Source organism: Dufourea novaeangliae, unplaced genomic scaffold, assembly GCF_001272555.1.
Source record: "Dufourea novaeangliae isolate 0120121106 unplaced genomic scaffold, ASM127255v1 scaffold118, whole genome shotgun sequence".
NCBI classification, from domain to species: domain Eukaryota; kingdom Metazoa; phylum Arthropoda; class Insecta; order Hymenoptera; family Halictidae; genus Dufourea; species Dufourea novaeangliae.
Genome location: NW_015374006.1, coordinates 1834475 through 1906563, shown reverse-complemented (window position 1 = coordinate 1906563; position 72089 = coordinate 1834475). Strand labels below are relative to the sequence as shown.

At 38.0% G+C, this 72089-nt stretch overlaps 6 protein-coding genes across 7 annotated transcripts in view; 2 read left to right on the top strand and 4 right to left on the bottom strand.

The window, feature by feature from the left end:
• The window catches only part of LOC107188274 (sodium- and chloride-dependent glycine transporter 1-like), a 14849-nt gene extending 11390 nt beyond the window's left edge, over positions 1 to 3459 (bottom strand). The window contains exon 1 of the mRNA XM_015576542.1: positions 3412 to 3459. Coding sequence (XP_015432028.1) covers positions 3412 to 3459 — 48 coding nt within the window. The remainder of the gene's footprint in view (positions 1 to 3411) is intronic.
• Positions 3460 to 24629: 21170 nt separating this feature from the next.
• LOC107188229 (ubiquitin-protein ligase E3A) lies at positions 24630 to 30288 on the top strand. The gene is made up of 11 exons (XM_015576486.1): positions 24630 to 24905; positions 25685 to 25820; positions 25902 to 26082; positions 26925 to 27290; positions 27356 to 27861; positions 27938 to 28237; positions 28316 to 28516; positions 28603 to 28880; positions 28956 to 29172; positions 29261 to 29496; positions 29583 to 30288. The coding sequence occupies exons 1-11, from the start codon at positions 24859 to 24861 to the stop codon at positions 29701 to 29703; spliced, it is 2589 nt and encodes an 862-aa protein (XP_015431972.1). The 5' UTR covers positions 24630 to 24858; the 3' UTR covers positions 29704 to 30288.
• Positions 30289 to 34326: 4038 nt separating this feature from the next.
• Positions 34327 to 45402, bottom strand: LOC107188215 (chaoptin). The gene is made up of 16 exons (XM_015576471.1): positions 45367 to 45402; positions 43345 to 43633; positions 42413 to 42583; positions 41494 to 41969; positions 41168 to 41387; positions 40760 to 41070; positions 39804 to 40028; positions 39463 to 39684; positions 39017 to 39185; positions 37589 to 38121; positions 37183 to 37377; positions 36677 to 36961; positions 36055 to 36180; positions 35742 to 35855; positions 35193 to 35428; positions 34327 to 34618 (listed from the first exon to the last, which is right to left on the bottom strand). The coding sequence occupies exons 1-16, from the start codon at positions 45400 to 45402 to the stop codon at positions 34327 to 34329; spliced, it is 3900 nt and encodes a 1299-aa protein (XP_015431957.1).
• A 598-nt stretch (positions 45403 to 46000) lies between these two features.
• On the bottom strand, positions 46001 to 65237 carry LOC107188232 (lysophospholipid acyltransferase 1). 2 transcript variants are annotated; one of them, XM_015576490.1, is made up of 11 exons: positions 64929 to 65237; positions 50301 to 50446; positions 49945 to 50022; positions 48740 to 48831; positions 47934 to 48045; positions 47601 to 47748; positions 47181 to 47328; positions 46899 to 47104; positions 46606 to 46803; positions 46339 to 46490; positions 46001 to 46205 (listed from the first exon to the last, which is right to left on the bottom strand). In XM_015576490.1, exons 1-11 carry the CDS (start codon positions 65010 to 65012, stop codon positions 46055 to 46057), a joined length of 1515 nt encoding a protein of 504 aa, XP_015431976.1. In that variant the 5' UTR covers positions 65013 to 65237; the 3' UTR covers positions 46001 to 46054. The 2 variants fall into 2 exon arrangements, with proteins under 2 accessions (XP_015431976.1, XP_015431977.1); XM_015576491.1 differs by having other exon boundaries at positions 47601 to 47736.
• Positions 65238 to 66463: 1226 nt separating this feature from the next.
• Positions 66464 to 67151, top strand: LOC107188285 (mitochondrial import inner membrane translocase subunit Tim8). Its single transcript, XM_015576553.1, has 2 exons — positions 66464 to 66679; positions 66947 to 67151. The coding sequence occupies exons 1-2, from the start codon at positions 66563 to 66565 to the stop codon at positions 67118 to 67120; spliced, it is 291 nt and encodes a 96-aa protein (XP_015432039.1). The 5' UTR covers positions 66464 to 66562; the 3' UTR covers positions 67121 to 67151.
• A 614-nt stretch (positions 67152 to 67765) lies between these two features.
• LOC107188214 (ufm1-specific protease 2) lies at positions 67766 to 70400 on the bottom strand. Its single transcript, XM_015576470.1, has 10 exons — positions 70362 to 70400; positions 70058 to 70273; positions 69719 to 69946; positions 69476 to 69637; positions 69302 to 69395; positions 68952 to 69212; positions 68730 to 68876; positions 68521 to 68656; positions 68176 to 68429; positions 67766 to 68100 (listed from the first exon to the last, which is right to left on the bottom strand). The coding sequence occupies exons 1-10, from the start codon at positions 70398 to 70400 to the stop codon at positions 67889 to 67891; spliced, it is 1749 nt and encodes a 582-aa protein (XP_015431956.1). The 3' UTR covers positions 67766 to 67888.
• Between the last annotated feature and the right edge of the window lie 1689 nt (positions 70401 to 72089).

The following is a 72089-nucleotide window of genomic DNA, read 5'->3' as shown; positions in this document are numbered from 1 at the left end:
CGAATGCTAATGACCATTGGGAAATTAGAGCTAACAAATTGATTCGATGTTCCGGTGCACCACTGCTGACTTCACCGACACACTCTTCACCGTGACAGACCGACTTCGGTTAGTAACAATTGGAAAATGGAGACATCTTAACTGTTATAAGACAAAATTTAAAAATGATGGTACAAGAGTTAATATTTTTAATTAAAAAATATTCGTTAGGAATAACCATTATTGATGGCAGAAATTTAATTTGGTTACCAGTAACCATTATAGATGACCCGAATATTATTTTGTTTACCGATAACGAATATTGACAACAAAAATTTGTTCTGGTTATATTCGACTATTGTCAATTGTTACTAATATTACTGATAATTAGTATTCATGGACATGAACAACAAAATTAATTATAAAGCATACACATTTTATTAAGCAAGCAAACGGTATGAAAATATATAAATATTAATTATCAGTAATGTTAATAAAAATTGACTACAGTAGAATGTAACCAGACAAAATTTTTGCCGTCGATATTGGTTAGCAAAAAAATGTTACGCCGTCGACAATGGTTATCGGTAATCAAAATGAAAGTTTTATCATTCATAATGGTTATTAGTAATTACAACAATTTAAAATGAATATTTATTTATCGTTTCATTTTTTGAGATATTCCTTTGAAATTTATTGATAACTGGCGTCCATTTAAATAACCATTAATTTTTACTCAATGACTTTTTTCCGAAAAATGTCCGAAATAACTTTCAGGGTCTCAGAAAAAGGGTCAATTGGTATTTACGTATTATAAAGCGTTTCACTCTGCTCTCAATATTTGCCGATTACAAACAAAATTCAAAATTCCCAGAATCAAAAGTTACAAATGCCATATTTCCTGAAATTAATCTTCTCGTTTCATAAAAACTGCAATAAACGCTCGAAGCCTGATACTGTTAGCGGCGCTGCAATAAAATTCGTGACGCAAATATCAAACTGCAACCCGATATTGGAATTGCAGCGGATATTTACGTCGCGGGACAATTACACGGAACACCAATTCATTCGATAAGAATTCCGCGAATCTTCTTCTCTGCTGATCCAACCGAAACCGAAAACCTTAAACGCTTTTCTCTTACTGAACCGCCTCTACAAAAGGGTCGCTAATTTAGTCGACTCACTTCTGAAAAATCCACGTTTCAGAAAGATGAAAAGGTTCGAATGAGTTTTCAAATATATAATATTCCACCGTGTTCATAACTACATTCTTCCCTTTTGAACACTACTTCACTTTAAGCCTCCCCCTACAAGATCTACATTTCGAAAGGATCGAAAACATTCAAAAATATTTCAAAAGGAACATCACTTATAATACGTTATCTAAATAATTCATTCTTTCTCAGTATCCAAAGCCAGAGTTTTTACACATATTGCATAACACCCAAAAATCGATGTTACTTAGGAAATTCTTTAAGTTAATTGACATTGTTTACTTGCTGAATTATCAGTTTATCATTCATCGTTCGCAGAACGAGTCAGTTGAAAGCAAAAGATCATCGCCGGATGCTTTTCTTCGTTCGAGCGTAAAAGGAGGCAGCCGGTCACGGAGTCAGCGAGGAATTAAATCACAAAGACGGGGGACTTTCGGATAGATTTCAATGGCGGCGCATTCAACGAGGCGTTTGTTTGTCTCCCCCGGTCGTAATAGACGTTCACATTAAGGTCATGTATATTTCGGAAAGTTCTCTCGCGGCGATTTGTTAAGTGTTCGCCTTGGCGCTGGCGAGCATTCGGATTCCCGCGAATCGATTAAAGCACGAGGAGCCCATTCAGGCAAATTTCATTTCGAGATGGATTCTGGCCCTGGCCGCGCTTACCGTCAACCACTTCCATCCGTGAAGCTCGCTGCGCCTGGGAATAACGGGCCGATTGTATCGGATTGTGAAAATCGTGATCCGAACACACGAACCCTCGAGAAATTGATATCGTGGCCCCCTATACGTTAATTATTAAAAAATCTACGATTGCGCGTTCCGCGAGAAGCGAAAAGATATAGATATACTTCTGTAATCAAATATTTCAAGTTAACGGTAATACTAACTGTCAAATGAATAGCGTGATATATTTACGCACGTGTCTATGTTAAAAAGAACGTCCAATTTGGTTAATCAGATATACCAGAAGAAATGTTCATGTATGTATTTGCAATTAACGTTATATGGTATAGGAACTTTCCAATGATTCTATATAATTGAAGAAGTTAAAATCTCCATGTGTAAAACTTTCAATATGGCGGACATCTCTGTGGTCTCTACAGGGGTTCACATGTCAGATTTCAAGGACTCCCATCTTCGAAAGATGTTCACGACCCACACTGAGTACAAAAGAGCTTTTGAATTCTAAGGTATAGGGTGGATACACCAGTAAATGAACGTTATATGTAAACAAATAGATTAAGTTATTAAAATAAGCAAATAATTAAATACCGATTTTTTCAATTCCTTGTATTATATTCAAACAATTTTCGCGCCACTGGTTAGAAATATTCATTTACTTAATATTGTTCATTCACTGGTGAAATCTGTTGTATGAACGAAATGTTAATATTAATAATAAATCAAATGTCACTTTCTATCCGTTCATTGATTCAAGCATTTCAACGATAGAACAAGCCTTCAAACATTCTTAACGTAAACGATCAGAATCTTACCCCAACGATTCTTGAACGTACATCACGAAACTTTACCTCAATGGACATTTTTTATTCGAATAAAAGCCTGTCCGTCTGCGCGCGAAACGAAGTGGAAACGGCAAAGTGTTGTATCAGTCGGTCGATCCGGTTTCTGGGAATCGCTAATGTACTTCCGTTTCCCGGGGAGCACAAAGGCTGCGAGAGTTGAGGAACTCTCGAGCGAGAAAAAGGCTTCGCGCTGACGGCGACGTTAAGAATGGCAACGAAACGTTAAGTTCGTCGAGCAAGACCAGCCGTAAGGGTAATTCAACGGTAAGCTCGCGGGTGTAATTTTAAAGGGGAGCCGGAATGAAGAACGGTAGAACAATGCTGTTGCGTGGAATGAGAACTTCCTCTAAAGTGGCTGGCATCCTTCTGAACGATCGCTCGACCGAAAAGCGTCGTACTCGCGCGTGCAATTAGCATAACTCGCGCTGAACCGAAAGGTTCTGATAGTTACGTTCCGCAATTAACTTCGAGCAACCGATTTGTCCTTTTTGAAATATTGAACATTCAATCTCTGGTTTTAATTAGGTCAATTTACTTAGACAACACTGTATTGTTAAAATTAATGGAATGAGTGGATACTACCATGATAAGAAGTCAATAATCTTCTCTCCACGAGTGTATGTAAATTATTTGAAGATGTCATTTGTTAACTATACGATGAATTATTCATGGCGATTAAATATACTCACGTCCCAGCAATCCAGGTAGGGACGAATCCTTGGTGAGGACTCCTCCATCCTTCGAACTGGCACCGAACGTATCTGCGAAGTCAGTCGAGTCGTCTCCTCTTCATGCTCTGCGAACGTTTGGTAGCTCGTGCTGGCACGTTTATCAGTGATCCACTAGTGTTCATCGTTAATTCAACGAAACTCCCGTCGAACACCGTGCTCCAATAACTTTCATTTCGTCGATTTTCGTGTACGCTTGCCTCTGTTCGATGTTCATTCTTCAGAATGTTAACCGTCTGTCTTTATTCAGAAAGGAAACAGAATTTACGAGATAATTTCTCCACTTTTGCCATTGTTAATTTAATCAAACTATAGACGAATTATGTATACAGGGTGAGACACCTAAAATAGGTAGCTTGAATATCTTGACTGTTACTGGTGATAGAAAAATATTTGTACGACCCAACTTGCATGGTATCGAGGAGCACATAACTTGATGTAAATAGTTCTCTGATAGACCGATGCGTAGAGGTCACATGAAGGTCAACCTCGTTTTTTTAAAATGGAAAGACATGTTTTACGTGTCATCTAGTGGAGCGTTTTAAGACGCGTACAATGACTCATTTATGAAGGTAGTATAAAACACGTATTTCCATTTTAAAAAACGAACTTGACCTTCATATGACCTCTACGTGTCTATTTATCAAAACCTATTTACATTAAATTATGTGCTCTTCGATACCATGCAAGTTTGATTTCACACATTTTCTTCTATCACCGATGACAACCGAGATATTCAGGTGATCTGTTTTAGGTGTCACAATCTGTATAGTAATAAAAGAAACTTTTTCAGATATTTCCACTATGACTAAGGTTCCTTCGTGAATTCTAACATTGATTTGCGTTCGAATGGTTCGCCGTGAAGGAACGTTCCAAACCGTGCCAAGCCCACCAGCGCTTACGAAACGGTCACACCGCTAAACAATAACTATTCACGTCCTAATTGCTGTTATCAAGTTCACACCAGATACATGGCCACGCAATAACGTAGTCACTCCTTCCAATGCTCGCCCGCTTTGTAGCTGACAGTTGGGGTCACCGCCGTATTTCTACCCCGCCCACTATTTCCATCGTTCCCTTTTCTCCGTGTTAATTGCGGAAACTCGACCAGCGATAACGCCCGATCTCATGGAAACATCCCTTATTCCGAGATTATTAAGCGTCCGCGGTATTAGCATCCTTTGTCGATCACTTCCTCAGCAAAAAATGAGTGAAAACCAGTCGTTGATTGAATTTGAAATTTATACCCACTATTAATAGACAATCGGACATGAGGTATTAACTATGTTCAAGAAATATTTCTTTTTTTTTTAGGGCACCTTTGTTGGTCTGAAACTTTTATTTCAATATCGATTTGTTTATGTTTACCTGTCTGAAACGATTTCACAGAATAGCATGTAGGTAATTGTTGTCTAAAGGTCATATTTCTAACTTTTTTTTAAAATAAATTATTTATGATCAATTAATTTTGCTTTGGGAAATTTCAAAGAAAATTCATATCAGAGTTCATTTATTAGGAATAGAAAATATATACGGCCAACGGTGATTGGCCCCCTAAGTAGAATAAGACCGTCTTGCTCAGACACGAAATTCTTTCTGGTTAATCCTTCCGTTTTTTGACTTAATTCTGACTGCTTTGTTATACAATTTTTCATCAATGTTCACATGATACAATCACAATTTAACCTCCCAACGTCTAATAATACACTTACAAGACTCATTGAAATCGTATTTATTTATGATAAAACGAGATGTCAGAGAGTCAGTAACCGTCAATAATTCGTTATTATCAATCGCCTCACCCTACTAAATGTCATTTACCACCGACTCTAAAATATAAAATGTTACTTATTAATTTCACCATATCTGTGTTATAACTTTTGGAAGGCCCATATTTGCTAGAAACAGGAGAACAGATTGTTTTTATAGAAAAAAATGTTTAACATCGCCAAATCTAAAGAAGCAATGTACCCTCAACATGGGTATATGAAGAGTTTATTCGTAGAATTATACGGAATGGTCGGTAACTGGTGCATCCAAAAAGGGACTCCGCATAAAAAAAACTCGAAAATGTAGAATAAAACTTCTTCGTACGAGGCTTTATTTTCGAGAAATTCGAGTTTGAAGATTAATCTGAAAGACGTATAGTCATCGTTGTAGTAAACAAAAACGGACTGCAATTATTTCATCTCAACATTATTTCATTTCAAGAACGGCTTGGAACGTTCCACCAGCGAATAGTGTCGCAAAAATCCACTCCTAAAGAATCTCTCGCCGAACAGGACGGAACAAACAAATATTATCAATGGAGGTCGATCGTCGTTAAGGAAAAAGAACCACGCAATCGAGATTAATTAACGGTCCAGATAAAAATCTCGAGGTACGTGCACTCGGGCTTGACGATGGAGGAACGGAACACTCGACACGGTGGAGGATCCTAATAAATTGAACGGGGTAGGAGAGAAAGTAACGAGCGTATCGATCCGCGATTAGAATCCGTCGACGAGGGTATCAGAGGTGGTGGATGCAGGGAAGGGGAGGAAGGGACATGGTTAACGTTAACCGTCAGCTGTTGACCTTGTCCCTGGCAGGCTTTCATCTTTAACCTTCCGTCGCCTATAGGGTCGAGCCGCGACCCTCGCCTCTACTGCGCGAAATTTTATATCTCATTATTTTTAATCGCCTCCGCGGAAAGCGATCTTCAGCCCCCTTTTGTTCCGTGCCAGGGGGGCGGAGAGGAAAATTGTTCGAGCACGAACTTTCCGCTATGAAATCGACGAAATTTATCCCCTGGTGATTTTCCACCATGCTAGGCTCGTTTATAAACAACTTTATCCGCGACGTAAACAGGGAAATTGAGGGTAACTTGTCGTTGTTTGTTCGCAAAGTGTTTAAGAACCTTTTGGTAGTTGGTGAAATTCGACGTGTTTGAATGTAACTACCTCGTGATAGTACGCTACCGAACATAAACAGAGATTGGCAAACTCATTATCTAGATAAAAAGTTTGGAATAACGAATAAAAGATAAAAAAAATATTTTGTCAGTTTTAATTGTTCAAACGTGGAAATTTCAATTTTTATAATAAAATAATACTTCTTTACGAACGAATCTTGTAATTTCATAGCACCCAGTAACATGTATTGCATATTTCATAAGTGTCCCAATACTTATGAACAGGAGTGCATATTTTATGATAATAATAGTTCAGAGATCTCGATTGGTAAAAAAGTGATGCACAGTTTTATAAGACAATGTGTCTGCACTATCGAGTTTCACCCTTTTATATGACGTTACCGCAAAATGACACTTAAATGTCACCCGACTGACCGTGGTAGCAGTTCACTGCTCGCTATACACGTACCTAACACCATTTTACGGTCTTACGTAAACCCGAACCCGACCGTGCACATCCCGACGAGCTAGATCCTTGTCGGTGTAAATCCACAGACAGATAGCTCGACGCGAAATTTCCAGTCCCGTCCTACGCGTTCATGATCCACTCCAGGGTTGCATCACGCGATCGTCAGGATGGTACGCGAATAAACAGAGCCATCCAGCCTGGAAAATGGATCCCGGATCGAACGGAAATATAGATCGTGCCGGGGGAAAATTGGCCAGGGACAAAGCACCGGCTGGATTTTCAGATGAACAAACTACGTAATCCCAGTGTACTCGAATAAAAATTCATAGTCACGGACGGGATTGTATAGCACCGATCGAATCGTTTAGAAACATTCGTGAGGTAGGGCGATCGTTACTGACACGGTGGCTTATGGCAAACACGGATATTAACCCTCGTCCGTTCCTCGTTTTCCCAGCTTGAATTTATCCCACGGTATTAAATTGACACGGTGGTAAAGGAATTAATAAAACGAAGAGATAAATAGGTAAATTTGCAAATTTTTTAAAATAAAAGTAAAAAAAAAGTCCAAATTTATCTACAAACGGCAGATTAATATGATTTCTTGAGAGGGATGGAAGAGGGTTAAACGCTCTGCGGAGATTGTCGTGATTATCATTTACCGAATGTTACCGTAAACCCAGTACAGTTCATAAATCATAATTAAAGGAAGATGAATATTTTCTGAAAGGTAAGCGCTCTTCCCGACGAAGAGTGAACAAAAATCTTCTCGATCGTGAACATAAAGATTCTCCAAGATAAAGAACGATCATATCCTCTCATACTCACTGTAAAAGGACTCGTTTCTCAGGATCGCCCGGATCCAGAGAACAAAATACTCTCCGGGAGCGAAACACCTGTTCAACGCTCGAACAAGACCGCCTCAAGGCAGAACGAAATCTACCACTCTCCGAACCATACGCAATTACTCTAGTCGCGAATCCACCGTAAAGGGCGAAAGCCCCGATCAACGAAACGAGCAACTAGTAAAAAGCCCAAGAACCACTGGTATAAAATCACAGGGAACACTTCGAGGACAACATCCCCTCTCGCTACGGAATACAAACTTCCGATAATAACGCCGTCCCACGGTTGGGCAACAAACCCCGTGTACAAATAACCGAACGAAAACACCGTCGTAGTGTACCGCAGCCAAACACGAAATTTCTGGCAGCCTTCTCTCGCCGGGTACAGTTCGCGGCGTTACGTAACCATCCGCGAGAGTGTCGTTCAACCGCCACACCACCGTCACCACCACCGCGCTCGCTCGAATAGAAATCAACCCGACGATCTAGGGGCGCGCACTCGTTCTCCACGCACCTGATTACGCCTGGTGATGACGCGTTCTGGGAGCGCGTCGTCGACGGGAATTCGGCTTGGCCGGTGGTCGATCAGCTGTGCTGGCTGGTACCGCCGCTCGCGCTGCCATTGGATAGAACTCGGCGAATCGGCGTGAGCCCAAGGTCAGAGACACGCACAGTGGAGCCCACACAAGTAGCGCGTTTTCAGGGTCACAGGACGCAAACACACACGCACACAAACAGAGGCACACACGGGGATGTTACATGGGGATATGTCTCTTGAACGTGCAGTCGTTTCGGTCCGGCAACGGGACAGCCACGCACGGGCACACAGAGAGGATTACTGGCCCCGTGGTCCGTCGCACATGATACACGGCCGGCTGTGCGAGCTGTGTGATCGAAGGCGACACGCGAAGGAGAGTGGAGACAGAGAGAGAGAGAGAGAGAGAATGAACGAGTAAGGGAGACGTGACTAGACGAGAGACGGGACGGACGGACGGACAGACAGTGGAAACGGTCTGTGCCCGGGCAGCCAGCCAGCCAGCCAGCCTGCCTGCTTATGGGAGAGCTTTTCTACTTGCAGCACCCCCAGTCGACCCTGTCGAGCCTCGAACTCCGGCGCGACGCGGGATCGATCGATATTACTGCTCCTGCGAGCTGCGTCCTACCCTAAACCTTGTGTGCCTCCGTAGGGCTGCCTCTCTCTCTCTCTCTCTCTCTCTCTATCTCTGTTTCTCTCTTGCTCCGTATATCTGTCTATCGTTCTCTCGTGGTATACAGGTACACCGCCACTTGTTTCCGGTTTTCGCACCGTGATTATGGTGTACAGGTGGCATTTGTGGGAATAATAGTTTGTTTGGAATAGAGATAGGTGTTATTGTAGATGGATAATGTACAGGGGAATGGAGATGGGCGAAAATTTTGATGCGGATTTGAATTGAAATATTTGTGTGATGAGGGTAGCTCGTGGAGTTTCTGTCTATTATTTATGGTAAGAACGGAATTTATGGTGGTAAGGCAGGTTATGTTTTAGCGTGGGGAATGGATGTTGAGTTCGTGGGAACTTACGTTGCGAATGGATTTTCTAGCGTTAAACAAATAATCCTTAGAATTAGGATTCTCAAATTCCTACATCGAAATATGCACAATTAGGTTCGTATCGTCAATTCATTACCCAAATCGGTAATATACCTACACCACTGGTGAAAAGGATTATACTAGATCTCGTGAAATATGGAATTAACCGGTACATTTTAATGAATGTATTAAAATCGTCATTTAAAAGCATTTAGAACCTTGAGAAAACATTCTTTCGTGTATTTTGTAAATTAACACGTGTGAACGTCTCCAGATAATAAAATTGCTCCAATTCCTCGTCCGAAATAACTGTGAACACGTTTTCTGTCTAAAACCAAAGAATAATCTCTTAACTGAATGGCTCTTCTAATGGCATTTCTTATTGCCTCAGCCAACAAAAATTAAATTTATAATCCTCTGCCTTCAACATGAAAATCTTTACATTTCCAGGCGAATATAAATTTCTATTTCTCATTGACCCACTTTCGAATCATTAACTGATTCGTTCCCGTAACTTTATTCGGTCGACCCAAAAACCGATCATCTTATTTCTCCGTTTCTTATGTCACCCTTCATGCACACGCGACCACTTTCCATATCTCTGCTCCACACCGCCCTCTCCCCCTCCACGTCGTTTCTTGCGCGTTCTTTTCATATTTTATGTCCACGTCCACCGACTTATCTATCCGTGCATCGATCACTCGCTCTCCTCTGCCCTTTATCCCGCGTCTTCTTTCCCCCTTCGTTACGAAGGAACGGAATTGCCGTCGTCATCGTGACGCAGGCAAAAAATTCCTCATTCCATGCATCGAACAGGAGAAGAAGAAAAAACGTGAAAAATATCCTGTGCGAAGCAATGACGTCGATGTCGATACGTTTCGTCATCATGGATATTTTGAATTCCCTTCTTCGAAAAAAGCTTCGAATAAAATTTCTTATGCTTGTTAATACACTTATAGAGATAGTCACGTCTATCGAGAACGATGTTAAAAAAATTAATTTCGAAGCAATTTATTTTCCTTAAGAAATGTTCGATTTTAGATTAGATTTTTCATCCCTCATCGAGATCAGAATCGCGAAACTTGTTACCGTAAAAGTTTACGCGAATTTAATTCAGCGAATTACACGTCATAGCACAAGCAGCGAAGGATCAATCCGAAGGAGCGTGTCTGTAAATTCTATCCGATGATCGATACCGCTCTTTATATGTAAAACTATTCAACCACTGTCAAATTACCAAAAGTAATTTCCATGGCCCAGATAACGCGCCGCCGCGCCGACGTGAATGGAAACACGCAACTGTTATTGTGGGACGAGCAAGTATACCACGTTCTTGCGGTAGTATTGTGCAAGGAATCGCATTGTTTCGCAGTCGATGTCATCCAGTGTTGTACGTCAGGACCGTGTTCTTCTATTTCACACGATCTCGAAACGATGAAAAGCACTGTGCGCGCGGTATCGCGGGCAATACGAGCATAATAATTTGCAATCGGAGAAACGGAAGACTTCCAAATATATTTTCTTAATAATTCTTACGTACACTAACACATAATTCTTTGTTTTTTTTTACAACATTAGAGTTCGAAAAGTCTAAAAAAAATCGGATGGGGGATCCTCGAACCACGAAACTCATCGAAACCCACTGTGTTAACAATGTCCTTTCAATAATTGACGGGGCCATTTTGCACCGAATTAAATTTCAGGGATCACCTTGAAGATATACTCAATAATCGTGTTACGAAAAAAATTGTGAAGCATTAATTCTTGTGTTCGATACATTGAAGTTAAATATTGTTTTAAGAGCGATAAATACTTCAACAGAGACTAAAATGAAAATATTCCAAATGGTACCCGATCGTCGATGATTACTAAGATACCAGAAACAGAGCTCCGATCAGTCGGACGGGATTTCCGATATTTATTTCCTCGTATAAAAATAACTGATAATATTTCCGATATAGAAACACGGGAAATCATCAGTTTCACGTCATCCTGTTGGCAAGACGTTCCAAGGGATGCTTCTTCGACCACGTTTTCCGTTGCAATTTAAAACGGCCATGTCTCCTTTCGCGATTCCGTTCCACGCGGCTGCTCACCTATGAGAACCGTTGTTGCTGCATGCCTACGCATCCTCGCTCGAAATAGAAGAATTAAAAAATAGACCGATTGATTACAGCAGGGGCTATTAACATGCATGAATCGGTGTACCATCGATCACTAAGCAAAAATAACAAGAAGGCATTGTCTTCTCGTTTTACCTTAATGGATTAGCCCACTGCTTAAAAATCATAGGTACCTTTATGAATTTTTTTTCTGGGAATACAATAGAGTAAGCTGGAAATCAGTAGCAAAAAAATGTATGAGACAAATTTTTTTTGGTATACGATTCCATTTAACGAAACAAAGGTAACCTTCATACGACCAACCACATCAGAAAGTATTCCCCCTAAAACCATTTAACTTTTGTCTCGAACATTTTTTAATATCCTCAAAAATTTTGGAAACGTTCGTATGGATTGGTTTAAAAAAGCCATCTATGATTTTCAAACGGTCAGGGTTGGCTAACCCTTTAAGCACGCTCGGAAACGGAACATTGTGTTTAAGAAACACGATACAAAACATTCTGAAGATATCTGGAATATGATAGCAGCAACACGAAAATTGTTCAAGTAGGTAGCGAAGATCCGACGCATGTGACACTTGAGAGGATGACATAGGATTACACGGTACGTGTAACGTGAAGCTTAGAAAAATCGAAGATGAGTATCGCGTCGGTCGATGACACAGGATACGTGACAAAACATACTGACATATACTTTTAGATACTCCGTAGAATTCACACAAACCCTACAATCCTTCATAGAAACTTCCACAATTTCGTATTCACTGATATCTCTCGTGAGACCTAAATCTACCCCATAACCTCGGCCACAACAAGCAGATCAATATCCACTCCCATAAACCATGACCTAGGGTCATCGAATACTAACTAACCATATTACATACGACTCCACAAGATTAACAATTTCCTAACCCAGACCTTCTTTTTTTATCTAGGGAAAATCATCCAGACCTAACCCCGACCTAGGGTCATCAAATTCTAACTAGTCATACTATACACGATTCCATAAAAACTAACAATTTCCACTTAATACAGATATTCTCGGTACGTATTTTTTTCAGAATTTTATCTACACATCGCTATTTCTGTACTGTTTCGCCAGTGTAAATAGACCAATACCAAGAATACGTTACATCGATTTTCCATAATGTCAGTTTTATCGCCCGACAATATAACAAAGCGAGCAAGAAATTTGTCGGTGGGTGACAGTAATTGTACGAGCATCGTCGATGTATTCCAGCGAGAGGAAATATTTCACGGACCTTCAGAGAGAAGTGGCGCAAAAGTCAAGTGATAAATTATTAAATAATACCGTTCGCGTGTTTCCTGCCGCACGTAACACACCGTCCTGGATCTTCCCGCCTAACTGGTTACGCGTTGAGAAACAGGGTAGGTCCTCTGGTTTCTCCGGTACAAAGGGGAACGAGGGTGTGTGAAATATTTAATCTGGGGAGGGGTTTTTCAAAACGTCGAAACCTCGAAACTCATTACGAAAGTTTCGTGTTTCGAGAGTTCAAAACTTTTTCCATCTTTCTCGTGATTCGAAATTCTCGAAACCCAGCTAAGAAAAAATATAAAACCGACGGATATTCGGTGCGAGATATTTCGTAAATTGCTTTTTAAATGGCTCAACACAACATTCTTTCTTAATCAATAGTCGTACCATAAGCCTGTTTTTCAATTTTTAAAATATATTAATTATTTTTCCGTATTGTTTCAACACGCTTTTGTGAAACAGACTATCTATGAAAAGAGCATCCGGTTCGCTTTTACCAGTGGGCGAGATTAACGATATAGCTTCTCGCCTCGTCGTCGCGCAGAATGACATTCCCGGGGCCGTACATCAGAAAGGATTTTCCGGGATACTACTGTTATCGTGCGTGGCACGCCGGGAATTCAGGCAGTATACTACCACCCCCGCCTACTCGAGATTTCATGACGGAATCGCTGACGTCATAATCTCGGTGATATAGCTGTTACGTACGCCTCCTGTTTTTGATTTTCGGCCCCGTTTATACAACAAAGTCGACGTGAAATGTGGACACGTTAAACCAGTTTGGTCGGACTGCGTATCCTCCGACGATTGAATTCAGACCCCAGAAAGTTAAAAAATATGAGAATCGCTTTTTTGTGTTTTAAATTTAACTGGAGAGGAGGCTACGATCTGAAAATCCAGAGTTCGGTTTTTGGTTTCACTTCAGTTTTTCGAATGTTCAACCTTTTACAATATACGCGTTTGAATGAACTTTTTGGTCGACTATTTTTAACTCTCATTCGTTCCTCATTTTTCCAATTTAATTTTTCCTTCGATGTCAAATTCACACTAGTGGGAAAGAAATTAATATAACGAAGAAATAAATAATTAAATCGGGAAATTCTTTTAAATAAAAGTCACGGAACCTCAGCTGAATTTACCTACACATGGCAGAATTACATGAGAAAAATGTATCAAAATGACACAAGGCATAGATGAGTGTTAAATAGGCTTAATTGATACTGAACACAAAATTGAAAATATCGAAAGACTTGAAACATTTACATCGAGTCAGTACAAAAACCCTGACATAATTACATTTACACTAAAAAAAACAATATTTCTGTCGTCCTTGCAAAATATATTTTATTCTATCATAATTACTTTTTCTACGTATTCCATTTCATTGGAAAAAGAAACGGGGGTACGTATGCACGCGTCACATTTTTTGCAATTAACCGACGGATAATAATGGTTGGAATTCGTGGAAAGCTAAAACTGAACGAAATAAAAAATACTAAATGTCTGAATTTTGAAAGGGGGAGCAAGCCAAGGGAATTGTGTTTTCCAGAACGTCACTCTTTGACCGTCGTGTAATCCTAATTCCGTGCGATCCTCAAGAGTGCCAGACACCGAAAAGAGAGATCTACACTTTGTCGCACACCCTTGGGGACCAAACCCCCTCGAAACGAAATAAACTGACGCTGTGGCTCGAACCCTCGATCCGAGAGGCGCGGACTTTCTAGGCCGATGGCCTATATAATGTGGAAAGAACTTCAATGAAAATTCAATTTTCTATTCGAGAACGATCTTCTCGGATACTTCTGAAGAAAAATCGAACTCTGAAGCAGAACACGTAACGCATCAGTTACTCGTAACTGATATAGATTATTCATAGAATTCTGATTAATTGTAGAACACTCGATATTTTGTTTCGTGTACCTAGAGAAACCATTCGTTAACACTAAACAACCCAGTAGTGTTCGTTCGACACATTTTCAAATTGATTTACATACAAAATTAAATAATTTACAATAATTATAATGTTGTAATATTTATATAATAATTTATATCACGTTATTTACTTCATTTTAATATAATGTTGAGGATTTTTAATAACGTGTCTATTGGACACTACTGGACAGTTAGAGTACAAAAGCATACTGGATTTATAAGGGTTAAAGGGGTATTTTAATCTAACTCAGTCGAAATTCAGACCCGATTGTGCTTCGATGGCTTCTCAGACATCAGATCCACCAGCAGGGTGAAGCTGTCAACGGGCTTTCAGAGATCTGCGTGCGCATTTTTCAAAAGAATATCACGAACCGCTAGGGGTCACGAGATTGCTGGGGGGGTCCCAATATCCTGTCAACAAATCCGTGGTTCATTTTTCACACCGAACCATCCGAAGGGTTTGAAATGGTACGCCTCGCCAATCAATCGTGTCAATCACTGTCCTTGAAGGTGATAAGGCTCTCCCTCCCCCTTTTGTCATCGTCAGGATATTGAACCTCGCGCGCGGTGTGTTCCATTTTAATCTGCCGTCGTTTAAAATAATCTCCTCTTCAAGGTGACTTTTTTCTCGATTGTCAAGGTCAATTCGAATTTTCCGTGATTGTTTAAGATATTAAAATACTTTTGCACACGTGCGTCTACGATAAATGTACACACGAAAGTTGTGTAAAAAGATTTCGACACACAGTTCCACACACCCCATCATCGCCCTTAATCCCATCCCTCGACCTTCGGGCGTTCTGGCAAACGTGTTCCCCTTACACTCGCACGCTCCTCTCACCTGGTGACGGGATTCGGTAACGAAGCTCGGTCCAGCGAATCTATCGATCGTCGGTTGTGGATTCACGGCCGTTAAAAAATGGGGGATGACAGATTCGAGAAGGTCAAATCGGCCCTTTCATGTCTGACACGAGGGCCTTTCTCCTCGTCCTCGCGATAAAAGAGAGTAAAGAGGGTGTCGTGACCGGAGTTGGTGGATAGTCACGCTTGCTATTAGACTCCGTGCAAACTTGCCAGATTTTCTTAGTTTTCAATCGATAAATCCCAATTAAATGATCATTCTCGTGTATTCATTGAAAGGGTTAAATAATCTCTTCAAACTATTAAGTCGAAACAGTAGAAAGATCCTTCAAACAATTCGCCTTTACACAGAGACTAGACGAAATAGTACTATTCTATATCAAATAACATTTATAATTCTTACTTCGTTAATTATTATATTCAACAACATATTTGAAGTACATACATGACCCGTTAAACGTAAAAATGCTGAATGTTTCATGATTCTCGAAAAAAAGAAAATTTTGCTTTTTTGACAAAACATTCGAAGTCAGCAAGCTGAAAAACACGAGAATACCGATTTTTATAAAAATCCAATGAAGTTATGAATATTGGTCAGCTTCTCCAAAAAAAAAGGGTCACTCTGGGGCGTCCCCGTTTCATCAGGACGGTAAGCAACCCTATTAACGACCCACATTGCCTACAGGAGGGTTGAAAAAAACCGTAGAAAAATGTTCTTCACGAAGTCTGTACCATTCAGATCGCGTCGATCGGCGCGCGGCCGTCGATGAATTCGAGCACAGTCGTTCGTGTCGTTTGGCTCGATCGATTGGCTTCCGGCGTCGAGGATAAACGCATGGTGGGTGACCTTCGTTGTCGAGACGTAAACACATTCACCTTTCACGGCTGAATAGCCCGATTACCAGGCCGGTTCCCTCGGAAGCCCCGCGTGGAATTACCAGCCCCCGTTTAATTAACGAATCCGACGCGTTAATGATCCCAGGCAACTCGTCGAGGACAGCCCGGGAGAGCTGCGATGAAAACGACACTTTCTTCGCGGCTGAGAAGCGAAACAGTCGAGAGCCTCGTGAGCCGTTGTAGGAGAGGTAGCGTAGAGTAGGGGTGGGGAGGGGGGCGGTGGAAAATTAAAGCGAAGCTTTCGATTGGCCAGGCATCGGTCACGGTCTTTTTTCCGCGATACCAACCAGATCTCGTTTTATCTTTAATCAAACCCTCCCTCTTCGACTCTAAGATAGTTTCGAGCTGGGAAGTGCATAATTTTTATGACGTTTCAAACTAGGGAATAATAGAATGACTGAGGTTCCTCGATTGTCGGATGATTGATGGTGTTTAGATGTAAATATGTGGATTTTTATGCGGTAATTTGTGGAAAATAGAATCAACGAGAGATCTGTTGCACAAGTAATTTCCCCCGTATAACAAGGTCAGAGCATTCGCTGTACGGAGAGTTAAATACCGTGGGTAGACAAACGTTCCGCTTTTGATATACACGAGAATATTTTTTTAGTTGTGCAACAGTGTATTGTATGTAACCCATGTGCCTGAAATAAATTATAAAGTAGCATCGACCATAAGGATCATGTACGATACAACAAAAGAATAGATCAAAATTATATGTTCTTAATCAACATGTTGACTACCACAGTGAAAAAAGGCGTACGTAGCCAGACACTCTTTATTCCGTTTTTTAAATCATAAATTATACCGAAAATATATGCGTTTAATTAATAGAGCTTGTTAGTCTTGTTTTAAATTATACTTTGATATTAATTTGCTCACACACATTTTGGAACTTGGAATTTGAGTATGGTTCTAATAAAATACGTTTAAATCCCTTCAGATCCTTGTTATTTAATTCATTTCTAAACGATCTATGTATTTACAGTTGACACATTTTTTTGTTAATATAAAAATAATCGACTTCAAAGTTTGGAACGCGCTTATTTTATAACCGGGGTACCTGGGTATCCACATATGAATAAGTCATAACTGACGTATAATTTAAAAATGAAACTACATTGAAGGGTTATGATATGCAATTAAATCGATAAAAAATAAGCCGTAATTGCATACGCACACAGTGAATTTCCAAATTAGATTTTCTCGATAATTAAGCCTCGGATGAAAAAATATTATTGTATATCATTTTTTTTATTTTTTCGTGAGGAATTGCTTCGTGCGTATGCATTTTATTCGATTGTACTCTACACGTGAAGTATTTGATTATTACATACCTGGAAAATTTTACCGCTGATAATATTCTTACATTTTTTCACAACAAACGTATCGACAATAATGAACTTACATTAATATTTATCAATATAAAATACTCGAAAAAACAATAAATAAAACAACAGACAAAAGATATATAATGTTCCACTTATTGTTAGCAATACTCAAGCACGCCCGCTCCACTCGAAGTTTCGCACTAAACTGAATGCTTTCAGCACCTACGTTTCTAAATTCCTTTCTTCAGTTCAAACAATATACAGTTGTCTCAAATAGAAAGAGAAAGTTAAAATCGGTTAGAGGGTTTTAAATGATGGTCATTGGAGGTCAGGTACCTGGATACCCCGGTCATAAAACAATATGGAACTTTTAGATTCTATACATTACGGTTAAATAACCCAACCCCTCTGTAATGTATATACAGGGTGAACTACGATTCGTGACAAGTAGAGATTACTTTGTTATTAACAGTCCGATCGAAGATGTTTTTATCAGGTATAGCATGGTTTCAATAGAGCTTTACCGTGAATATAGCAAATTTTTTGTCAACTCTTTTTTTTTCATGATTTTTCAAGGTCACCTTCAATTTTTTGCAAGTACACCTATAATTTTTTTACGCCTATTTGTTAGAGGATTTCAAGACGAATTCAGTAAGTATCATAACATAACATGTGTTACTTTTGTTTCATCTGGGTCGAGAAAAGATTAAAGAAATATTCGAACTGTAATATTACAAAGAGTATCGTATGCTACGCCATTGTACGCGTTCCGATGTTGAGCTCTTGCCAACTGTTTGTAAACATTTTGTTCTGTACATTGGAACACATCTAATGATATCTACTGATCACGATTCGTGGTTCACCCTGTATACGTGTCAACCATATTTGGATCACGTGACAGTCAAAATTTTCAAGAACCATTAAAGTACGCGATCCTTTTTTTGTACTAAAGCAAAATTCGAATTTCACCGACTAGTGACAATGTAATTAATTATTTTCATGCGGGAGAACCTTCCAGTAAGAAATTCATACCTTTTTCCGGAAAAATATTTTCCACTCGTAAACCAGTCACGGGAACGAGCCACGTTTCCATGGGGATCGCTTACTTCTCTGTATTTTCTTTCGCGTTTCCTTGGACGCTTGTGGCGTGCAAACAGAAGAAATTAATGCAACAGCTCGATTCGTTTGTACTTTGTTTGCTCGTGCTTCCACGAGTGAGTTCTCAAAAGAAGGTTTTCCCTTTCGTAGCGAAACCGCGTTAAACCGGAGCAAGTAAGACCGCCTGTAGACATTTCTGTTAGACGTACCAGTAACACTGAAATCACAGAATGTGTAAAATACATTAAAAAGTATCAGATGTACCAATGAGTAATTCACGATTCTTTCTTTTTCTTTTTTTGTAAATTTTGTACTCATTTGATACCGTTAATATTTGTTTATTTTCCTATTATCCTACAGAAAAAAGCAGGCAGATTAATACGAACGAAATCTGTCAGTCGAGCTGACGAGTTCGAGTCGCGAACGCTCGCGTTCTACCTTCTTTTTGCATACAATCGTGTTTCGGAAATCTTCACGTCGTTTGAATACCGCCGGGGCTGGCGAAAGAAGCTTGAATTAATTTACGAGTCACGTTAGAACGCGATGAATTATTGCGCCTCCAGTCATTTCGACTTGCCAGCTCCACTGTGGGCCGGTGGTTGAAGTTTAATATAAAGGAAAGCCGATACGAGCAGCGGCGCGTAACACGAAACTCCGATACGTATGGTCGAGCATTGGCTACGAGATCATTACCGTCGGAATTAGAGGCTCTTAGGAACAATGGCCAGGCAGCACAGGCTGCGAGGAAAGGGACAATAAAAGTCGGGGGAAATGGCGGAAGGGAGTGAAAACGAGAAAGTGGCAGATATGTCGACGCTGAAGTGAACGGATGACGAGTACAACTACGGTGGGTCAAAAAAGTATTTGTACACCCTTTAAAACAGGAACAACTCGTTCAAAATTGTAGCAAGTGACTTGAGTTTTTTTGTGGAGTTAGAAGTATTAGTGTACTAAATGATGTGTTAACAAAATGTTAAAAAAGTTGCAAGTCGTCGGAATCGCGAAGAAAATAATAAAGGATGATTTTCATAGCTGCGTACTCACCTGATATGGCACCGTGTGACATTTTCTTATTCCCCAAGCAGAAATGATCTCGTCATGGACACGGTTTCGAATCGACAGATGAGATAAAAGAAAAAACGCTGCTCATTCTGAAGGGTTGTACCTCAAATTGACTGTAAAAGCTTCTTCGAGAACTTGGGACAAGTGTATTGCAGTGGCAGAGGGTTACTTTCAAAGGTATAAAATTAATTTGAATGGTATGAATTAATAAAATTTACCTTCTATTGGACCAGTCTCAATACTGGGGTTATAATATTGTTAAACGGACTGGGGTAATAATATTGTTAAACGGACAAGATACATCGGAGGATGCATCTGAAGAAACGAGAAAGAAGTTCGAGCCTACTAAATCATTCAACCTAACCGACCTCAAGCCCATCTATCTCTCCGGGTCCAAGAAAGAAACGTGTCTTGTCCCATTTTCCAAAACTATCCCCGTTCACTAATTCATCCCCTTTATCCCGTCGCATCATCGCGGAGTTCGAGACCAAAGAAAAAAGTCTTCTTCTTTTCTCCAATAAAACCACATGCATCTCCAAGCAATCTACTATAATTCACTTACAAACCCCACATCCGTAACAAACAGTAAAATAACCAAATAAAAAATACAGAGATAAGAGGAACAAAAAACACGAAGGAGTCAAAGCGGAAAAGAAGGGGGTTGGGTAGGCCAGGGGGCGAGAACTTGCACAATGATAGGCGAGAGAACGACGAGGGGAAAAAAAAGTGTTAACTGTCGGGGGGGGGGAAAGGGGTGGCGAATAAAAGATGAGAATAAAAGTAGGATGAAAGAGAACCGCGCCAGAGTAGGGTAGCGGAGATCAGGGAGGAAACGAAAGAGGGACGAGGGGAAGAGACGACAGAGGCGTGTAGAAAGGGGGGTTGGGAACGGTGGCAAACGAATGGCAAAGTTGGCCTTGATCGAAACTCGGCCGCATCCAAGCAGAAGCTTCATCCCCTATCAAGCGACCCCTGGTCCTGTAAATCCGTGTACCTTTCTGCTTCCCGATCTCTATCGTCCTCCCTCGCCCATCCACCCCACACCCCCTGTCTTTTCGGCCGAGAAAAATGGACTCTGTTTACCACGGGCCTTCTGTGTCCGAGGTTCTCCCTCGCCCGGGGACGATAACGATAACAATTGTCTCGGCCGCGTTCCGCAGATCCAAAGTGTTCCCCCGGAACGGTTTTTCGTTATATTCGGGGAACGCGTCGGATTAGATTTCAATCGGACAGATCGGTGTTTTTTCTCTCTCTCTCTCTCTCCTTCTCCCTCTTCCACCCCCTCCCCCATTCGCCCCGTATTGCATCGTGAATCGAAGCCGGGACCTTGCGGGGGTTTAACGATTTCCTTTCGCGATCTCGGTCGAGTGCATCCGTTCCGGCTGGGTATTATCGTGTCCGGACTCCTCAAAATGGCCGCCGGTGGCGACGATAACGGTGATATTTTTAATAATTAAAATACGGAAAATCGGCCGAATTCAACGCAGAGATTTCATTGGGGAAGCGTGGAGAGAAATGGTACTCGGGTGAAGAATTTTAATTTTTCATGGAAAAAAGTTTCTCTTAACCCTTTTAGTACCTTGAAGTCGATACATCAGCTTTGTGGGTGTTCCGAAATATACCTATATCCAATTTTAATATAATTTAAACATTTGTAATGATATTTTATTTTTATAATCGAAGTTTATATAGTGGAACATACGTTCACGGGATAAGAATAATAAAAATGAATTGAAAACATGTTCATTTTTAAGAGAAATATGTCAACATTCAAAACCGAACGGAATATAAAAACCGTCGATAATTTTCCTTCCCCTCCGACACTGTTGTCAGAGTCAATCGGATCGAAGTACAGCGCAACAGGGGTGACAGGGGTTCTTTTTATAGAATCGCTGCATCTTTAACAACACGGTAGGGTGTACGGGAGCTGTGCCAGGAAATAATTATGTGACCACAATATACGATGGGTGATCAAATTATTATAAACACCGGCATGAATTGACAATTTTACAATTTTAATTGTATTTCTTGTAATTACGTAAGCTCAAAATTCATTTGTTTTTGTGCATTTTTAATAGACAATTATTGATTGCAATTATTCAGTGTAAAAGCCTTGATATGACGACTATTTCTACACAAACACAAAAAAGATGTATTTGCATACTGTAATTCTCATAATTTGTTCACCCACTGTAGATATTTGCGTTCCGAAGTATCGTGAAATTAATTCTTGAATTTTTAACAAGTATTTCCACTTCAATCCCACGATTGATTAAGTATTTACCAACGTTCTACATTTTCTTTTGAAGTAGGTATGTGAGATTGATCTTCCATCGGCTGTTAAAAGATTAAAGGAGGGTGTTGGAGAGAGCTGGTCGAACATTTTCCTCGGGATATCTATCGCAGAGACAACGTTATGAACCTTTGACGTATTTCGGATCGAACATGGATATAGCCTCGTATCATCGAAAAATCTCGAGTAGTTGGCTTGGCACCAAATTACTGATGACACCCTGCTTGCTGGAGCACCGATTTCTGTCTAATCAGCGGCTCTCGATCATCCAGCTAAATGGTCCGAGCTATCTCCGCTGGGAACGATCTTCTGAAACTTTAAATTACATTGTCAAGTTAAGAAGTTGGTAACTGGTATTCCAACTTACGCTTTCCTCCCCCCTTCGTTGTGTACACAATCCCTCGCCGTGAACTTGTACGCGTCCGTCGTCCGATAAAGGTGAAGTCATCAAAGAGAATACGTAAATAATGGATGGTCGATCAGTCTTTCTACGGTTAAAGACATAAAAATATATTTAAAAAACTGAAATCAACTCGAAAACAATTATAACCATAATATATCGACAAGAAGAAAAGCGGAAAAAATCTTCACGAAATAAAAAGAATGCACACCTCGAATATAATAAAGTGATAAGAAGTTACTCATTTTTAATCCCAACGAGCAATCCACTTAAAATGCAAAGACAACAAGTTGCGTAACAAATTCGTGAAAATCATTAAGCAAATTGGTTTTTTAATTTGCATATCTTACTGTACCTTCGACTTACGTGCGTCATAATGCTTTAAAAATTACACCGAGCAGTGATTACTTTACCAACCTAAGACTCTGAAACATACGAAACGTCGAGCACCAAGTGATTTCATTAAAATATATTCCTTGACGAATTTTGCAACCGCAATGGTCACGCGAAAAGCATATTGGAATTCACAAAAACAACCCAGATTGATTTCGCGATAAGATGTATGGTATCGTGACTTTTATTTCCGGAGAACGGATAGTAAGGCTAATGGAGTCTGAAAATTTTCGAACGAAGGCGTGTGTTTGGTATCGCAATTAACGTGAAAGTGGCAGGAATGAATTTAAATAAAACGCGATATGCATATGTACGTAGGTGTGACCGAGGGAGCGGCTTTATTCGCACGTCTGCTCGGCAAATGGCGCAGCTTGGCACCGATAATTTCACCCTTTTTGCTGTGAACTAATGGTTTCCTGTTCACGTCAGTCCCTCGTTTCGCCACCGAAAGCTCAATTTCCCCTTTATATTCAACCCGAACCGATAGAAATTATCGAATGTCTTGCCACCACCCCCTTTTCCCTCTCCCACCTTGGCCCTCATTTACTTATTCCCGCGAAATCAGGGAAAGGATTATAATCAATCGCCTGCGGTATAACGTGCGCTGGATTTAGCGCAAAATCGATATTCCCTTTAAAGAACTTCGCTGATGTGGTGTACAGAAACGATCGAAAAGTCAGTTTTCCGTAAATAATGCAGGGGTTTCCCTCGAATAGTTTTTTAAGATATTAGCTAACTTTTCTGTTAAGAACTATAGTTACGTAACCTGACCTAGATCGTTGAACAGATTTGTTGCTGGTATTAAACGATGAAAACATAAATACTGTTAAAAAGAATCATTGTTTAATCAACATCTTCTTAGTAACATGGTTGATTAAAATAATTCGATAATTCGTAAATAAATAAAATACTTAAAAGATATTAATTTTTTAATTTCAATATTGTACTTAACGCAGAAGTTTCGTAGCCTGGAAGAAATTTAAACACTTAGGAATGGATCAGGTCAACGTACATTATCATATTAAATTATTCATTAATTAAATCATCAGTTTTCCGCAATTGCTGTCATTTTCATTGATTCCATTGAATACACGAAAAGTCTTTGAATGCGTTTGTTGTATGAAAATTTGTATTGTGCAAACGTTCGGTGTCTTTGAACGAAATCGTTTCGGTGCCATTCCTTGTCTAAACGTATATTGTAAATCAGACTTAAATCGCTATCGTCGAGTGGAATCACGAGAATCTACATAACGCTGAAAAACGAACAAACGAGATTTCATATCCAAATCGCACAGTCATCGGAATTCGTATTTTTCCCGCACGATCCAGGGTCGAATCTACGTCGAGTGGTCGATGTTCGAGAAATGTCGACGTCTTGTTCGATCAATCGAATCAGTCTCGATACTCGCAGCTGGTCGTGTCCGTGTTGAACAGTAGACGGCAGCCAAGGGGCCGCGAACCGATTCGTTTTTCCTCTCTCCCACGGTGTTCTGACATTGACTTGAAAAATTCGCGTATCAACGGGGTCGACAAGCCACGCGATCCACAGACATTACTAGTCGCGCAGTCGTCGTACAGTGTATACCTAACCTCGACGGGAACGTTGTTCGTTTCGAGTTACGGACAAATATACCTCGAGCCACAAGCCGAACTGCGATTCTCTTTCTCTCTCTCTCTCTTTCTCTCTCTATCCCTATCTTTCTTTATCTCTTTCTCTCCTTCAGTTTCTGTCTATTCACTCCTGTCTTGCCTGTACTATTCTATTTCGAAGTGTACAACCACGTAGTGCGTAATACGTACAGTGAAACATAGTTTGGAAGCATCGTGGCGAAGCCGCTGACCAAATTTAGTGCTAGCGAGCAAGTGCTCGGCGTAACTCCAATTCGCAGAGTGGAAGCGGTCGTGGAGAGATTTTCTTTTACGGCCGACGACGGAGGAGGCAAAATTTCGTGGACTCACGGTCTATGAGCGCCAAGGGCCAACGGGACCCTGGGGAAGATCACGCTTCCAGGTGACATCGATGTCCCCCGACGATATCATGGGTCTAGAATAGTCCTCGTGTCTTTATCGCGTTTCTTATTCTCCACTGTTATCGTGGTTCCTTATGCTAGCCCAGAATTTGTTTACGTCGCATTTTCGCGAAACGTAATATCGTTACGAATTCACGAGACCCCGGCTATTTTTAACGCGCTTTGTTTTGGTGCAACGACTCGTCGCACCATCCGACCTCGAGAACCCCCCGTTTCATTCTGAACTGTCATTCCCACTTGAACTGGCAACATCGCGAATCACTGCTCTCAACATGTCACCACCATGTGTTCCTAATTGAATGAATTGCGATTATTGGGATCTGGCTTGTATGATTGTATTACTTTGGTCTTGCCTGTTTACAATGACATTTAAGTCTGGTTGACAAATATATTGAGGATTTTGAGTAGACACCTTTATTTGCATCTATAGTTGTCAGTGTCGAAATAGATTTCCTCATGACTTGATTGCAGGATGTTGGAAATTCTAATCTTTACATATAACACTCGTGACTAATACTTATCTATATAGTTTGTAGTTCTCATGTGTGTTATACCTAACAATAGTTCATTTCCAATGTTAATGTAGGCATACATTAATAATTCTTGACATTGAAAAGGATTTAACACGTACATATGCTTTTTTACATAAACATGTGGAATATTATAAAATAAGCATCAATAGTCGATGAATTGTTAATGCTTTAGGACATCTTTAAATTGTATAAATAGTAATTACCATGTTTTGTTATTGTATTATTAGGGTAGGAGCAGAGAGCCCTTGCAGCGACATGAAGCGTGCAGTTGCTAAGAAGTTGATTGAAAGATATTTTTATCAGTTAACTGATGGATGCGGTAATCCTGACTGTGACAATCAAAACTGTGCATCAAGTGGCAAAGTGTGTATTTGAAACCATTTCAGTCTAATCAGGAAAACACTTTCATTTTCTCATTACTGATGTAATTTATATTTCAAACAGGTAACAAATCTCACTCCAAATCAAGCTGCAGCGCAAGCTATTCAGTTGTTTTCACAAGAAGCTAGGCTCTGCGATGGCACTCAACCAAGCAAAGTAGCTCGAACAACTTTAGAACCAGGTCCTGCATCATTGGCAAAGAGTTTACCAGTTAAAAGTGTAAATCCAACATGTTCGGAAGAAGGTATTGCATCAAATACCAGGAGAAATCCTGTTCCTTTAGTGAATGATTTGATAAAGTTCCCTGTAGATGGGGATAAAAAGATTAAAGTTCTAAATAAATTGAAACCTTTTTCTAAAGGTCTATCCTACCAAAATATTCAAAGTTCTTCTAATGGCAGATTGGTGAAAGAGACTGGAGCTCAAATAGACCCTACTTTAAATAAAGATTTCAGTTTGATTCCCATGAACAAAACAAGAACAGTTCCTCAACCATATCAATTTTGTAAACCAAATCATACATATGTTCCTTCAGTTTTTAATGAAAGAATATTCTCAGATGGAGACCATCTTTTGGCAATAATAAATAGATGTAATATTCGTATTCCAAATTATAATGATAGTCCAATTAAAACACGTAACAAACACCAAAAAAATGTGAAAAGACCGTCAAGAATGCAAAAAAAAAAGAAGAAGTCATCGCATACAATGAACGTATCCTCTAAGAGACAATTTAAAAACACTTCTCGTTATGTAACAAAATTATTGGTACTTAATTTGTACCTCAAATACTTAGCAAAGGAAAAATACTCACGCTATCCTACAAATATCAAATAATTTTCCTCGTTTTTTAAGAAATTATTCTGTAAAAAATTGAATTGCAAATATTTATTAAATTCTTGTGTGGCCGCTGTATACATGCTAATAAATATTATGTTTCATTCCTACTTCTTGTTTTTTATTTATTTAAAGTAGAAACATAATTTATAACGTAAAGAAAAGTTTTCATTATCAATTACTTATTATTATAACTAAATCACTTACAAAAATACTGATAACAGAATGAAATTAATTTGCTATTAACAGGAAAGCAGGATCCATATCTCACAGAAGCAAAACTTCTTGACATAATAGACAGATGTAAATCAGAGGGATCGTATTCGCTGTTAATTCGCACATTGGGCGAAGTGTTTTCGTGTGCAAAAGCGTTGAGTCTCAGTTTCCAAAAGACAGTGAAAAATGACTCACCACTGGCTGCGCTCCTTGATAGAGCATCGGACAGCTTGTTGAGGCCCCCCGGTGATATGGATAAGGAAGCAATTCGATCCATTCAAGGAGAGGACAAAGAAGAAGATAGCAGTGAACCATCACCCACAGTTCCTAATAATGATGACACTAGCGTTGACCTGCCAGCTGTTCGGAGAGCTTTCGCTGCTCTGTGGTCATTGCCAGGTAATTATCCGTTCTGTATCGTGTGATTTTTACGAACGTAATCTATTCATTCTTTTTACCCTCAGGAGAAGCATTTGAATCTGCTTTGGTCAATGCACTAGTGACTTTAGCAGACAACATTGAATTAGATTTGAGGGTATTCCGCATTATGCCATGGGATAATATGGACAGTCTATTGAATGTATTTCTCATTGTATTTGAAATTCCAATGCTAGGAAACAGCGAATACCTCGAGCTCGCACTTCACATGCTCTGTAAAGCGCTCAGCTGCTTTCCTATCGTTGCACAAGCTAAACTGGCGCGCGTATGGGCAAAGCATTGTAAATCTCGGCTACCGAGTATTTTGCAGGCCCTGCAGGAGTTGATAACTGTAAAGGTGATAGGAGGTTCTTTTACGCGAGATTATTGCGTCCAAGATGCAGACACTATTACAGCCCCTACGAAAGTTATGAAAATTTTATACTACGCGAGTATGCTGGCCGGTGAACTGGACGAACCTGAATTGCATCTAGATGAAGACGCCGAATCTGTTGGTATAGATAAGTCTGTAAGATCGTCACAAATTCCTCAGGTAATATCATGTAAAAAAGAAAGTTGATAAAATTCGTTACTATATCAATACTGACAATAATTTCAATTTTATGAAGGATCCCCTAGCAAAAGAACTTGGCATTACCGCATTAGATGCAAGGAAGCCATTTATAGCATTCACTGACTTCTATAATGAACCTCTTAGTGACGCCATAGAAATGGACAAAGACTTTGCATATTATAAAAGCGAGGAACCGATGAAGTTTAGTTTTATGAATTATGCTTTTATCCTTACGCCTGCTACGAAGACACTGGGCTTGTATTACGATAACCGTATCAGAATGTACAGTGAACGACGGATGAGCTTTTTGCAGACTGTGGTTGGTCAACCTACAAATCCATACTTAAAACTAAAGGTGAGACGAAGGTAGAATAAGGTAGAGTGAATTATTTTATTAATAATTTCTTATCCTGTTAACTACTTTTCGACGTAGGTAAGGAGAGATCGTCTAATAGACGATGCATTAGTGGAATTGGAAATGATCGCGATGGAAAATCCATCAGACCTTAAGAAACAATTAGTCGTTGAATTCGAGGGTGAACAGGGAGTCGATGAAGGTGGAGTTTCCAAGGAGTTCTTTCAGTTAATTGTAGAAGAAATCTTTAATCCTGATTATGGCATGTTTACAACTCAGGTAATTCGGAATTAGTTGAAAAGAAACACTAAAAGCTTTTAAATAGATATATTCATTACATATTTATATATGTTTTTTTTTTATAGGAAGACACACAAATGACATGGTTTAACCCAACATCATTCGAAAGTGACGCACACTTTACGCTGATAGGCGTTGTCCTTGGCCTAGCGATATACAACAACGTAATTCTCGACGTACGTTTCTCAATGGTTGTGTATCGAAAATTGCTTGGTAGGAAAGGCAGCTTCGCCGATTTGGAAGATTGGAGTCCTACATTGTATAGGACACTCAAAGAATTGATAGAATACACTGGAGATGACATGCCAGAAACATTCATGCAAACCTTCAAAGTGGCTTACAAGTACGTTTCAAATCAAACCAACGAATACTATTATAATCTACAATTAAGAAACTAATAACTTCTATGATATTTTAGGGATGTCTTTGGCTCGATATCTTTCCACGATCTCAAAGAAAACGGCGACGAACTATTCGTGACGCAAGAAAACAAGAAAGAATTTGTGGATCTCTATGCGGACTTTTTACTTAATAAATCAGTAGAAAGACAATTCAAGGCGTTCAGACGTGGATTCCAAATGGTCACGGATGAGAGTCCGCTTGCGTTACTTTTCAGACCCGAAGAAATTGAGCAAGTATGTACTCACTTGCATGTTTGTCCTCTACACCAGCCATAACCTCAAAGTATTTCTTCCTTCCTGTTCTAACCTTATTTTCTTGCAGCTTGTTTGCGGTAGTAAAATCTTCGATTTCGCGGAATTGGAAGCAGCGACAGAGTATGAGGGCGGTTACACCGTGGACAGCGAGGCAATACGTAATTTCTGGCGCGTTGCTCATTCGTTGCCACCAGAAAGTCAACGAAGACTGTTACAGTTCACTACTGGAAGTGACAGAGTACCGGTTGGCGGTCTGTCTAGGCTTAAAATGGTTATTGCCAGACACGGTCCAGATTCCGATAGGTATGACTTCGGAACGATTGAAAGGCGGACTGTGACGTTAGTTCTCAATAAATAATGTTATGCGAATAATTCGTTCGACATTTCAGGCTACCGATAGCACACACGTGCTTCAACATCCTACTGTTGCCAGACTACAGCACGATAGAGAAATTGCAGGATCGTCTGCTGAAAGCGATCAACTATTCGAAAGGTTTCGGCATGTTGTAAACGTGCAGAAACAAAAAAAAAAAAAGACTTCGGTATCTCTCCTCAGTCTTTCAAGATTTATGGTCGAACCCGAGTCACGGTGTTCGCGAATCCCCTCCTTTGTCCCGCCGCATGGACGTATTTATTCGAAAATTCGTGCAAGCGCGTGCAAACGTCGAGAAGCGAAACCCGGTTTCGTGGAAGGATCGAAAAGAAAAAACAAAACAATATGGAAACTTCTCCGATTGATACCGAGTATACCTCGCATACGATCGTTGTCCTCCAGAACGTGTTTTCCCCCGGGCGCGGCAGTGGCGACAGGAATTGCTGTACAAAAAGGAAGAAGAGAGAACGAAATACAAATTTTACTCCACGCGGCTATACACGCTTCGAAATTTCCTCGCACTACTTGTTGTAAATGTAAAACGCCAAAGCGGACGAGCGCACCTTGACGTGTCTGGCCGTGGTGTCTATTCGGCGTAACCCGTGCTTTCGTTGCTCTTTAAACATACACAGAAAAAGGAACAAAAACATTACACGAACATTTACAGTTAGAGAATGTCGGTTCCCCGTTTTCGTATCGGCTCCGGGGCTGCTGTGATTCGTCAACAACTCCCCCCACACCCCCCCCCTTCTCCCGACGTTTCTATCCTGAAAAACAAAGAAACCAACAACAACGCAGTGCACACAGCTTAAGATTAAAAATAGTGAGATGCGCGACTGTGATGAGTGTGAAAGTGTACCGAGAGACCGACCCCGGTCGAAATGTGTAGAGATATATATTATTTGTAGTCTTAGTGGATCCTAGCTGGTACGATGCTACGAAATCGAGCCGAGAAATAGTCCGACCCCTTTTTTTTTATGACGCTCGACGTCGTAATGAGTCTACGCAAGATCGATTTTCTGTAATGGCGACGAGAAAAGAAGAGAAAAAAAAACCGATCATGTGCCCCTGGTGATGTTTCTCCTCTTTGTTTTGCGGTTTGTAATGTCACTTCTGTTCCACCCCGGGTTCCTCTTTGCATCACACGTGGTAGCTCGGTGAACGTGAGAGTTAATGAATTTGTATAAACGTTTGTAATCGGCGGCAGTTTCTCATGAAACTGCTCCACACGTTGTCGGCTGTCTTATTGTTAGTCACGTGACAATAAAGTTCTATTGAATAATTGCCGTGCGCTATTTATTTCCGCCGCGGATAGGCGGATGAGATTCAATTGGTCACTCAAGGCCACTTTTCCTTAGTTTAAACCCGAACAATCATATCGTCTGTTTGCACTATTAATTTGTGGGTGTCGAATGGAAATGTAACCGAACGATATAGAAGGGAAGGGGGGAGGGGGGTAACTGTTCGGTGACCTTGAGCGATCAGTTGATTTTGCTGCAACTTTGTAGATGTCCGAATCAAATCGAGTACACTCGATTTACAGGAGTATAGTATATACATGTATACTTCGTTGTCAGGTGACACTATGATGACAGACAATTTCACACGTGTTTCCGTTCGGTCAGAGGACAGACATGAAAATTAATTGATATTTTATTTTTTTTTTTCGTCGTTGCGACAGTACAAAATTGTAATCGGTGTTTAAAGTCGTGTGTCGTCTGGAAAAATTAGTAATGATGCGTACCGAGGGAGGTCCAAGTGCGATCCGTGTGTCCTGTTCATTGAACATGAAAGATACACAGAGACAGAACAGTTTCGATTTTATACCAAAGTCTGATTATAACAAGAAGTGGCATCTGGAAAATAAATGTCTTTTTCATAATCAGCAAGTAAACGAGAAATTGAATTATAAACCTTTTTAACTTTTTTAATACTTTTTCACGCGAAAGGTTATTATTCCGGTGGAGCTTTCAATTACAATGGAATATTTAAATATCAAAATATTATTACTATTAGAAACCAAAGTGCAGGAAGTGTTCTTGAACGGATGATAGTGTTAATTCGTGTGCCAATCTTAAATTCATTATATTTCGATAACAGAATTACTCAATTATTAAACTTAATATTTTATTAAAATCTTTATCAGTACTTTGAGGGAGAAAAATCCGGGATAGGGACTAGCTACACGAAAAGTCACTTCACGTGCAATGCCTGTCCACGTTCGACGGACAAATATAAACGGAGAACGATTGGAAGTACTTTGAGTACCATCGACAGTACTCTAAACCAGAAATCAGGCGACTGGAAGTACGAGAAAAACACGATCGAGGAGCACTGTTCGCCAGGAAAAATCGTCAACGATCCTGCGTGCTCCGATTGGAAGAAGAAGAATCTTTACAGTATTTCGGATTTCGAGCAATGGCATCAATCCACTTTCACTTACGGTGACATTGTCAAACTCACCTGTTACAAAATCGAAAAATAAATATATTAAATAATCGATCTTTCGCAGAAAATAACGTTGCCACAAGTTTGCCACGGGACGTTTGCGAAAAAATCGACGATCCCAGTAAACATTCGGCGGAAGATAAAATAAATTACTTGCAAATTATTCGGGAGTACATAGCCAATTATCAGGAGTCTTACGGCATTCCAAGAACAGAATATTCTTTCGCGTCGCTGATCAAGATAATGGGCCAGGCAACCGGTCGATCTCTCCTTGCTCTTTTATATGTAATGCTGAACATCATTCCTGTTGTGGAGGTATTGTTAAAACAATTAGCGAATTTTCTAGACGGATGTGAAAGTAGGAATTTTTATGTTTTTAATGGAATATCGTGATTTCATTTTGTACGAACGATCGAAATTGTAAATCGATGTCTGTTTAAGGTATTTCTGTACGTAATACGATTCGTTTTGGACAAAGTGATCAGTATAAGGAGCAGTAGGGACTTCCGTCAGAGGATGGTACGGTTCTTCGTGTTCATGACGGAATTGTTCAGTGTATACATTTGTCTAGTATTCATATTCGGTTTTATCGTAATGCCGATCGTGCAGATGGTAATTGGCATAACGGCAAAGATCATGCTGTGCAATTAATCCCAATCGTGACTTGACTAGACACAATTATGGCCAATGTAATCTGTGACGAATCATAAACAAGTAATTTGATGATTTTTGTCAATGTTGCGTAAAACCTGTAACCTGTGTTTTCGTTTACCTTAAAAAATCGTTTATTTTATTCCGTTTTATATATGGATTTTATTGTAGTTTTCAAACGTGTATTTTGTAGTTGTTCATTTTTATACGAGATACTATTAAAGGATTTTAAATAACAACAAAAAATGCGTCTCCTGTATTCGGTGCAATTTTATTAAAAAATGTCGCGTTGACATAATGGCGGTTTCAAACGAATATTCTTCTGTTTCGGAACAGACAGGTAGTATAAAATCCTTTCACTGTTGAATTTGGTAGAATCGAAGATATCACTCCGAAGGAATGTAACTTCGAAACTACGATTCTCTTTGGTGTTACGCACGATACTCGCTAATTTATTCGAATGACATATAGTATGGATGCGTTTTAACGTCCAATCGATCGATCGAACCGTTGAGATACGCGTCCAACTACAGACCTTGCGAACAAAGAGATTTTCTATGACGAAAATATCTTTATTAGAAAGCACGAGTAACAAAAGAACTTGTAAAAATCTTTTGTAATTCAAAGAGATGTTATTATATTATTCTGTGGGATCTATTGTTTTTTCATGAACATTAATTGTGTAAAATTTACTGGTTTTTGTGAAAGAAGAATTAGGAATAAATATTCTTCGATTCGCAAATTCTTAGCCCAACGACGCGATGACACGAGGCAATTGAGAAAAAGGAGTATATGACGTTGACGGGCGTTTATGTTTATAACAACGATCGTAAAGAAGATTCGCTAGTTTCTATGAAGAGAGTAAAACCTCAATTCCTGTTGATACCGACGATTTACGCTTTGTACGAGTATCTGAACGTTAATTTGACAGTCTCATTGATTCGAAGCGTGCTGCTCAAGACGAAAAAACGACGGGGGATGTGCAAGAGCTTTGTTTCCTCGCTGTGGCGTCCGATTAAAATGCAAACGAGACCGTTTTTCCTATTTAAAATTAAAAAACTCTTTGACCGATCGATGAAAAAAAAAAAAAAAACACGAAGCAACAACCATAGATGCGATTACTGTTCGCGCGACTAACGCTAAAATTACCATAGACGGCAATAATAAATACCGTAGACACGGTACACTTACACGCTATTTCAATTATTTATATAAATAAGTAAATAAACTACCTCTACTATAAATACTGATACTTACTATTCAGTACACTATAAATAACAATTACTTTTCTACCTTCATCCTCCTAGATACAGAAGAAAATCAGGTTTAACGTAAATAAAATGAAAAAGGGGATTACTTTTATTTAGAAGAAATGTTTCTTTGTTCCGCCATAGGACGAGAAGGAATTAATCGTCCGAAAATGTTTGCAGACTGCGAATATTTTCCGATCAAGACCCGAATGTAATCGCATCTACGATGTTCTCCTGCTAAAATGAAAAACGACAGAAGTGTGCTCGAAAGACAGTGATCTTCGTTTTAAAGTTGCGCTTCCGATACGTTTGCACTTCAAGCCGGTCTGCATCGCGAGAAACGGAATAATGGTGATCTCATTCGTAGAGGATAATCGTTAATGGACAGTAGAAAATATTAATGGACAAAGCTTAGTAGATCGTTGCTGTAAGAATGGCAAAGAGAATAAGAACGATGTGATGGAGTCCGTGGACGTAGGTCCCCGCGCTCCATCCGCATTCGAGGTCGCTTTTCAATGCCTCTAGCACCGAGACGTTGTTTTTGTTCAAGCAAAATGACTCCCGAAGATCATCGTCCCAGTCGTTGTTCCAGCAATCGAACTCGTCGTCCTCTTCGTCACGGTCGAAGTTCTTGAATTCGTTGTAACTGGTGCATCGATCCTCCTGGTATTGTCTGTGCTTTCTCTGCCATGTCTCCATCCATCTAGAAACGACGTGATCGATGTTGAATGTTTAATGATAAACGTTAAATCAATTCACGAGTTCATAAATATACTACTACTTCCTTCTCTTCGGTTTTCTTCTAATGTTTACCGTTTACAAATTATCGCGAACACCCTGTATATTTTTGTTCAACAGCATTTTCAAATATTCGAAAATGGCTCGATTACATTTTCATTTACTGAAAATGAAATGTAACATAACGTAACTTCTTATCTGTATGAAATCCAGATACCTTTCACCCTCTCGTATTTTGTATTTTTCTAGTAAACAAAAATATATTTATATTTTTTAGCGATTATAATGCGACCTCCACGAATGGTAGTATTTTAAACAAACATTTCTTGAACAGCATCTTGATTATTTTACTTTTAGCTATGACTTCAATGAATGCATATTATTATGATAATTATTATTAATTAATAGTAAATATTCAACCCAGTTCTTCTATCCTATTCTGGTAGTTGTTCAATCCATAGTACGAGTATGCATGTGTGATCTAGATTTTGAAAGGTTGGTGGGTTGAAGATTAGTCAAGCGTAGCCAATCGAACTGACCCAATGTCGCAGTCGCAGGTGAAGTAGCTACCCCTGACCGTGAGCCTCAACAGAAACCGTTTCCCTGGAACCCCCGGTCTGAATCCATTTGAAGGATTATGAAGGGTTCGCACATCGCTGTGATGAAGATGAACCGTCACGTTTCTGACATGTTCCGCGTTCTCGAACACCTTCTTCGGTACGCTGCTCACGCTGGTATTGTACATTCCGAAATGGAGATGAGGATTTCTTATTCCCTGAGAAGAAAATGATTTTCCAGAATATACAGTGTCCCATTTAAATCTACCCACTCGAATATCTCCGAAACTATTGACGATATTAAAAAATATTTCAGACAAAAGGAACAATGTTTCCGACATGTAACTATAACATTTAAATAACTGTATACATACTTATTTGTCAATTATATTTCATTTTCTTGCATATTCTCTGCTTGTTTAAAAATTGTGGTTTAATATTCCGCGATAGAGTTCTTTTCGTGGAGTTTTCGTTGATTACACCAAAAGATCTAGTGAACATTTAACGGAAAATTTTAGTAGAAATACATACATGTAAGATGTCCGGGTGTATGTTCTTCAGAGCACGGCCCGTTAACGTTATATTGAACAATTTGTAAGGGAACCTTCCTTTCATCTCTTTCTCCAAGTCCGTGTCATTTTGTACCTACAATCGATATACTCTGAGTCAACATTTCCTACCCCTTCAATATTCTCACGGTTAAATATATAAACTATATGCTACGATTTATTTCTATTATTGCCGTTAGGATCATTAGGATCATTGACCGGAGGTCGGTTATCGGCATTATGTATCCAGATATTTCCGACGAGAATTTATAAAACGAAGATTATTTTAAACCTACGTCGATGACTAGATGCCGTAGGCCGTGATTATACTCCAAGATGTTGGGGAAGTTGAAATTCTTCACGCCGTTGTAAGCGGTTATATATAGCTTCCGGAGTTTGGTCGCTTTGCAAAGAGCTCCCGACTGCAAACGAAGAAACGTTCGGTGTCACGATCTACATACTGCTGAAATATTCAACTTAATTCACCGCTGTCTATCAGGCAAATATGCCACGTGGAAGGTGTTAGTATCTGTTTTGTTTTTCTTTGCATTTTGTATTATCCTCAAGCCAAGGGGGGCAAGAAAAAATGTGGCTTTTGCCCCAGTCTACAGAAAAAAATTGAATTTTGCCCCCCCCCCCTTCCTTCACAGGGTTACAAAATTTTTGTGTAATATTTAATATTGCAGTATAATTTGAAACACTATCAACAGCCTCTATTAACGAAACGCATACAATTTCAACGATTTATGATTTTAAAAACAAAATAACGTGTCTGGCTACGTACAGCCTTTTTCACTGTGGCAGTCGATGTGTTAATATTTTAACCTGGCTACGTCCACGTTCTCAAGTAAAATGCAGGATTACTTTTGTCACCGTTAAAGAATTTATAAATTGCACAGTCTTGGACGAAAAGCTCACTTCAAAAGTCGATAATGCTAGCCGTCGTATGTCCAACTCCTCGAGACTATCCGCTATCCCCAGGAAGCTAGTGTTTGTGACAGCTGTGATGGGATTGTTCGCCAGATTGAAGGTTTTCAGTTCCGGTAGGGTGTGCGTGATCAATGGCACCACCGTGAGATCATTGGCGCTCAGGTCTAAATAGTGTAGGGACGTCAAGTTCGATGCCATTTCCGGTGGTATCGATGCCAGTTCATTGTTTGCCAAATACAACGTTTGCAGTCGTCGTAACGGCAAATCTGGCACCTATAAACAATATTCCCGCAATATCAGCGAACGATCCTGAATTATCGTTGGAAAATTTACAAGTGTACTTTAAGAACAAAGTTCCAATAAACATAGATCTTCAAACCGTTTTTCATTAAGAGAACGTTACAACGTGAAAATTAAAAATTGTCTTTTTTAAGGGTTAAATTGCACTTGCAAATTTCGGTAGTTTGCGCCTAATACATATTACATCTGCGTACACTCAAGAGCGAAATGTTGCTCAAATCGAGATAAAGAAGAGAGTCCTCTAAACCGTGGAAAGTTCTTCCTCGCGTCTCCAGGAGCAGCTGTTTATTGTGACTCAAGTCGAGATGAGTCATATAGGGCATGTCGGAGAACACACCATCGTCGAGCCTCACTAAACGATTGTAGGACAGATCCAACCACGTTAGACTCTAAAATGAACACACGATCATTAAATATTTCTCATGTTTAAAAGCTAATCGCCTGAATATAGTTTTCCATAAAGTTCGTTGAGTTAGATACTAAAAGAATTGGTCAAAAACCAAGAGTTTGACTAGCCACGTATATTGTTCAAGTATTAATTAAAAAGTTACTGGTGAAAATATGAGAGAAAAATATTAAAAAATTTTTGATGAAACAAACTCGTAATCTGAATATGGCGTCGGTGGTGTGGATTCCCGACAGAGTGTTCCAAGACATGTCCAGTATAGACAAGCTGGAAGCGGAAGAGATAGACATGGCCTTGATGGGCAGCCTCATGAACTGATTATGAGAAATGTCCAGACTCTCTATACTAGCGTCGAAGAACATATTTTCCGGAAGTGACCTCAGCTTGTTGTGGGACAGATCGACAATTCTTAGTTTCCTCAAGGGTCTGAGCGCTTCCGCTGGGATGTCCATGATGTTGTTCCAAGACAGGAGCAAAACCTGTAGATTTTTCGTGTTTCTGAAGGAGTCGAAATCAATTTCCATCAGTTCGTTGTGACACAAATCGAGCCATTGTAAGTGCGGCATGTTCCCAAAGATGCCCTGCGTGACGTTGGTCAATTGGTTGTGAGACAGGTACAGGTGCGTTAATGAGTACTCCACAGGCTTGAAGTAATATTTCATTATATCGGAGATGTTGTTGTAACTGAGATCGAGGACCTTGATGTTCGATTGTAACGCGCCGCCGACTGTGACCAGACAAATAAGTAATTAAAGTGTTATAGGTGTTTTCGTAAAGAATACTTGTCGTAAATAAAATTAACGCTATATCTTACTTAGAAATGAACAGTAGTCAATACTGTATGATATTTTATGAGTGTAAAGTAGTAATTATAGGGTAAAAACAATCAGGGAAGCTTTATTACACGAATAACAATTGCTACTTGATATTTTTTAAATTAATAATGAATTATTTTATACACAATGGAAATGGTCAAAAAGACCCATGGTGCCATCTTCGATATAACTACGGTACTATGTAATTGGCTAACAACTTAAGCATTTTGTCGTAGATGGCGCCACCAGTCCTTTCTTTTTTACTATCTATTAAGAATGTAATATTACTTAAAAACACCAAAATAGACAAATGTTAATACACAATACCAATTAAAGGTATTCAGCAAACGATAAAATATCGTTTGAAAAAATATTCTATTACAATTTGCAAGATACTTTTGTATGTTTAAACGATTGTAAAATTGTGTCCGTCGTTCTCTATAAACGCGTTGTCAGCCCTGAATACTGAAACTATACGAAGGGAATTAGAATATAATAATTAGAACTATACTCGTATTGAACCTTGATTTTCGAGGAAATTTCGAGGAACACGGGACAGTCCGAGGTAACGTGTCAACGAACCCGTCGAAGAAGAGCTTAAATGGTGCTTAATAAAAAAAAAATAGCTTAAATAGATTTTCCGTTCGCGTGACACATTCCGTCGAAGAAGCACGGACGGATTGGTAGCTGCGTCCCTTTCGATTTGTAACAGCCAGGGGTTTCATCGACTTTTGTTTAGCCAGCTTAAGGAAATCTGCTTACGAGCGTTAAACGAGCAACGTCCAAAGTATTTAACAACGGACTTACTGGTCGTCGGCGGTGTGAACGTGGTGGTATTGATAAACAATTTCGGGATCTCGTTATGGCTGGCGTTCACTTTGAACGACGACAGTGTTCCCACTTGATCGAACGAGGCGAAATCGAACTCGCCCAAGTCGTTGTAAGCGAGATCCAGAAACTCTAGATCCGGAAGATTCTTGAACGGAAATAATTGCAATGCTTCATTAAATACAGCCAGTGCGTTTCAGTGTGATTAATTCCACATTCGAACAGAAATGTGAAATAAACTTTTTTTTTATAAACTTTCAACTATTTTCCAGATATTATCTCGAAGTGAACATTATAGAACTGGTGTCTGTATAATTGCAACTACATATATGGAAGTGCACGTTTCATTGAGATTATTAATTGCAGGGACAAAGTTGTTGAGAATTATCGATTTCTCTGTTCCATAGAAATCGGAGTTTTGTTACCTGGAACGCCTCGTCGGTGATGTCCTTTAGCTTGTTGCCCCGTAAATTAATATACTTCAACAGCTTCAAATTCATAAACGACCGCCTCCCGATTTGATCTATAGCGTTGTCCTCTAAATTTATCGCCGTTAATCTCGGCAGGTCGGCAAACGTGTGGGTATAGATTCCCTTGATCTTATTATACGCGAAATTCACTTCCTCGAGGGTCGAATGTATATCACCCTGAATACAAAAGGCAACACTCTTCAACAACCGAAATTTTATTTCTATTCTACGATCATAACGAAGCTGCAGAAAATTCGTTAAATATGGAATATAAAATTCGGCAAATCCGAAATTACCTGGAACGTTCCCTTCGTGATAAAGTCGATTTCGTTGTCCTGCAACTCGATACGCTTGATCCTCTTCATGAAGTGGAACGTGGTGTCCGGCATGGATTTGATTTTGTTGTTGCTGAAGTCAAGGTGTTGCAAATTCGTCAGGAACTTGAACGCTTTGTTTGGTATTTCGGTGAAAGAGGACGACAGGCCGTGCGACATTCTTAGCGTCAGAAGCGAATGGCCCACCTAGAAAAAAAATAACACCTTAAAGTTGATCTTTTACGATTGAAATTTAAACTTTACGAGTGTTACGTAAAGAATTGAAATCTTTATAAAGGTGAATTCTGCTTGGGTACTTGTAGACATGACAAAAGGGTGGAATTCCGGCCGATCAAAAGGGGGTTGATTTACGGTAGAAACACCCCCGTTCGTAAACGTGTCGAATATTTGTTACACGGGGATTTCTAGAAGCCCGATTTATTCGAGCTACCCACGACTATCAAGGCCTCTATGGATGCAGTCTGAATCTAGTTTACTTAAATATTAGGGCAATTCACTGATTCTTATCGATCGGACGTATCGAGATCTTGTAGGGTTGCCCGTTCGGAACGTTACAAATTGCACGTGATTAATGCAAAATCGCCTTTCGACGGACAGAGAATATTGAACAATTGCAACGATTAAATTATACAATGTTCATTATATGAATAATACTACCAGAAAAACTATTTTATCAGGTATGTATACATATACAGGGGCGAGCACTTGATACGAAGTACTAGACTTCACAGCAAAGTTGGGAAAAATGTAATCTAATTACAAAATCCAAACCACAATTAAAATGTAATTGCAAGACAATTACAATGACATTGTAATTAACTATACTAAATTTACAATAAAAATTACAATATAGTTATAACTGTTGCCTGTTTCTTTAAAAAAAAAAAAAAAAGTGGGTATGTATATAATGTATTTACCTCGGAAAAGGCTTCGTCCTCGATCGTGGTAATAGAATTCTCTGAGAAATCGAGATACTTGATCCCGCGAACGTGCATGAAAGCGTGATTCTTGATGGTGTTTACGTTACTTTGCACGATACGCAGTTCCTTGATGTCCATCCCGTACTCCATGAAATTCTCCGCCATCAGGGTCTGCTGTGGCATCCGTGAAATCGACAGGAAACGCGTGTTACGCATTTGTCGTAGATCCTGAAGGGATATCAGGCTGTTCTCGTTGCCGCTCAGGTCCAGATTGTAAAGGGAATATTGGAAACCATTGAACACTTCGGCTGTCGGACACAGAATTGAAAAGAATAAGGAGATTAGTTTTCAAAAGAATCTCAAACGTAGTTACACGTACGTTGGAGATGTTTGCAATTTTAATACCTGGCGAGAGGTTCTGGATCTTGTTCTCACGGAAGCTTAAAGTCCGAAGGAAATCGTATTCCTGAAATATGGGGCTCGGAAGGTTGGTGATATTGTTCCCGGAGAGATCAAGCAGTTCCAAGGACGATTCCAATCCGACGAAATTCACCGAACTCACGTCCATTAGGTCGCAGTCGGCGAAATACAGTTCTCGTATCTTCGAGTCCCTGAACGTTCCTTCCTAGAACGTGATATTTAACAATAGACTGTGATCCTTTTTAACGTTGATTCCAATTCGATAAAAAACTTGCATAACTGAAAGAACCAAATGCCCTAAAAGGACCCACCTCGATCATAGTTAAAGGATTCCCGTCGAGGTAAGTTTTATTGACTTTGTAAAAGTGTTGGAAGTCCCCGGGCATTAGGATCTCGATATGATTGTAATCCAGCCGCAATGTGTCCAGAGACATCTGAAGTCCCCGTATTTCCGGTTCCTGCAGCGTGTTCAGCATCCTCGATATCCTGTTGTAACTCAGATCCAGGATCTTCATCCGTTTCAGGGACGACAACTGTGCGTACGGGATGTGGGTCAGTTGATTGCCGTTCAGATAAAGGTGGACCAGATGAGCCATGCCGTCCCTGAACACCGACGGATCGATCTCCTTCAAATTATTCTCCCGTAGATCGAGCATATCCAGATACGTGAGCCCGGCGAACGCGTCGGCCGGAAGTCGATCGATCGCATTTCGACCGAGACGTAGCTTCTGCAAAGAATTCTCCAGACCACGCCAATTGTCCGCGGCTATCTTCGATATTTTGTTACCTGTTGCAGGATGCATGAATTCAATCAACAATTAAATAATATTTAAATAATATTTATTTATGATATTAAGATTTTTACTTTGTATCAATTTTACCAATTTAATTTGAATGATTATAATTTTAAAGTACTTCAAAATACTGAAGTGGAATAAATTTGCAAATAAGTGGAGAAAACATAAATCTGTTTCTTCAGGCTTATTATTATGTCAAATTTATTATGCCAATATTATTATGTCAAAGCCAAATATCATGATTCGATAGGCATGAAACATGTGTTAAACAGCTAATGATCTGAAAATCTGAAATTAACGGTTTTCTCGACGTTCTACTTCTGAACCACAAAGGTGAAATTTTCAAAAGCAGAATGCCAGTTGAACGATCGTTTGAAAAACGCGGTCAGGAGGAGGACGATACAACGGGTGCCGTCGAAATAGGAAGAAATACCTGTCAGATCGAGAAGTTGCAACTTCTGCAAATGCCTGAACGACCGGCTGGGTACCCTCTCGAGGCGATTGTAGGGTAATTCGAGCTCCCATAACGATCTCTCAAGCCCTAGGAAAGCTTCGTCCGGGATGTCGGCCAGGGGATTATGCTTGATCCGTAGGTTGTACAGACCTGGAGAGATAGGGGAATACCGGGGTAACGTGGACACTGAACTGGCATGTATCGTTTACCCGTAACGTAATCGATGATGCAATTATTCGTGACGCGCGGTCGATGCCCTCTGTCCCTTATATACTCCTCATTGTCACGCTTGGTGATAATAATAATGATCGAGCAATCGTTAAAACTGAATTATCTTCCACTTTCAAATACAAACCGCGTAACCTGATCACTAGACGACGGATTTTTATGCGAAATAAGATTTTCTTAAGTAATTCATGAAGGCAAGTGCAAATATAGGGTTTTCTCACTTCTCTTAACCCTTGGAGTACGGTGGCCGGGTCCGTTTAGACTCGAGTGTTGAAGAACCGTAAATAACTCATCGATTTGTAAATATAATATATTTAGTTATATACAAAAAGCAGGTGTTTTTTAATGATCGTGTTCGAAAGTATGTTTAAAAAGGAAGCACAGTGTTTCAGATGGACCGGATAACTATATATCATACTTAATATAACTTATACTTATATCATACTTAATTTATTTGATTTCGTAAGTTCACAAGGCATCTAAAGTTATATATATCAATAGCCCAAATCATGGAATAAAGTCCTCGACTGGAATGTATTTAATTTTCAATCGAAATTTTGAATCCCAGTAAAGAAAAAATGTCTCTTTCGTATGTTTCAAAAAGTTTCGAATTCGCGTCATGGAATCGATATTATGCACAAACGATTATGTCAACGGAGTCCCGATGTATTACGTCGCTGTACCTGTGTTCATGAGAAACTGCGGTTGCAAGAACATCAGGCCATTGTTCTCCAGTTGGAGCATGAACACCTTCGAGGAATTAATCGGCTGGGGTATCCGCGGCATCGGGACATTGTAACAGGTGACTATGCCGAGATCAGGAATGGCTTTCGAACAGGTGCAAAGGGGATTGAAGAAACAGGGCGGATACTGTACGGGCAGCTCGTGCATCCGGACCATGGACGCCCACATCATCAGCAACAGAGTGACAAAGACAAGAATGTACCCCACTTTCACCATTGTTGACAAGTTCTGCGAATTAGTCAAGGTCTATTAATATTAATAATTGACCATTCATTAACTTTAATGCTCTCGCTAGATAGCCCGTCCCCAGCAATGGATTAAATAGAACGTTTTTTTGTAACCCCTATTTTAAAATTTTATCGATGAGAAGGACATTAGCAGGTTAAATAATTTTATTTTCTTTGCTTAAATATATTATTTTAAGAGAAACGTAGTTTTGAATGATTTAACGAAGAACGTGATGTCACATCAACCGTTATGTTATAGTTCAAGTTCATATAGCAAAATTTATCCGATTAAATGACACAACACTAATGCAGCAACGTGCTTCGACTCGTGATTCCCGTGATGTAATTAAATTCCATATTGTATTTCGTAAGCAAGCCAATTATCGGTCGCCATGTTAGAATTTTTCCGGTACACGTGTCGGTACGTTCGATGAACGTTCGTCCCTTTTTTCGAATATCTCTTCTATACCAATTCGAATAATTTTGTTAGTCTTACCGGTACGTGCATAAATAATCAGAATTTCGATCTTAAAAATATTCTCGGATGAATTTAACAAGTTCTGGAGACTTTATTTTCAACCTTTACGTACTGTTTCGTTAACGAATTATTTTTATAAATTCGAAATCTTACTGTCCACTGTAACACGATTTTAATAGCTTCGATTACTTTTCGCGAATGATATGTACATAGTATTCTTCGATACCCGGCAACCAGAAGATCTGGAAAACTTCTTCACGTAACTAATTAACGTAAACACCATGAGGGTGTACGAAAATAATCGAAGAGAAGATAATATGCAAAAATTCACCACCATACTAATCTTTCACATTCAATTCTAATACAAAGCCTTTAACTAAAATCCAATATCTGAAGATTCAGATCTTCGTACGTTTTATTTTACTTTTTTCACTGTGTTCGGTGCATCGTTACGAGAGATGTCAACGATCAAACGATTTGATTTACCATTTTCTCGTGGATCGGAGGAGCACGTATTTATCGGAATCAGCGATCATGGGGGATCGTCGCGGCTCGATCGCGATGATCGCACTGAGGGTTCTTCCAGCCAAGTGGCCGCTGGTACCCCGTATAATAGGGCTTCGGGAGTGCGGGGCAGTTTCGGTGCTTCTCTTTACCCGATTATAAAGACGATATTCCATTAGGCAGCAAATGAAAATAGTAGTGGAAAGTGTCAGTGAATGCTCGTATTTGCCATTATATAGCGAGTCGACAAATACTAACGCACGTGGGAGAGCGATGGCGTCGGGGTGAGAGGGATTTTACAATTTACGAATCTTGAAGGAGAACGAATTTTACGAAACTTTTAGAAGACATTTTTGAGATTCTTATATCATTTAAAATATTTAAGTATTTTGTGTAAATAGAAACTAAGAGAAAGGCATATATCTAATTAAAATTTATTTAAATTTATCATCGAACGATCTAAGCTGTGATGTTAGAAAAAAGGATTCCTAAATGTTAAGTATTTCTTTTTTTAATAAAATAAGTTTACATTTCAATATGGCTGTATCCTAGTGTCAATATTTATTTAGGTTGAAGAAATACGTACGTATTCGTCTACGTCTACGTAGTCTCACGAGGACCATAAATGACAGTGTAATGTAAAATTGTGAAAATATGTAATTTGCTCTGGAATACCTTAGAGTTAGACACTATTAAGTAACGTGATCTTTACTTTCAGAGCGTGCGTCATTAACATGTACCGATGTACTTACGTAATGGGTCCGCAAGAGCATTCCAATCCGTCTCATAATTTCCGACGACCAGATCAAACGTGGGTTAACTATCAGTGAAATGGCCAATATAGAATTTAACAAATAAATATTCAGATTTATTTAAAATCAATATAGCGGTATCGTTGCACATACTAAAAGTATAAAACTGTAAAATCGCTTGTGAAACTCTTAGAATTAAAACTGCGCGTCGCGTCCTACGTAAATGTTACAATCTATTAATTATATTCTTAGCATAACATTTTAAATAGGAAGTGGGGGCGGGCAAAGGAACGCGAAAAATGTTAAAGAAGACTACCGTGTTTTCGCGCGAACAAATAAAAATCTGTAAAACAATGCCACCGGGTGTCTAGAACGTTCGAACGGCAAACCTGTCGATAATTCTCTCAACATATACACGAGACACTCATAAATATACGATATACTCATTCACGTTATATAAAACAATTAAACTTTATACACGCTTCGACATAGACTTTGTACCAGTAACAAGTCGTAACAATAAATATATCATACGTACATGTATGTGTGTGCGCGTGTGTATATAATATATATATATATATATATGTATATATATACATATTCATAATATTTATGTGTATATCAAAACATTCATAAAAAATATGTTTCTTTTATGACCGTAGTATTCCGGTCGCGTCAAAAATACAGCTTACATTGTTTTGCGAGCGGTCCCGTTAATTAATTCCTGAGAAACGTTACACTCCTTGTCGACAAATTTCTTGCTCGACGGTATCTTCGGAAGACGAGGTGCGATGATTATTATAGCTAGACCCACTATATGTGGGATCAGGTATATATACCTGGAAAACGAACGTGTTATTAGATCGTAACAGACATAACTCGATTTATCAATGTATACTATACACCGGGTGTCAGAGAATTTATTAGAACACCCTGTACACTGTACTAGGCGTGTATTATACTGTTACTTACAGGTACAATCGGATACTTGGTACGAATTCCAAGAGTATAAAGCTTAATGTGATGTAGGGCATTAGGATTCGCGTTGCGGTGAACGTAAGCGCATCGTAGAGGAACTTTTTGTTCTTGGACCCCAAGAAATGTGGTCGAATATTACGACGACCCTGTTTTCAAACAAGGAAACATTAAACGCTCCATGTAACTGTCTTGTACAATTATTTAAACAAAAAACACAGGAGAAATAAACATTCTTTTAAATATTATTTAAAATTCACTCACAACCCGTGACACCAAAGTGAAGAAGGCTCCATTGGCGAATGTCAAATAGTAGCCAGGATAGAATCCGTGCCACAAGGCAGACAGGGCATACGTGAATATAAGTTTATTATGCTTGACTCTTTCATATACAACAGATCTAAGCCACCTATTGGTTCCTTTGTTCCAATGCTCAATGCTGTCCCGCAGACTAAGAGACATCTGAAGATTAAAATACATATAATTCATTAATGGTACTTCTTAGTCTCACCCTGGACACATTGAAACACAACCAAACCACATGGGTGACACCATACCTCGAAACCATAAACATCCACGTTAGAATACAGGTCCCATTTGGGCTTCCCGTTTTCATCCTGTCCGTTATAACCGAGGCCAGAATTGTTGCAAATGGCATCGGCGAATATCCACGCGTGATAATACTTGAACCGTGCCAGCATGGTCAAGACCGTCAGATACCACATCTTCTGGAACATGTTGGTGTTCTCCAGGAAGTCCTCCTCTGTAAGCAGACCATGCATTCGTCAGAAATGGTACGCGGCATGAATACCGAACAAATAACTGCGGGGGTTTCGAACCTTTCAGCTTCTGGATCGGGTAGCTCGGAATAAATGTCACAAACATGACCGCGCACAACAAGCTCACGATCACCTTTTTAACAACGACCAACGCCGGCGATGGTTCCAGGACGATTTCGCTGTAACAACCGGAATTCATGTCGCAGCCCTGAAATGTGAATTCACACTAATTCAGCTTCAATCCTAGGTTACGTATAGAGTGATCTATAAAGAAGCGGAAAGGATAAAAAAAAATACGACTGACACGGTAATAACGACAGTCTTTTTTACAGGTGTACCCTGAACAATAGTACCCAATCTATTCAAATACACGAATCAGACTCCGAATGTTCTTTGTTATTACACATAGAAAAAGCTCGTAAGCTGTTGTATCCTTCCCCAGATAAGCCTGTAGAACAGAAATCATATAATCGTGTTTACCGTCAGAGGTTTCGCTCCGGCTAAGTTCTGTCCCTGAATGAAATCCATGTAATCGCGGTACAATATCACCGGGCCGGCCATCAGAGCTTGAAAATGGAAGACGTAACTGAAGTACTCCAATGTGCTGGGCATCATTCTGAAACGAATACTGCATAATGATTTTTATCGCAGTAAACACGATAGATGTATGTGTGTTACCGCACGATGATTCGTAAATCGTGAATGAAAGTGTTGTGTATTATTCGATAAGTAATGTACTCGGGTGTAGTACATTTTATAGTATTCGATTAGTGTCCCGGAAGAAACGCCCGGTGGAAGAAGACGTCAACTCACTTCACGGCTTGATGACGCTGCGTTGGCGTCAGTTCCTCCTCGCGTCGCGTTAACCCGTCATGTATACTGTACGCAAGGCTGGTTACCTTCTGCGTTATCACCATCAACGGCCCTGTAACACGCACAATTTACCCTATAAGTATACCAAACGGTTCATTAACTCTGTTCACCTGATGTACTCTCGCTGCTCTAACTATATGTGCAGGGAACAATTGAAAACGCAGGGTCAGTTTAGAAAAATACAAAAATAAAAAATAGGTTTTCACAGCTACACTGTTGTAATATCTCATAATTTGTATATTACGTCATGGTTTTCTTCTGTTTGTATATAATTTAGGAATGGGTTTCTCCAACCATCGAAACTCTCGAAAAAAAATCATTTCGGATTTTGTTCACATTTGGATATGTTGTGGTTCTTAGCGAATACATATAAACGTATCTTGAAGGATTTTTGAAAATTTAAAAATTTTTTTAAGGGTCAACCTTTTTTCAATAAATTTTAACTACTGAACTAACCAACTGAACAAAATGAGCTCCTCAACACAATTGTGACTGACTCTGTACGACAGATGGACATAAGACATAGATGTTGTATTGTAGTCATTAAAGGAAAATCAGATGTTATCGATAACGCCCCCGTTCCCTTCCCTACTATTTACATGTCTAATTGGAGTCGCAAATCGCCGGTTGGATCGAATTTCTGACAGCCGTCACTTGATACGTCGCGTGACAAATGAAACTGAATTTCTCGCGTGATGATCATCCGGAAGGGGTAGGGAAGTGGGGGATGTGCCTCGCGTACTTACCGGTGATATCTAGAGTGTACGAGCCGTAATTGTAGATCTGTCGATGATAATGCACGCAAGACAGATAGAACAGCGCGGTCGTCAGTACAATCCTGAAACGTGTCAACGGAATGAGAGAGTTAATGTTTTAAGTTCAAGGAACGATCATTGACCGTGGTGTGTACATATACAGCGAATGAACGTGAAATGGCTTCCGTCTTTAATAATCTGATGTTTACTTGTTACCCGTTCGACGCGACGTTATGTCACGGTTATCGGTAGCGCGTTGCATACTTGCATTTCAGATCAAGTTTCAAGATCATAAATCGAAAATGTTTCGATTGTTGAATATGTATACATTTTGCGTTGTACCGTGAAAACAGATTTGCCAGGAGTATGTAAATTAATGTCACTAATGCACTGTAATTTATGTATGTTATGTAACTTTAGTACGTTTTCACTATCACTTCCTACATACGTAGTCGCGTTTTTGATGCTCAAATTCCTCCTTTCATTCATCAATATTAATTCTTAAATACCAGGTGCATACAAATACATATATTTCTTTGGTTTTGTGTAAATCAGAGTCCCAATTTAATAGTAAAATTGTTTGTACACAATTGTTTATTCGTTGTGTTTTTATTAAGTAAAATAAATGAAGTGGCAGTAATTGTGGCATTTGCCCTATTGCGTGTACATCGTGATAACGTTGAAAACACAACTTTGTGTTCCAATAAAGTCCAATGCTTCAGGAATATAAGTAGATACATACTTGCAAATCTGTATTTATAGACAGTATATTTCGAGACGTTTATTGTATTTGAATGGTAAATGAAATGAATTTTTACATTAAAATTCGTGATTGGAAGAGTTGCAAAAGAATTAAAATAAGTTGTACTGAATCACGATGTCTATTAAATCTACATATTTCTAGATGTTAGTAAAGGTCATGTTAGTAATTCTGCAGGAATGATTGGCACAAGTAGAAATGTTTTAAATACAGAACAGGAAAGACAGACTACATTTTTACATGAAACGATTTTCATAATTTTTGCGTGTATGCATGCAAAAATTCCTTGCTCATCTAAACTGTATTATTCAGCACAGAACTGGTTTTAAATGACTAAAAGCAAACTGTTGAGTTCTGTTACTTAAGTTAGGTTCTGAGTCTACCAAGTATATGTATAATTATTCATATAAATCGTAAAAGATTGTGCATAACTTGCCTCTGCAAATTGCGAGGATTTTGTGTGCGCATTACAATGTAACATAATGCGGGGAGACCTGCAAGATGTATCGCCTGCCTGAAAAGATACGATTTTTTTTAGCAAATTGCATTTGGTTCCGTTCGTACAGGATATGTACATGGTTTGTCTAGAATTCAACAAGACCATCTAAATTCTAATACAATAGAAGTTACATACAATAAAAACTATAATGTTCAACTAAAAGAAATACACATAAAATTACATTTTGAAAAAAAAACACTCCCTTGATTTTACATTAAAACTTTCATTCAGCTAGTGAAACACATGTTTTATTGACCAGGAATTAATTGTCAATGAGATCGACTGACACTTACCTGCCGAAGCAGAAGTATCCAAGCGTGAGACCGATGATCAGACCGAATACATGTCTGGTAGCTGCTGAGACTACGTTTGGGTTAAGGAATCTTCTCAAAAATCCGGCCAATAACAGCGCTGTGAACTGTGTCAACAGGAAATTCACCTGAAACAGAAACGGAAGCCTGTATTATTTAATGTGCAACTGTCCTTAGTTAACGTGCAATGTCGAATCAGTCGTTTATAACTCGTTATGTACAAACGTATCCCTACTGGCGAAAAAATGGCGGACCCTTCGCCCTTGGAAGTAGTTTCGGACAGTCTGATCAGACCCTCTACGACCCAAATAGTCGTAACAAACATTTGCTTTGTTTACCAATTGAAAGAGTATTACAACGAAGCAGTCGAGTCAAGAAGATTTTTTTAAAGGTGCCTTTGTCATTCGTAACACGTAACATGGCAAAACCCATTAACCTTATTAAACGTCCTAGCCATTGAGTGTAGTGAATAGTAATTGGAGACAACGAAACTGCCGTATAAATACACATTGCTATAACCGATTGACCATACTCTATGCATACGGTATACGTATAGGTGTTTTTCGTATCGTTTAAGTTAAACAATATAAACTAACTGCAAGATAAAAATGGTATCAATTGTATTATAAATAAAGCTTGCACTATTATTTCTTCCGGTAAAATTATACAATAGTAAAATGATAATGTAAACAAACAAATAATATTATTCTGTCACTAATAACCTCGTATTTGATGCGACTCTAAGCTTAAAAAAAAAAAAAAAAAAAGAAATCTACGTATTGCCAAAAATTGACTAATTATTCATAATTTAAAGATGAACATACCAAGCTCCCATTAGGTCACGTCTGTCTGCGGTTTTAACGATCGAATGGCTAAATGTAAATATCGAGGATATCGTCGTGAATCGTTATCGCGAATTAGCCGTTTTTTGCAGACGAGCCAGATGCACGGGGAAGAACAAGATGAAACCACACAAACGACAAACGCGTATCACAGAGACACAGAGATGATTAATTACTGTTTGCGTCCGGACAAACGATAATAGTCAAACCATATGACGCACCTCGCGAGTGGATGAATGATCTGAGGCACGGTGACAAATAAAAATTCTGGGGAACCTAGCCTCTATGGACTTCCCCGACGTTCGCAGAGAATTCGAAAATCACCTTTTAGCACGTAATTACGAACTACGAAATCGAATATGAAATAGCACACAGTATTCTATCGTTTTCATTGTTCTTCGACATCCATAATGCTCTGTATTCATTGAATAAACAATAGATAACTTTTTTCCAAAGGTGCAAACATTTTGCAAGCGATAAACCCTTTATACAGTTCCCCCTCCGTGTTCTGTTTGCAGAATTATTGAGACACGATGAGCTCGTTCGTGACGTCTGTCGAGGGAAGAAATTGTTAAGAATTGCGTAGGGATGTGTCAATGTATATAAATATACATAAATGCACATAAATATGTACTGTAATCACTATATGCCAATTTCGCGATTTATGAAAAATATATATTATAAGTTCCTCGGTTAATTAGTTTTCTTGTTAATATTTGTTAGTAAGTGTATTTTTCCATACCGTTTTATCTTTTCAAGACTGTATAATCTTCAACACAAACGTATCCAAAACAATGGAAGTCAATTGCAGTCTTTATTCTATGAGGATTTAAGCCCTATCCCTAAATTGATCGAAAGTATCGCGAATTCGATGCAAATCGAACGCGTCGCGTGATGCGATCGAATATGTACGATGACCCCCGATGACCGAAAACGTGGAGTTCCCCGCGGTCTCCGAGGAGAATTGAATGTAGAGAGGAATAGATAAAACCGGATAAGAAGCCGACGGTGATCCCCCGGATGGAATTGATACAAAGGTTTTTCTGCTGAACATGGCACACACATCACACAGCTCGACTCGAGTGCATCAGAAATATTGGATTTAAACGTTCGAAGAGAAGTAACCAGTGATTTCAACATGAAGTTCATCAGCCTAGCATTCGTCCTCTTTGCTGCAGTCGCATATACAGTTGCTCAGGCTGACTTTGAGTATCTACAAGAGCCCTATGTAAGTACATAATATTCGATCTTCTCTACTCTCTGTATTGGTAATTATATTTAACACTTAAATTCGATACTGAGTAAATTTTGTTATCGTAGGAGCTTGAATATTTGAATTGTTCTCTAACTAATCTCTTCTTGATTTGTATAGTACAATATTTAATTACCTTTAGTGTACTATATAAATGTAATTATTTATTACTTCCACGGTGATGATACATTTAGTTTTAAAAAAATTAGTTGTAAAATTCAGTATATGTTGTAAAAACGGTCAGAAAGTTTATTCAAATGTTCTTTTCATAATGAACCTACTGGTGCCCTTGCCTTCTTTTTATATCGAACCTACTGGTACCCTCGACCAACCATTTCAGAAAATTCTATATCACCCTGAACATCATCAGTCCACCAATCAAACCATCGATTCCCGTTGTGAAATCCAACTATTCTTTCCATTTATGGAACTATAAAAATCGATTCTTCCAGGTCCAAGCCCGTTTCAGACGCGAGGCTGATCCTCAGGGATCGGTCAGCGTTCAGGCAACGAAGCCCTTGAGTGGTCCGGACCGTCGTCCATCTCTGGACGTCGATTACAACCACCGTATCTACGATAGAAATGGCGCGACCGCGGACGCCTTCGGTGGACTGAACATTCGTCCAGGACAGTCGCCGCAACCGCATGTGGGCCTCCAGTTGGAACGTAATTACAAGAACGGTTTCATCGGTGGATTCGGTCAAGTTCAACGCGGCCCTGGCGGCAGACCGTCGCCCACTTTCGGTCTGAACGGTGGATTCCGGTTCAGGCGGGACGCCGATTTCGAGGAGGAGGAACAGCCGTTTTAATGGCCCGCCAAGCAGGTCGCTGATAGGTCCCAAATACATACTTGGGAGAATATTTTTTATTAACCCTTAACCGAACACGTGAATTTTTCATAAACAAAACGATCATTTGGTTCAGAAGAACGAAATTCTTGGACAAAATTTCTTAGAAATCGACATAAATTGAATGTTTACATATTTGTGTGATATATTAACGTTAGTTTTCGAAAAACCATAACAGCGTGACAGGTGCTCATTGGAATAACCAGGAAATGTGTAAATGAAGTAGGCTCATAGACAATACGTGACTACATAGTTAAGGGTTAAATGAACAAAGCAAATTTGTCAACTGGATGTTAAGATAACAGAGAAGTAGAAAGTTCAGAAGTAATGAAAGCGGTGGTTTTCCACGATTGAATATTGGAATTGGAATTCTTCTGCTTCTGGACTTCTTCGAATACGTTGCCATATTGAATCGTACAGTACTTAAAAATAATATCTAATATTTTGTTTAGTTTTACAATTGTATTTACTTAGTATTTAATGTTATTAAGGCTATGTACTATCAACCGATGCATTTATTTGATGTTTAAGTAGAATTAAGTTATTGGACGGATAACAGTTGTATTAAGAATCTTGTAAATTTGTCGAAATAAATTGTAGCTTTTAGAATGCAAGTTCATTTTCTTCTGATATTTCGCTCCATTCATAAACATTTAATAATTTTTAAATTTATAATTTACATTTCTTTCCTAATGGTCATTCATTGGTATGCAGTCAATTATTGGTTGGTTTACCCTATTTTGCAAACTGCGTTTGTCAATTCTTGACCTACCTAACGCTGGACGTTCTTGCTTAAAGGGGAAAAAACGTTCGACGTTTCGCGTTCATCCTCACAAAAGAAGCCTGCTACCGTTACGTCATTCGAATAACTGTGGCCAATCGAGAATGCTGTTTAAAAGACCAAGACCTCGTTTATACGAGTCACCGTACAATTCAGTAGCGTTGCGTTAATTGATTTCGACTATTGTACTATCGCGAACAACGAACACTGGATGAAGAATTTAAAACACGCGCAAAGGTCCTGCGACTCCGGGCACAATTTAAATCCAGACGACAGTGACAAAGCGATTGGATATTAAATCGTTACTTCCTGTGTACACGTTGATCTACGAGATCTATTCTGCAGAGATTAATCATAAAGACAATTGACGACCACAACATAACGACGGGAACTCGAAAGATCGTACACGTAACATCCTGGAAATCTTTCGATTTCCTCGACCTCCTTTATTGACTTTTAGTGGGAATCTCATTGCACTACGTTTATTTTAATTGCACAAGAAATTTTATTCGATAGCATTGATATTATACAGAGAATAATATTTGCATTCTATTGGCACAAACTCTACGACTACATATATAACATCGGTTTTATAATAAACCAATTATTTAGTGTAGATCGTTAAGTTATCGGACACCTATGGATCTTCGTTCTTCCAAAAGAAATTTACATCCTAGAAAAGAATAATAAACGCATTAGTCGGTAGAAAAAGTTCTTTAGGTTTAATAGTCTAACTTCTGTCTTTCCATTCATTCTTCTCTAATGGAATGTATAAATTACCTGAAGGATTGATCAATATTAAACAGAAGCATGCGAAACGTATAAATTAATAAAATTTGTACTATAAATCTCATTTTAATAAAGTAATTCTGAATGAATAAGCCTACAAAACTTTCCGCAACGCCTATTACATATTATGTTTACGAAAGGATATTACATGAGGATACGCTTGGATGACCTCTCATCATTGACTGCGTTTCATAGCCCAGGGGGAATTCCCTTTTACTAGTAGACGTCTTTCACTAGTGAATTCCTGCGGTTCGCCAATGCGCGTCGAATAAAACCGGGTATGTAATAGCAAGAAACGTTTCCCGGTGAAATGTGATAACGGCGAATAGCGAAAAGATTATATTCTCGTGATTGATCCAGCGATCGCGATCTGCAGATACAGTGAGAGTCGAAACTAACAAGGGAAAACACGGAAGTGTCCCTCTCCGATTTTTATGAAACTTCGTATGTCTGTTAAGCAGTCAAAAATAAGGGATACATATTTTTTTTATCAGTTGAGACGCGACTTTAAGGGGTGAAACCACCCCTCGAAGTTTCGACCTGAAATTGTTTTGTTGTAAAAAAATTATTTTTTGGACAATTCGGGTTATATCGTATAAAGTGAAGGAATAATTAGAAACAATGAAGAATCCCATACTTTCAAAGTCTATACTCACTTTTGACTCTCACTGTACATATGTACATTACATATTCCCTTTGCCCTCGTTAATGCCTCGTTTAACTATGCATATCAATTATACTGCCAGTTATTGCGCAACAGGGAACTTTAGCATATTCACCGTAAGTATAAGTAATGAATCGAATTGATTCGTAATTTCCATTGATTTATGATTGAAATATTTACGCTGTATAGATTGAACGTCAGATAAACAATCTTATATGTATATAATTTTACATAGATACAGAAAAACGTGGTTAATACTTTTTCTACAGATTTCAATTACATCTAAATACACGGGTACACGGATATAGAAATACACGAGTATGAGCCACAGAGAAGAGCAGAAATAAGAATTTCCTTCTTCTCTTAATCACCTTATTGGATTCAGAATAAAATAGAGACCCCGTTGTATCTGATGAAAGTTTTGTCTTTTATTATATTTCACAGAACCCCATAGGCTATAAATGCATAAAATCCGCAGTCTACTTATAACATTATTTATCGTCTCTTTTTTTATATTCCTTTTTTAATGCCTGATTAAGAAGTTAAATACACACAATATTGTTGCAAAAAAAAAGATCGGGCGTTTACAATAAAAATGTGATTCATTGTAAACGAGCCGTTTTCGAATGTTGCGTTTCAGAAATTATCGGTAAATTAATGAGAAACTAATAGATTCGCAACAGTGATAACAAGAATTACGATCTATAAGAAAAGAAGCGGCGAGCAAAAAAAGGCAAGAATCACGTGAGGTGTTAAAGTGCAAATAATTATGAAACGTCGTATCAGGTCGATAGCCATTTGCGTGACTAATCACTTGTGTTTGACCCGAAATTTATGGTACCGAACTTTGATCGAAAATATCGCCACGTTTTCATCAGCCAATCGCACTACTTAATCACTGAATATATTTGCGACGATATCGGTAAAATACATTCGCAAGCTTTGATAAGTTCACGTTAACTAAAGTTTATGTTAAGAAGTAGTATAGCGACATTAACAAGTTAATGAGTTCGAAAAATCTACAAAATGTCATTAAAACAAATAGTACTAGTGATTGAAATAATATTAATAAAATATAAAATTGGTCTAGTGTTATTTACTCTCTTAAAGTCGCTTATTTCACTCTTCATCGTCCCACTCATATCTCGTAAAGCTACACGGTTCAGTGGACGATGCGCTATTATTGAAAAAATCGACGAGTTTATTTATTAAGCCGACAACTACGGTTCTCTTATTTTATTTTTGTAAACATAAATAGCGTCTCGAAGCGTATCGTTCTCGTTCTCTGATAATAGATTTCAATAACACGCTTCTTCAGACTGTTCTTCTAATTATACATATTACCAACGAAAGATAAGATTGTTGTTTTAAGGATTCGTATTTTAAGCACGATTATACAAGGAAATAAATTCGGAACATCGACAGACAATTTAAACCAGCTTATGTCGTTGCTAAACCAAAGCTCATCACGCGTAATACTCATGATCTCTTGATCGATACATAACACCTGTTATCAGTTCATTGTAAGTACCTGGATAATATTTTTAACGAGATATTAAACTTCTTGGTATCTTTACGGGCTAACAAGTGTGCCACATATTTCCAAAAATGTATACATCGTTATCTCTTAATTATTTGCATTGCTACGAAATTTGTTCCTTACTATGAAAACTTTCGAAAAACTTCAATCTTTAAAAAATTGAATAGTCTTCACTGTGACTTATACTACTCAGAGATCAGTTAATTTGTTCTTTCAATACTCGATATCAAATTTCAATTAGTATCAATGCTAATGAGAATTATTGAATCGCTCATACTTCGTTAAAAATCCATTAGAAGCAAGTTACCATTGATAACGCGTTGCTTTCCGTGTTTGTTTTCTTTTTCACGGTTTCTGCATGATTCATAATCATATGAAACACGGGACATGCGATTACAATTTTAATCACGCGGTGGCACGCGCGATGCTCTGGTCAAGCCTATTTTGCTCGCCGGTTTCGAGCACGACCGTGGAAATCAGTTTTCCCTTGTGTCGTTAACGAAGCAAAGGTGAAACGTTCCTCGCGAAAGGTGCGTTTAGATATTAAAAATAAGACAACTCCGGGCACGTGTTTACTAAGGAGGCTCGACTATATATATCGATGAACGTAAAGTCATTCGATGCCAAAAATATCGCCTTGTGTCGCAATGATTCTGCCGGAAGCCTGTCTACCAACAGCATGAAAAGAATTTTAAATTTGCTTATGTTAATTGTTACCGAAATTCATTGATGTTTCTACATATACTTCGAAACGAGAAAGTAGCACTCGTATGCCAATAGTAATATAAAAAATGATACATTCCACGCGTTTAATTTATATTCGTATAACTGGACTATATTTACATTTGTCATCGATGAAACCAGAATATTAATATTCGGTAACAAAAGTATTCGCACACCCTTTAAAACGGAACAACTTTTTTAAAATTGTTCCTAACTTCACAAAAGAACTCCAGCCAGTTGGACAAATTTTAAAAAAGTTGTTCTGTTTTAAAGGCTGTGCGAATACTTTTGTTACCCACTGCATGTAAAAGCTTTAATTTGTGCTTATCGGGGCATAACCTATTTGTCAAGTAATCATATCGGTGGTGTTATTAATTCCTATTGTTCCTCCGAGTGCGTGACACTGACTGTGACCATTAGCAATACAAATTTCCAAACGTTTCGTTAAATGAATTCTTCTTACAATTGTGAAAATTAACATATAATGTATTATAGGTTGTTGCATAATAGATGTCATTTTCCAGCGTGTTTCATTTCAACGATTTAGAAATCGTTAAAAGGAATCAAATTAATCTTGTAAATCGATTAGATAAGTCCGCCGATTCAAATGATCGAAGTATGAATCATACTTCCAATTCAAAATTCTCATTTGCAAGTTATAGTCGTTGAAACTTTGCAGTCTCAAAAGTACTTTTATTATGCGACAACCTAATAATACGTATACACTGTGTGGCATAACTATAAAACCACCTTAAAATTCTCAATTTTTATGTATTGTCGTTGAAATAAAAACAAACCACATTTTTTCTAAGGAATATAATCGATCCTTTTCTGGAGAAACATTATTTCTGAACACGATTTCAGACACGGCATATCGGCATACGTACTTGTTTTGTTTTATTTTAACCACAATAAAAATTGAACATTTTAGGGTGATTTTATAGTTATGCCACGCAATGTATATAAAATAAATCTTCAGTTATCCTTATATATATAGGATTCTTCTTTTCACTTTCAGGAGCTGCAGAATACGTTTCCATAAATAAAGAAGGTCAAACTACAAAGTAGCCTCTATTCTGGCAATAACAAGATTGTGTCATTCTATTTACAAACGAACTCGATAATTTAATCGTTCTATTAGTCATACAATTTCGTACAAGAGAAAAAGTTGTCTGGCAATTAATAGTAACCGTACACTTAACACGCGTCCTCCCCGTTAAGTAATCTCGTATCAATGTCGATTTATTTCGTCGCGAGGGATCGAGACGTACAGATCGTTTGACACGATGGCCGGCCTGCAGAGGCCAATGATCTTTGCACATTTACTCGCGGCTGCACGTTGCAACCTATGCGTCGCGTGTATGTACCTCTTTTACCAGCCACGCTCGATTTACGAAACAAATCGCAATTTTACAAATCTCGCGACTCTTTTATCTCGATCGCACCTGCCAGGTAATTTTCCTAATTGGCCGCACGCCGTGTATCACTGTAATGAGAAAAATAACATAGAACACGCAATAATGGCTCAATACCACGTAGAAATATATACATAATAATAATTTTTCAAATTTCCAGTTTTTCAACTTCTGATCCTTCATATTTATCAAAAGAAATCACTACAATTATGTGATTTAGGACTATGATTATACCCATTAGACACAGTCACAATTGAACTAGACACGACTATCGCTATAATTAACAATAAACGATAACTCTAACTACAGTTGACTTTTTAACTCTCTATCTTGCGAAACGATAACTTTGCTATCATGACAAGTCTACAATAACGACTCCCTGACTCTCTCCTAACGACTCCCCTTTTAGGAAAAGCCCTTGCCTTTGTTTTCCCTTATCCCCATCACACCCTCGTTCGTCAAAATTTCACCAATAAATCGGCGGACCGATTGTCGCCGAGGATTCACCGATGAACCTAACTTTCGTCTCTGCCAACCCTCATTCTCCCTATAATTACCCTCATCCTGTCCTTAAAACTGCGCTCTTTTAAAACTAACTCAGAGTTCACCTAAAATTACGATACTATTTACACTATTATTAGCCGAGTTGGTGACCAGAAGCGTTCTCCGTTTCTCACGCTACGCCTCGAGCGTCCAAAATCGTATTTCCGTCATTACGTGTATACTCGGCCAATATTCCAACTAAAGTTTCTCAAAAAACGGTTACCAATGCTTATAATTTCACTCTCATTTTCCATTTTTTCGTATACAATCTTCACTTTGGAATTACAGCAATACGATCAGCGATGAACAATCCGCAGCCCATCGATTATTCCTTTCGTTTCACAATGAAAAAATAATTGATTTTGTCCTACAGCAAAAAAAAATGGTTGTTCATCACTATTATAGAACACTCGGTATATTTTTCACGCACCAATAATATATTCCCATTATTCTAAGGCCTGCCATGGTAACTGACTCCGTGTATAAGCACAACGAGACACAAATATACCTGAGTAAAGTATGCCTGGAATGTTAGGCGCCATTCGAGCTATACGCCAATGATTCCTGCCGTTTATAATTGTACAGCCTATGGCCCAACCGATAAGAATACATTCGCGTATATTCACTGTGCGGCGGAAGACTTGAATGAAAACGAAATTGTAGTGGTACAACGCGTTTACCGATCGATCCTGTTGAACCAGAATTCGAACCTGTACGCTCGACCAGAAGCTACCTAGATCCATTCAGGTATTTTCCACTAACAAGAATTCTTTTTCCTGTAAGGCTAACGCCTGGAAATAGCTACCACCCACGAAGCAACGGGCAAATATGTACATGTTCCGACTCCTTATTGCGGCGAACGTGGAGTGCGTCGTGAAAGTACATCCTATAGGTACGTAACTATACGTGAGAACACTAATGAGTCATCGATTCTTAATCGTAGGTCCGCAAGGCGTGTCTAACGCTCAATTGTAAAACGCGTGATCTGGTCTGTATGGATCGCGCTGACATCAGAGCAAAGAATACTTCTACGATCGTGAACGATTTCCAGGAAGACGGTAAGCTTTCGGAATTTATGAAACGAACGTGGCTGGGAACGTTCCAGGTACATGTCATTCGAAACCAGTCATGTAAGACATCGGTGAAATTGCGGTTAAATTCAAAATACAATTCTGCCTGTAACAGTAGAAGTAGGATAACACTTCTTTTTTTTGTCAGTGATCTTCTAAACATGCATAAAGATTAGGGAAGTATAAATATGTTTACCTACTATTCTGTATAAGAAATACGAACGGAAAATTGCAAGTAGTTAATGACAGTGTCCGACAGACCAAGGCGTACGAGAGGCCAAGTTTAAGTGCACGTGTACGTAACGGATATTCAGCGATCTTCCTCGAAGTGGGAGGGACAAAAAGTATTTCCTGCACTTTTCACTCGTTCTTTGGCGTAATGACACCTTGTACGTTAGAAACGCGACATACGAATATTTTTGGGGACTATAAATAATTCGTCGAACTCAAAGTTCTCGAAAGACTTACTGTACTGAACTAATATCAAGTCGTACCTAATGTGGGCGTGGCACAAACACCAAGGTGACTGATTGCAATTGCCTTCAATGACGAAATCTTCCGACTTATACGTATACATATGTATATCAAGGAATTTATATTGTGCAGGGTGTTTCGTGTCATTTCGGAGCAGTTACATTGCTATATTCTAGAAAAAAAAAAATATAAACACTGACGTAGGAATGCTTTCTTGAAAAAAGAATTTAATGGTAACACTGAATATGTAAAATTGGTAATTTTTCACAATGATAGTTAACATTTTAGACTAGAGAATCAGTGGTAAGTGAACGATAAAAATATTGTATTGATGTTAATACTGATACTGTATTTTATCTAACTGTCAAATGATGATTCTTCTGTTTAGGATAACGGGACGCCAGGTCTAGCGTGGACTTTTTCTTAAGAGTTAAAGGTCTGCTCGAACGAAACAGGATCCTGTTATGCTTCTTGAAAACAGGGAACACCAGGGTTTTGTTACACATTCCTCAAGTTACGTTACAACTTTAGCACCCGATACATTCCTTTACGGGCGGTGCAACTGTTCTCGATTACAAATATGCGGACACTAAATTCATAAATTCACCGATCTAGAAATTGAGGTCAGCGCGATGTTCACGTGACCGTGAATGAAACATTAATTTTTTATCACTCTCTCGTAAGATAATCGCGTGCAAAGTTTGTACACGTCGCTCCTCTTTCCTTCGGTAATCTTGGCAGTAAATTATTATCTGCGAAGGAAAGACAGTTCTGCTCTTATAATTCATTTCTATGAATCGCTGCTAAATAGCGACTGTAATTGAAGAACAGTTTTGTCTGTTATCTTATTGCGAGGATACATTTTAGAAATGGAAAGTGGAATAAATCCCGTTATGATATCCAGTAGACCAAGTAACTTTTAAACGACAATTTTCCAAATACTCATCAAATATATCGATTCCAAGTGTTCATCGAACTACACTGAATAATAGGCTCCTCTATTGTATGTGAGAACAATATTTTCCTTTGTTCTATCTAGTTTATGCTAGACAGCACTATATCATAGAATCAATACATGGTCGTACCATTATCATAAATCATAAATTGAAAAAAATTAATAGAAGATGCAACTGATAGCTCAACCGATAGACTTGCAAACACGACAAATAATACATCTATTCTCACGCATTTCTGCATCGAATTGTATCGGCCACGATCGATACCATTCAAATATCCCCCGCGGTTCTAAAATTAAAATTTATCGACGCTCTCCAATATACATATAAAACAAGCTGCGGCATTTATAACGCAGGGGAACGACCGTGTGATCAAGAAAAAAATTACATTTGCATACGCATGACAGTGTGTTGTCGAACAAGGAAACCATTGAAAAAGAATAATAAAAATAAAAATTTACTGTATCAATATGCATAGTGGTGAATGATTTACCTGAACCCTACATTCACTTCTTTTTATCGTCTTATGTGAACTCATGAGACTAATGAAAATGGCAAAACGAAGAAATTATTGCGTAAAAATGTATGTTAAGTGTATCACGTAATATAGTTTCGTCCTATGATACAGATAACGATTATCCGTTACAGATAAAGAATACCGGTGGACATGTAATAATATTGGCGCCGCCGAGTAATACGGTCTTAAACGGTCATGATACTTTTCTCAGCGTGTTCTGAATTGAACGAATAAAAATAAAGGTTTCTCTAAATATAACACCGACAAGAACCACATCAAACGGCACCTTTCGAACCGTTTAACGGCCATAAAATCGCGAGCCCGTTGTTCGTAACCGCAAGCCAATTTTCCGGGAGCAGTCACTACCTTGCAATCAGTAATAAAGACTGCAACCAGTTTGTAGAACGTAAACACACGACTTACTGTTGTGTATTCACCTGCAGCAATAAAAATAAATGTCGATCAAAAAAACTTGCATTTATCTGAACCCAAAAACGAGACAGTCTGGTTAACTGGATGATTTATTGAATATATTTATTGAAATAACTATAGTTTACGTTCGGATAACTGGATTGCAAATTCTAAAACACATTTCCGTATTCTTTACGAAGCTCGATAATGGTTCAAATAATAGAAGCACGGCGGAAGTTTAGTAAATGGATTATTGAGTAAAATTTCGGCCCAAAAAACGGAGTTCTACTCTACGATAAAACCTCCAGTCGTACTGTTATTCGAATATTGTGTAACTTCAGTAGTTGTAACGTAATCATATAAGAACCAACGCGTGACTTAACGTATATAAATATGTACATATTCATTATTGTTTTTTTTTATTAAGAGATCTTTTCCATTGTGAAAAGTTGTGCTTATCGTAAACCTGGTTACTCACACGGAACCAGTCCATGCTGCACTCGCCTTTTTCCCAACTGTTGCATCCGATAGCAGCCTATAAGTATGGCTCGAATCGTCTCTCAATGCGCTCATCGGTCATTCTATTTCCAGCGTATACATACTCATATTCGCAGAGACGTCTATCGGTTTTGTGAATTTCCTGCCGTTACATGCGATTCATGCGAGTTCTTAATAGAGATTATTTATCCGCGCCCCGGCAGCTTTATCATGCTCGATAATCGTGGACATAAGGCAGTCGTAAAGATAGCACACGAAATCATATCTTATTGTGGGAACAGTGCATGCAGAAATCGCAAACATTCACTGGGATAAGCTAAACGTTGATCTGAGAATTAACATACGAAACTATATCTATTTCTGAATCCTTCGTACAATCCTTAAACACCGTGTGAGTATATTCATTTAGAAGTATTCCATGAATTGGTTACTCTGGAAATCAGGTCACATTATGACATCGAGGTTTAACATTTCGACTGCCGGATCAGCACCCACAAAACTTTCACAGGGTTAGGTCAAATGAAAACTGTACAAGACATTTTTCACAGTTCTTATTCTTCTAACCTTCTCGAACCTTCTGAACCTTAAATGTACTTCATGAAACATTTTACTCTGGATACGAATTTGTAGCTTCAAATTGAACGATGTGTCATCCAGACGTGGGTGACGGCAGTCAAAGTGTTAATAACAACGTGCCTGTATACATAAACGATCCACTTTCATACATGTACAGGTTAAAAATGTAGCACATCAGAATCGTGTCTACAATCCAATACAGCTGATACAAGTAAAATGTAGAGAAACTCTGCGAAAGTGATTTTAATGACGATGTTTATATCTGTCCCACGCGCGTACGCCGTGTATAAGTTACAATACACACTGAACGGTCTAATGTACGGTTAACCGGTCTGAACAACCAATTGTCACTTCATTCTTTGCACGGCGGAATTCCGGAACGTATTCGCAACGTTATTGTGTTTATACGAGAGAACAAATAAGTGGAAACGTTTGTGATCGTAATAAGGCTTGCGAGACTTCGTGGTATCGGAGCATGTCGAACCTTAACCTTGACTTCCATCGCTAAGAAGAAAATAAAACCAGCAGCATCAAATACTAAGACGAATCTCTCAAGGATAAGAAATAGGAGCAAGACGGTGATCCTGGCGTAATCCAAGTTCGATCGATGCGCCCTCCTTTTCGGCGGTTGGGAGACCAATAAGAGGGGCGGGCGGGCGAGTGCAAAATAATACGAAAACGAAATGAAAGTAAACAATTTTTTTTTTTCACCTGGTCGATCGGCAAGCCGATGAGGTCCGCGAGCCAGGAAAAAGTCCGGGAACCGTCGTAGTAATCCTCCACGGACGCGGTCATTGTCAATGATCATAAAATCGAATAAATTAACGCGCGCGCGCACACACCACCGTAATGTTTGTCGTGACTCAGGCGCACGGCACTACGCACGTCCGAAAGTACACGGGTCAGCTCTACGCTCCGCTCGATTTCTCTCCCTCGAGAGAATGATGATCGTTAGAACGCGACGTATTCACGGGACCACGATACCCGATGACGGCGTCGACGACGGATCCTGAAATACAGCGCCGCTACGTTCCGCGCCGGCTAACAGACCCGCCGGCAGTCAGGGCCGTATCCACAAGTGGCATGATCAATTGCACGTGATGCAGACTGTTGATCTTCGACGCGTTGCACTCGCGCGCGTCCACCTGTACCCACTATGGTACACGAATAATACTCTTCTAGAAGTGGCGTGATACCATGGCGACGGCTATATTAAATATTAATGAATGTGACGAAATTGAATTCAGACAACATACAAATTTGTTTTGCGTTGATAGGCAGTTTGAAAGCGTCCGTTCATACAATCGTAACTGTATTGTTGCTGCATTGTCTTTTAACCTTTGGTTATAATATAAGTAAATGCTCGCCATGAATGACGTTTTGAGATATAATATCGCGAAATGAAAGTTCAGCAAATCTTTAATAATACAAACAGTGCCACGATGTGTTATAAATTTGTATCATAGATATATCGATAATTATGCTTGAAATTCGTTGTATATATAGATATATATATTAACGGAAAGACAACTGTAATATATTTATATATACTGACTAAAAGTTATACTTTGAAAGAGTATTTCGTATAAACACTTTTTCAGTTATTTATGTTTACTATTTTTGGTACTTCGGTTTTTATATTTTTTAAAATACCACCTTATTGTATTTACATTCTTGTAGTACTAAAACAAAAGTACTTACTGCACACTTATTTTTTTTGTATTTCTAGTTTAAATAGTAATCAATAACGAATCGTTATATTTAAGATCTTAATCGATATATGCGAAGATATATCGCGCATATGATATAAACGTAGTCTTTCTTTAACTTTGAAACGGCATATGTATATCCATTATCGTGCTGTATAAGTCAAAATTATTAAATATCAACTTATTAAATATAGCAATAATATATAAAATTATACATATTTGATTTTAAATACTAAATTGCATTATTATAATAATAAATAAATTACTTTTACTGTCCTAATTTGTTATACATCTAGATCATTCACAAACAATGAATTGTGAGGATATTATTGAAGTCACTGATCGTATACAAATATTTATTACATTTTGGGTTATTTTGTTTGTATTTATTTTTAAGTATATACTTAATGAAATAAATACTGAATGTTTTTCGTATAGTCACTTAGTCACCAATAAAGCGTCATGGTTGGCAACAATGATAAACAATTGATGCATTGTATGAACTTCACAGAACTCACATATACGTGATTACATTCGTGGTGACTATCAGTATTAACGACCACGTGTGTTTTGGATTTAGTACATTATTAATCTTGAAAATTATTCTTTAGATTTTTTACATTATACGAATAAGATATGTCTGACTTATTCAGTAATAACTCATCTTTCCAAGGTGATAAGTCCAAAGAAGTGGATGCTGAGTTACAAGAATTTCTTTTAGCAGAAAAGCAGAAGGCACAATTTCAAGCTCAGGTGAATTATTTTTTATAATGTAATTTTAAAAGGATTAGATATCGCATAACTCGTAATTTTGTTAAATCATTTAATATTATTCCTGACATTTCAAGGAGGTTAACTTCTTATTGCTAGGTTAACTTTTTATCACTAGATTTTTACCGTTCGAAACTTTTTATCATTACAAAAGTAATTGCGAAATATATATATGGAATAATACACCTCTAGAGTTTATGCATTTATTAGTAATTAAGGTCCATAAAAGTTTTTGTCCATACGTTTTAGATTCATGAATTCAACGACTTTTGTTGGGAAAAATGTGTTGATAAACCAGGAAGCAAATTGGACAGTCGGACAGAAACATGTTTGCAAAATTGTGTTGATAGGTTTATAGATGTTTCCCTTTTAATTACAAATCGTTTTGCACAACTTCTACAAAAAAGTGCAGGAGGCATGTAGATTATTGATTGTAAAATAATTGTAGCTGTTATAGAACATTGAAAATAAAATATTAATCCAAAGTAGAAAACTATTTTGGATAAATTATAAGTTATGTTTTCAACAAAATTATTCTTTAAGTTTATTTATACAAAACAGTTAATTTATGTTACACTTTACAAAATATATCTGTAAACCTATATGTAAACTTAAAATTTTATTATTTCCTTTGAGAATTATGTAAAAAACATTTTAACACTCAAGACATAATAAATATATTCTTTATCCTGTAAACAGTGTGTGCAATGTTGTATATTACATTTGCAAAATAATTTCTCAACATAGTAGTATTGCAAACATAAATGCATTCAACTTTATAAATTAGATAATTGGATATTGATATAAAAGAAGTGCCCCCCCCCCATCCAAAAAGTAAAAACAGGTTACATTAAAATATCAATATGGAAACCTGGAATGAATTTGTATCTAACATTAAATACTATGCTTTTTTCTTACTCCTGGGAATTTAAAGAAATTCATGCAGGATGCCATTGATTTATACTAAATAACACAGTAATAATTTATCTTATTATAACAGTTGGATGGCAACTTTCATTCTGTAATAACTGTATTGCAAAATATGATATTTCAAAGTTGCATATCCATTTAAAAGTGTAGTAATTAATTGCATACCACATTGCTTTTAATTTATTAGTTGGCAACAAGTCTATTTAAACACTGCTAGTGTGATGGTATTAAAATCTTTCTTTATGCTTGAATTTAATACAATCAGATGCAGAGTGGCCTTTGAGGAAGGCACATATTATAAAACGCGTCTTTCTTCCAGAAATCTTTACTTTTCCACCCACACCAACGTTTGTTGATTATATTTGGTAAATGATCTGCACCTGTATAATGTGGATCTAAAATTAAAAATTTAACTTCTTCAGTATCTCGATTATAACTAACCCCTAAGATTGTATGTGCCAAGACTCCACCACCTAGAAAATATTTACAAATATATTAAAAGGAAAAAGAAAAGAATTTTACTCCAAAAGAAAAAGAATATTACACACCAATCATTACTGGTGTACCCTGTGTTTGAAAATGATGAATTAAGTCTGAAGCTAATGTTGAAACTTCTTCACCCGTAGATGCACAAAGTATCTTAACATTAATGCCTAAAAGAACTTCTAGTACAAAACCTACTTCTGTGGAACCAATCCACTGTTTACTATTAATAAAATTCGAGGGCTTATCTCCTATATCAACTAAACATTTCTGTATTGTACGATGAGAAGGTATTGGTATTTCAGTATAACCCTGTAATCTAAAATGATACAACATATTATTAATGTGATGAAAACTAATATTACTTCTATAGATGTACAGGCTGTTAAAACCATGTGGATCAATAGTACCTGAACCAGGAAATAATTGTTTGCAGAGACCTGTATGCGCATCCCCAACCATTATCATCAAAGTTGTCCTGCATATAATGATGATATGCATATAAACCTTGTACAATTCCTATCTCTTGTGTACCATTCAGTATATCTGCAATGGGAAGTGATACAGTATAAAATATAATGTGTGAAAGTTAAGATAATCTACAATATAAAATCTGTACCATCATTTTGTAAAATTGCTTCATGAGGATTTGTGAGTGTACTATCTGTCTGTGACTCATTATAAAATTTTACAGCATTTCCATTGCGGAAACGAGGTCTGGTCATGTCTAATCCTAAAATTTTATGTAAGCATTCGCGATATTCCACTGAAATTTAAGAATCAAATTAGATTTGCAAAATAATTTTAATATACTATAAAATGTTAATTGAGACAAATTTACCCGTTTCTTTATCTGTGTGGCCATTTGGATAGACTACACTAAGCAAATGTCCTAAACCTTGGGGTTTAAAATGTATGGGTACAGGCAGTTTTATGGAATGTTCAGGTTGTTTCATCTGATCCTCAAAACACTTTTCTATTAACTTAATATTCCGGCACATGGATTCTACCAATATTCCATATAAATCTGCTGAACTTACATTCAGATTAACCAAAGATAGTGTGTCAATACATAAATTACATTCCAAACTCTGAAATGGTCCTAGAACATGAATATAATACTTATTATTAGAAAGTATTTGGAAACACAGTGTTTATAATTTTTTGTATAATAAATAATATAATATGTACGTTTTACATATTGGAGTACAGGAGCATATTTAATATATTCCTCAGAAGGTCTATCTCCAGTTAGTTTTAAGAGTATATTAGCATTCACAACATCCTGTTGAATTTAATAAGATTAGTATTCTCTTTAGATAATAAAGAAATAGAAATTACTATAAAGAGTGAAAGAAACTATACCACAATACCAGCTGGTCGCATAATGCCCTTCTTTACATTTGCAGTTTTCTCATAATATTCTGGCATATCTAAAAGTTCTCTCAAAGATGCATCCTTTCCATTATTATTAAAAAGAAAAGCATTTTTTGATGGAAATTGAATGCCTATTTTTCCAGATGCAATCTATTAAAACCGATTATATGGCTACATAATAATTGTAATGTTTGCTTTATTAAAAATATTAATTAAATATTTGAGACTTACATTTTTTCTTGATTCTTCTAACACTTCCGGTACATTACCATTTTGAGCAATTAATGGCAAGTTTCCTCTTAATCTGATATAGATAAATTCTTTTTGAATATCACTTTCATTAATGATATTCACATTGTTGACAGGTTCAAGTTTTTGATGAATATAAAAATATGTTTCTATTTTCGTATGTTGGTGGGAGTATTTTAAAAATAATGGATTATCTGTGATGTCAATGTCCTAAGAGGTATGGAACAAATATATTAAATTGTGATTTCAAATATGACTTATTATTGAGTATGAAACTATAAACCCATAAGTATAAAATCATTTTATACTTTTAAATCTTACCTGAAAAGTATCAGGAAGTTTTTTTTCACATTCATCAATATGTAAAACACCACAGAGGTATACTTCTGCTGGCATATGCAGTTGCAACATTGTATGGTTTATATTGCCTTCAATGTTGTCTACAATACTTACACTAAATGTTAATACTGTTAATGTATTATTATACATAACACCATACAGATGACCTGTCACACTATCTTTTATATCTTTCAAACGCTGAAAAATGAAGATGTTTATGACCATTCAAAAGTGTCATGTGTACATTAGAGAATTAATTTTCTATGAGCACTGAAAATGTATTTACCTCTAAAACATTAGATAAAATTTGCAATTGTGGCGCCATTTCCGTAATCTAAATATAAATTAGTTTCCTTTTAAATAAATGTATTCTGGATCAAATATAATGGACTGCCATATGGCAAGGTTTATTTCAAAAAGCACATTACAAATACTCATCCGAGTGAAAACTAGGCGAAACGCAACTAAATACGTACGTATATGTGTGCATGCACAATTGTCATGTATATATAAATGATAATTTTCGTAGTTTTATTTGACACATTTAAAGAATGATGACAAGATACTATTGTTCGTAGTGTTGAATTTTATGTAGAACGACATTACTATAGGCACTAAGTACCAACACAGACGAGATAGAAAATAGACTTATCATCTTATGGGACTTTGCGTCTCATGTTCTAAAATACCGATCGAAACAGTCAGAGATTTTTTGCTGCCCTCTACGTTATGAGAACGGTGAATTCGTGAATTATAGTAGAAGTCCAATAATTGAGTATCCGTTATTTGATCACTAGGAACGCCCCTCGCTGCAACGTATCCCTCGACAGAAACTAGGAGGATTATAACAAAACATTTTTATAGATTATAAACAATTCATTCAGATGAACATGTAGCTTGATTCCAAGATGATCTCTGAAAGAGAAACTCAGTGGACAATATCATATCAGTGGACAGTTAATAATTTATAATAATTTAGCGAGCATTAATTCAATCCTAGGATGATTTCTGGAACAGAAATATAAGAGAACATACACATATAACATACAATAAGAATAGAAGAACATAACAATACATTTTTATCGACATTTCAATTCAATAATTTAAAATTTGATCCCACGAGGATTCCTGAAACAGAAACTACAACAATTAGAAACATAATATCCAATTTCTTGAGATTGTTGACTCTTCATTTTGGCAAACAGGGATTCAGTGTAGAAAATTTCTATAAATAACCTGAAACAAAAATTAATCCTTTGGATTAAAAGCTGAAAAAGAAGGGATTAGTAGCAATAAAGGACAAGTAAGTGTCAGACATTTTTATCCAGTATACAAAAAATAAAAAAATGAATTTACTAGAAAAGACTGAAAAAAGACTATTAAACAACTGAATTTAAAATTCAATACGTCTCTGTATAAATCGAACAAGACTAAATTTTGGAGAATATAAAACAAAAAACGAAACAGACATTTAAATCGAAACAATTGTATCTTATTGTATCGAAATTTAAATTGTTTTCGTACCAAAATAGTTTCAGCAAATTGGGAGCGACTCTAATTGAAAATTTGCTATCAATATGAAGGATCGAATTGTATTTGCATATATGTTTTCAGCTGCAAGCTTTTCATTAGTTATATTCAGCAACAGTCCCGAGGAAACTTTGATTTTCGCAGAGACATTCCAAAAATTTACAAAAATGAACACTATTTTGATATCAATGGCTTTTGCAAATTACGCATAACGATTCAAGAATTGATATATCACCAACTCTAACAACGAATAGTCACTTCTAAGGACCCTAATTAAAATTTAATTACAAATTAATTCTAATTTTTATGTGTCAATAATTAATCAAATCTATCATCATTGTCGATACATAGATTTTTAAATGTGTATTACAAATTGTAACGAACATTTGCAAAATTATTAAAAATAGAATATTTTTGAATGAGTAAAACAATATGAACAGTATTTTCAACGTAAACACTTGGTGCACAATAATCAATAATAATA

Excerpts from the sequence above, each read along its gene's own strand:
- LOC107188229 (XM_015576486.1), top strand. The coding sequence starts at position 24,859 with ATGAGCGCCAAGGGCCAACGGGACCCTGGGGAAGATCACGCTTCCAG. Across the intron at positions 28,517-28,602 it reads ATGGCATGTTTACAACTCAG|GAAGACACACAAATGACATG; the intron begins GTAATTCGGAAT and ends TTTTTTTTATAG. Across the intron at positions 29,497-29,582 it reads CACGGTCCAGATTCCGATAG|GCTACCGATAGCACACACGT; the intron begins GTATGACTTCGG and ends TCGACATTTCAG.
- LOC107188215 (XM_015576471.1), bottom strand. The coding sequence starts at position 45,402 with ATGAGACGGATTGGAATGCTCTTGCGGACCCATTAC. Across the intron at positions 41,388-41,493 it reads ATCCTTTAACTATGATCGAG|GAAGGAACGTTCAGGGACTC; the intron begins GTGGGTCCTTTT and ends ATCACGTTCTAG. Across the intron at positions 34,619-35,192 it reads ACCTGCGACTGCGACATTGG|ATGGATGGAGACATGGCAGA; the intron begins GTCAGTTCGATT and ends CGTCGTTTCTAG.
- LOC107188232 (XM_015576490.1), bottom strand. The coding sequence starts at position 65,012 with ATGACCGCGTCCGTGGAGGATTACTACGACGGTTCCCGGACTTTTTCC. Across the intron at positions 50,023-50,300 it reads GGATACTTCTGCTTCGGCAG|GCAGGCGATACATCTTGCAG; the intron begins GTAAGTGTCAGT and ends GTATCTTTTCAG. Across the intron at positions 46,206-46,338 it reads CCAAGTATCCGATTGTACCT|GTATATATACCTGATCCCAC; the intron begins GTAAGTAACAGT and ends TTCGTTTTCCAG.
- LOC107188285 (XM_015576553.1), top strand. The coding sequence starts at position 66,563 with ATGTCTGACTTATTCAGTAATAACTCATCTTTCCAAGGTGATAAGTCC. Across the intron at positions 66,680-66,946 it reads AGGCACAATTTCAAGCTCAG|ATTCATGAATTCAACGACTT; the intron begins GTGAATTATTTT and ends CATACGTTTTAG.
- LOC107188214 (XM_015576470.1), bottom strand. The coding sequence starts at position 70,400 with ATGGCGCCACAATTGCAAATTTTATCTAATGTTTTAGAG. Across the intron at positions 69,947-70,057 it reads AACTTCCTGATACTTTTCAG|GACATTGACATCACAGATAA; the intron begins GTAAGATTTAAA and ends CATACCTCTTAG. Across the intron at positions 68,877-68,951 it reads CCACACAGATAAAGAAACGG|TGGAATATCGCGAATGCTTA; the intron begins GTAAATTTGTCT and ends CTTAAATTTCAG.